Below are 72,089 nucleotides of genomic sequence, written 5' to 3'. Positions count from 1 at the left end.
CTTCTTCTAGCAGTTCTATGGCTACAGTGCTAGAAATCAGTAGTATTGAGGAATTAAACAAGAGTTTGATGTCAATAAAATCCCCTATCAAGAAAAGAAAGATACAACAAAACGATACCCCCGTGAAAAGTTTCAAAAGTAAAAGGCTCCCTAGCATGTTAAGTTTTTCATGTAGAAGATGCATCATCATCCATTTAAAAGTCAGCCATATTTTATTTTTGACGGAATGCAAAGAAAGGTACAACCTGAAAATTACATAGTTATTGCAGACTTTTCTGAAGATTATTCATTTGTAATACAAGATTCAATACAAGGTGTGCATTGGAACATATGCCAAGCCAGAATACAGTACAATTTTAATTTTACTTCCTACTTTATTTTATTTTATATTCTCTTATAGGCGTATTAATATTATATCTGAACTGTGACCGAACACGAGCGCTGCTCATTCGGTCTCAAATTTTGTTAATATTACTGCATCTCCTTTTTTTATATTGATTGTATTATTTTATTTCTATTTCTCTTGTTTGTAAATATATTTTTTATTCTGTATATTTAAATAAATAAATCCTTTCGTAGTATATTTCAAAGGAGATACAGAAATTCGTTACAAAAGTAATGTAATCTCAGAAACCATGAAACATGACACCGATCCCTTTCACTTTTTTCAATCCGAAGTAATCAATTTCTTAAAGCAAGCATTCAACGATATGAAAAAAATCATCTACTTTTCCAATGGATTAAGTTCACAATACAAAAAAAAAAAAGAAAGAATTTTAAAAATAATTGCTTACATGAAGACGATTATGGAATTAGTGCTGAATGGCACTTCTTTGCAGTGTCGCATGGTAAGGGTCCATGTGTTGGCATTGGAGATAGTGTTAAAAGACTTGCCACGAGAGTTAGCCTATACAAGATCCTATAACAACACCAAAAAAACTGTTTGATTAGTCACAAAAAACATTTCTAACGTGTCATTCATATTTTGTCCATTCAATAAGCACAAAAACCACACTGAAAATTTGCAGGCCAGATACTATAATCTAAAACCAATAACTGGTACATTAAAATTATATTCTTTCATTCCGTTGTCAAAAACTGAAGATTTAGTAAAACAATTTTCTTTCAAGAAAGAAGGTAGGCGAATGAAAATTTAAAATGTGAATGAAAAGAAACATTTGAAAAGCATAATGTACAATTATTTGAAGATATCATAATAAGTAAATTAGCAGTGTTTCCTCGAGTAACTTGATCCGTACTGGGTGTAATGTTGCAACGTTCAGTCAATTATCCAGCGCCGATAAACCTCCCAGCGCGCTTTAACGCTTCCCGTCCACTGCTGCTGCGCCGACCGCTACACATTGTGTCATAAGTAATTAAATTTCCATTAAACTATTGGAGATCCCATTCTGATTTTTTCTGGAATTATTAAGAATACTTCAGTGCACCTAGTAGGCATTTTTTTTTTTTGCATTTTTAATAGGGCTATTTCACATTGATGTATATGTTTTAAAGATTGAATTATAAAAAAATATTTGTAATAATTATATTAAAATTACTTAGTAAATATTTAATAAAAGACAGTACTTTAAGCTTTTAAATGCATTTTTCAAAAAAATTTTAACATCAATATCGTCAGAAATATGACGCTTTAAATGTTGCATTGTGCGACATTTTTAACGGATTTTAACATGTAATATTTTAAAAACATGTGGAATTAGGAGGAAATAAAAATACACTTGTTGGTTTATGAGACCCATAGAGTTGGTAAAAAAAATATATAAACGCAATCAGAAATATGAAGGTCAAAATTTGTATAATTTTGTGCGATTTGACGTGGAATGACTCATTGTAAAATTAGGTATTTTATTTATGTTTTATTATTAATTGTAATTATTGTGTTAAATTGTATTGTGTATTCTTATTGTATTGTGTATATAATTGTATTGTGTATTGTATAATTGTATTGTGTATTGTAATTGTATTGTGTATTGTTTATATTGTGTATACCACTGCCACCGAGTGCTTGCCCACTTGCAGTGTAAATAAATACATACATACATAATTAAAATCTTGTAATGTTATAATCATAGGTTTATAAAGGTCGTCCTCTGGAGATTTCAAACATTTTCTCCATGTACTAGAAAATACATTACAAGACATACGAGTCATTCTACGTGAAAAGGAAGACTTAAAAAGCACTACATTTTTATAAAAAGTTCAAACTTGTTTTATAAATTTCCTACATCAAAGGAAGTAACCTCACGGTGTTAATTTTGATGTAACATAACTTCTTACAAAATTTTTCGCAGTCAAATTATTGCCATTTCCAGGTTACGGTGTTACACAATCACATGTATTTCCGAATCTGTAAATCGTACACATTTAATTCATAGCTTATTTTAAAGCTTAAAATGTGGGCTTTCAAACTATATAATTTCAAATGTAATTGAAGTTAAAGATAACTAAATTTAACATGATTTTAACATTAATTTAGGAAATAATAAGTTAACCCAATATGTTAAAAATGTATGAAAATACTAGCATATTTCATTATCTTTGTTCTAATGGCCACCCAAGTTTAAAAGTGGGTTTATTTTACAAGTATGGGAAATAAATGTTTATATGGGATACATCGCTCCAAATGTAAGGCGCAGCCACTTGGTTTCTTATCGCACAGCAACTGTTTACGTTACGTGACCCGGCATAGAAGGGAGTGGGATGCCTACTGATTTATTTATAGCACTGCATATTTACGTTTCTCTTGGAAGAAGGAAGGGAGTGAAGAAACTAATAAGTCTTTAGGTATTGTCCACGGAGAAGAATCTGTTCAGTTTAAATACATTAGCCGGGTTTTTACGGAATACTTAGTGAATTCAATACCATGCACATCATGAGTGACGCAAAGAGACACGAGTATGGTGCGTATTTTAATTTATTCAACGAAAAAAAAAAATCAAAAATATAAAAAAGAAAGTCTTTGCGCCGTGTGACAATTGCTATGTAAGTGAAATTGAAGTTGGAGAACGTAATTTTATTGTCACAACTGAAAGTGTGTCATACATGTCGAGCAAGAATTTCAAAACTTCCTAACCCTGAGCATGTACAGGCCAGTTACTTTATGGTGACAGCTCTGGCCTGGCGACGCAGTGGTTTGGGCGAGTTCACTGTTTGTTCGAAGGGGTGTTCCTTTTAGTCTTCCCCTGGCTGCGCTAGCGATCACATCTCGGGACCGTTAGTGTGGGCGTACAGTCGCGCTAAGATCTTACTACACCACCACTGTCTTGTATATTGCAATTTAGTATGTTTGTTACGTACATTTCATTTAGTTACTTAAATAGTTGTAGTGCTTCTGTTTTGTATTGTTTAGTATGTAGTATTTATTGTCTAGATTCACTGCTATTTTCTGTTTGTGAAAATGCTGCCTGTTAGAAGCAAACTGAAAGGCCGGGTTTTGCATTCGCAGTCGCGAGAAGTCGTGAGCAACGTGTAGCGCTTTATGAAGATAGCGTCGGAAGAAAAAACGTAACAAATGTTGGAAAACCTGTAGCAGAGTTTACCGCTGTCTGAGAGCTGTGTTAGCCAAATAATAAGGGAGACTGAAGACATTGATAATCGGCGCCAAAATCAACTGTGGACAACTTTAATGAAGCTGTCATAAGACGAACCAAAGCACGAGTTCTATATTTCACAGAAATAGCGGCCCACACTTAAAAAAATATATATTATTGAAATTGAAAGACTGTCGACTTTCAGGGAGGTATCTCGACTTTGAGGAAAGTTATTTTTAAATTACGATTTCATTGAAAAAAAAAACACAAAATAATCGCCAAATTCTGGTCGAGCATCACAGCATTAGGGCCAAAAGTTTGCAGTATTTGAGGAATATAAAGAAGTACAGAGAAGAAGGCCGCTCCATCTTTTACATGGATGATGATGATGATGATGATGATGATGATGATGATGATGATGATGATGATGATGATGATGGTGGTGGGAAAGGTAACAGTGAAGCACTGATGAACATTACCGATATTTCCGCATGAGTATATTTCATTGTTAATTAGTGATTAACTGTTAAATATAGTGATACGATTGCTGCTCAATGTATTTCCACATTAGTGTTTATTAGTGATTATTGTTCCGAACTGCTGCTCATTGTATTTCCATGTTAGTTTACTTCTTTAGTGTTTATTAGTGACTATTGTTCCGGAGTATGAAGTGAACACAGTGACAGGAGCTCAAAATTATGCAGACGCTGCAACGTGAGACTTCATTTCTAATATGACTGTATTTCCCTCCCTCCATTCGCTCCGTCTCGGATCGGTCTCCCTCCCACAGTCGAACCTTCTCCTCTCTCGCGTCGACGAGCTGTCACCATAAAGTAACTGGGCTGTAACTAGTGACCTGTGTGTACCGAGGAATAGTTCTCAAAATCATCCTGAACCCAAATCGCATGCAAGTTCAGAAATCAGTGATATAGAGTCGTCTTCTGCTACGGTTTCTGTAAAAGAAGCTGAGGAAAGGGTCCACTTATCTATTGTCAATGAAAGATTGATATGATTAAGGGAATCTCCCATTAATCTCGAAAAAGTTACTCGCGTCAGAAATTACAAAATATAAAAAAATACACTTAAAAATAAAGTAGTTCATATTGAAAGCGATTCTACTTCAGAGGAAGAAGAAGAACACAAAAGTCATAGCAGTTCAAGTATAGTACAAAAGTTGATTGACTCATTTCATGCTACTGATGATAGAAATTTAAAGTTCAAATTTTGACAATTTTCGAAAGTTGCTCTTATTCTAAAAGTAAAAAACATTTTCAAACGTATACACAAATGATAGGAGTCGCTAAACAATTAGGCGCGGAAAAGGGAATTTTGGCCACACATCTTATGAAATCTGAGAAGAGTTTAGAAATGTCTGTTATAGAAAAAGTGTTAGAGTTTTACAATTCTGATTATGTCAGTAGAGTAATGCCGGGCAGAAGGAATTATATTACAGTGAAGGAAAACGGTAAAAAAAAAATCCATAAACGGAAACGATTAATGTTGAGCAATCTGAAAGAAACTTACCGCTGTTTTAAAGGACAACGTCCTAATTTGAAAGTTAGTTTTTCAAAATTTGCTCTCAGTTGAGACCAATGCAATGCGTGCTTCCTGGAGCCTACGGGACAAATTCTGTTTGCGTTTGTGCTTACCATGAGTATGTAGAGCTAATGATTCATGGTTCCAACATTTCTAGACTAAAAAATTCATCTATGGTAATCAGTAATAATTATGATTGTTTAGCGCAAATAGTCTGTAATCCTCCATCATCAGATTGCTATTTAAAGAAATGTGCTACCCATCCAGGAACTAACATCCAATTAAATACCTACAAGAAATATTTGACGCAGAATATATATAAACACTCGGTAACAGTCGATCGTACAAACTTGGAAATATTTCAGTCGTCGTTGAGGATTTCTTAGATAAATCATCTGTTAAATTGTTAGTCTTGTTGCCTCATAGATTTATAACTGAAGAGCAATCTTTGTTTAGAACGGAAAGACCAATTGGTATCAGGAGAATGTATTGTGATTGGTGACTTTGCTGAAAATTATGCGATTGTGATAAAAGCTTCTGTTCAGGGAGTTCATTGAAATGATAGGCAGGACACGATCCATCCTTCTGTTGTATATTGCTAGGGAAATGATGTTATGGAACACAAGAACTTTGTAGCCTAAAGCATGACACAAACACTGTCCACCTTTTTTCAAATTGAATTAATGAAAAAAGGAAATAGCAAAAGTTAAGAAAATAATTTATTTATCCGATGGAACCAGCGCGCAATATAAAAATGTAAAAAAAATTGCAAACCTATGTTTCCATGAAGAAGACTTCGGTATTAGCGCGGAATGAAATTTTTTTTCGCGACATCTCCTCCAAAAGGCCCCTGCGATGCCAATGGGTGCGGCGGAGGTCAGTCTCCAATTAAGTCAGGATCTCATCACGACGCCTGAAAAATTATTTATCTGGGCTCAAAGAAATATTAATAACATTTATTTCTATTTTTTTACTCGGGAATAACACATAAAACATAGTAAAGTTCTGAACTCTAGGTACGAGAAAACAAAACCAATACCTGACACGTTAAAGTTGCATTCCTTTATCCCACTTTCAATAACAGAGCCTCCTTTAGGCCTATAGTTTTCAGTAAACTTAAGAATATTTCACCAGACTTTATTTCTGAATGCGCAGTGAAACATCGTCACACTATTATTATTATTATTATTATTATTATTATTATTATTATTATTATTATTATTATTATTATTTAAGGCGAATTTAATAATACTTTTAAGATAGATATTCTCACTGATTAACGTTATAACCTCTTTCCTATGTTAATATTATAATAATTATCTGTCTGACTAATTTCGACGTGGTGTCCGCTATTGCCCGAAGTCTAGTCGGATAATATAATAAATCTATACTAATAATGAATTTGTAACCGACGTTTCGCTTTTTCAAACTTTTCCTCGAACATGAAAACTTCAACATACCGCTCTTGTAACGCATATTACTATTAAATAAAAAACTATTGATCATGACTTTCAATTATCCGGGAAAATTAACATCAATAAGTTATTAAGCAATGATGCAGAAATGAAAACGAAATCGTATCTTAATAATCCTATTATGATCAATATTAAGTACGTATAACATTAAACTATACAATTTCACAATTATTATTCATACCTTGAACATATTTCCGAAGCCATTCCACTTCTCTCTTGGGGTGTTGGCTTTAAGAAACATTTTATTTGTTTCTTGAACAGATTCCACTTTTTTCAATCTTAGCTTTATTTTGGTTCTCAAACGAAAAATTCTAGCATTGCCTGATGTTTTGGCGCGGACGTATTTATTTTACGCTTTAAGTGCTTCTTGTTTTTAATACAATGTTTAAATACTATATCTATTTTGTCCTATTTGATACGCACATCACAAAAGTTGCACATTAAAGTATTACTGTCTGAAACGTAAAACCTTCATTAGCAAATTCTTTAGCTGTACTCTGTGCAGTGACTGTCGTTGTCTAACACATCTTCACAACTTCTACGGAGAAACTCCTATCCCAACACACGGATTAGAAATCACATGGACCAAACTCAGCTATAACGATCTAAAGATTATAGAAAACGTGAAAGCAAGGTTGTTGAAAGTAGCTTTAGGGTGTACGGAAAATAAACATGTAGCCTTTTTTAGCTCCTACAATGTCATTCGTGATCTTGTGAATTGTATCGTTTGAAACATCCGCGTGCTCGTCCGCTGTTTTGCTCACCTCATTTTCTGCTGCCTGCAGAGGAAGAATGGACAGCTCACGTCACAGCCTCTACGCATTCGGTGCAAGTTGTCACTGCCTATGCGACCCACCACACTGTTTAACCAGGTACGCATCGTTGCATTGATCCAGCAAGGCCCGACTTAGACAGCTGTGGCAAACCGTCTTGGAGCCAACCAAAGTGACTTGTCATGAGTATGGACACTGCCATCGTGATCTAGACCAGGCTGTAATGCAGGATGTGTGACGTCACTCGATGGGTCGGGCTTTTCTATTTGCGTATACGGAGCTGAGTGAAATATAATACTTTAATGTGTGTTGGTGCTCAATTTTATTTAGTGTAATGTGTGTATAAGATACGTTCACTTCTTATTGCATAATATGTTGCAGAAATAATTACAAAACTGTGTTATTTTAATGTGAACGGAGTTTTACATCTTAACATAACCTGTTTGCATCAACATTTTAAGTTTTTGGAATGGAAGCTATTTTGAGATTTAATAAAGGAGAATTATTTATATTGTGATTTTAATTTAGCACATCTATCTTCCTTACTGGTAGGTAGAAAATTTACCACAGTCCCTCCTATGTACGTACGGTTGTGTGTTACTTCATCTGGCAGGTTAGATAAATAGAATTCAATACGACCCAGTATAGTGGGGAACAAATAAATAATACAATTAAACTGTTATTCAATGTAATATGTGCATAAGTGCCATTTATTTGTTGCATAATGTGGCAGGATTATAAAACTGTGTTATTTTTATGTGAAGAGAATTCAGCATGTTAACATAACCTATTTGCATCAACATTTTAAGTTGAGAACGAAAGCTATTTTGAGATTTAATAAAGAAGAATATATTTAGGATAAACTTCAGAACACGGTTATCTTCCTTACTTAAAGGTAGAAAATTCACCACACTCCCTCCTATTAAATGTACATACGGTTATATTACTTACTAGCGCTGAGGTATAGTTCCGGTAATTTCTGAACTGAAAACAGTTGAATTTATTTTTTTGTGGAGATGCATTTAACCCTCTAAGCAAGGCATAATAAAAGCCTGAACTAACCGAACTAATTAGTGTATGCAACTCGCATTCCATACCGACTACACCATTATAAATCCCAAGGGAGAAGACGAATTGGACGCCCTAAAAAACGCTGGAAAGACCAATTTTAATATTGCTGTGGAGACGAAACGGACCAATGGGCCCAAATCATGTTGTTGATAATGATGAAGGTGTATGAATACGAAGGGAACTACCTTAGCGCTAGTTTAGGCCTGGTAACATATTAAACTAATCAGACTGGAGTACCGTATGAAACGAATAAATACAATTGAAGTGTAGGCAAATTGCATTTACAAGTTATACGTAGCGTTATGCTTAATTATGATGCATAATTGCGAATATAGAAATAAGGCAAGTACGGATAGAGTAAACATAACCTATATTTTCAACACATCAAAATATGCGTGCGATGCAACTGAAAATTGTTGAAACGTGCTTAAATGAATGTGCAAGAATTTCGTAATGAAGTGAGCGTGCTTTATTTCAATTAATTACAATACTAGATACTGTAACAGTAATGAAAACTATAAGGTATAATTTTTCACAATATACTATATGTATCTCGCCTTTAGTTCAAATTGTGTATATTATCAAACGTCGTATTATTTATAATGTAGGTTATTTACACATAAGAAGGGCGCAATAATTTAAATTTAATAAAACAAATACGGTAAACTAACAATAATGGATTAGACAAGAGTAACATCAGTAACGTTGCACTTAGGCCTAATCATAATTTACTTTACATGCCAGTCAATGTTTCACTTTCACGTGTATATTATTACAAACATTTACTGTTTATAACACCAAAAATTCACTTAACCACATAAAAGCGCAATGTTTAATCGAAATAAAGGCAGGTATTACACATACGAACTTTGCCTGCAGCAACGTAATTTTTACACCAAAAATAATATTATACCTTACAGTACGTTGCAAGTGAATTGTGTCTCAAGAGTCTCACAATCACTGTTTAAAATTTTACTGACGCAATTACACTGCATTTCAGAGAAATATATGTTATTTTTCATGTACTGCAACTAATTCATATGGTTGAAAGACCGCCCTTCGCGATCAGCTGTTAAGCGAGTCACGTGGTCTGCCTTACGGCCTGTATAGATCACGATGGCAGTGGTATGGAGGAGGAATCAGCAACACATTCCGTGTCTGATCGTCCGCGGACAGGTCGTCCTCGCTGCACAACAGCAGCTCGAGACCGCTTTGTCATGAGAGCCTCAGGGATCCGGGCTTCAGGGGTGCGAGTTCCACCCTGACCATCAGGAAGCGTTTGTATGCGAGAGTCCCAATCAAAACGCAGTTTTTCCATTACATTTGTGCATATAGAAAGTAGGATTTTTTTTTATTTTGGATACAGATTGAATGATTTTCTCTCTAATTTTTGGTAAAACAATTTCAGGTTAGCTCAGATATTTTAGATCCAGCAATTTTACGTTTTTATTTTTTCTTTTCGAAAAGAAAAAATGTATCAGAACTGTGTTTTGAAAATCCACTACCCATATTAATACTCAAAATAACACATCTTTCACTGCTTTTGTGGTAACTTCTCAAAATAAACTATGTCTAGTCTGCCACTATACTCTCCAACGTGGCTCCCCACTATACACTGAACAATCCCAGGACTACCCAACTACCCCAACTCGACTCGTGAAAAGCCGAATAATCCGAGACCGCACAGCGTCAGAAGACTTGCTGGGTTTCATCGCGACACCCATTAGTCAGCGGTAACACGTCGGAGCGATATATGCGCCCCGGCTAGCAGGGCCGGTTACCAGGGCGCCTAAATCGCCCCCATAAGGGGCTCCACGTGACGTGCATGACCACTGGTCCGGGCTTGCATATGAAGGGTCCACTATCGCTTCGTTGCTGGGCGCCCTGTCGAGCCACACAAGTCGGAAATTGCGCTGGAAACCATGGAGATAGGAAAGATCCCCGCTGGTGGGACGGGAGTTGTAAGGCAAAGAATCTTAACCTACAAATGGATATAAATAACTAGAAGGTGAAGAAGAATGAAGGCTAACCAGGCATTCTTAACAAATTCCATCATGTAGGCGGACCTATCAAAAACTAACAGCGGAGATGGAGAGGTGAGAATGGCTGTGATAATGTGGTGGGCGTTCTGCATGCAATGGTGGCCGGCGGAGAGAAAGATAGCGATGGAAATGGAGAGGAAATGGAAATGACTGGGTGGTGATACGTCGATAAATGTAAGAAAAGAAAGCACGAGAGCCAACATTGCATTCCCAAGTCACCAACTTTGGGGAACCCACCTCGACCAGAATAATTTTCTAAACTGCCATTATTTTCTTATGATATACAAGAATATAGTACATTTTTAATTCTTGCGTACAATATTATGCAATAGACTAGAGCGTTTTTATTGCCGTCATGGAAATAGAGCGTGATACGTTGGGAATATTATTAAAAAATTCTTCAAAGTCAATGCTTGAACGTATCATAAGACACTTTGGAAACTGTGAAGAGGTAAGCCAAATAGGTTCAGGAACGTGTTGGCACTACTGGGATCGAAAACAGGCGTCTGACATACTATGCAGTGGTTTCAAGCAGATTATCTGTCTCTTAGACATTGTAATAAATTTCACATTCTAGGAGCGAAAGAAGAGATTCCGCTAATATTCTGAATGTCAGACGAGTACTCCCTATCTGAAATTCGGAATCCCAGAAGACAGACATTCAATGAAACTAAGGTTTAAATACTTACACAGAACAACTTTTTCTCTTTCAGGCGCTTTAGAGAATGCCATTCGTCAGCTACTCCATTAAGAAATATCTTGCAGATTTTCCGCAATGTAATTTCGCCAAAAGTTTAAAATTAACATCTAGGATATCAGTTCGTAATCTGTAGGAGAACGATGTCGAATGAAAGTGAAATATAGCTAAAATACTTATTATACTGGGTGTTCATTTTAAAGTGTGTCATGACGTCACTGTTGTTGGGTCACCGATTTGAAGCGAGTTTCATCTTATATGTTAGAGAAGTTGCCTATTATTTAAGGCGTTCTTCAATCTGAACTTGAGAACGTGTACGGTATAACTTGAACGTCGTAGCAACAGATGGCGGTCTGTACGGACTGTGTGCTACCATAACCTCTTTCGAACTGTGTTTTGCGCCGGCAAGTCGTACGCAGGGTTTTTGTTATCATCGGTTGCGTACGGTAACATTCCACAACATAAATCAAATGCTCCGTGTCCATGTTGACCGTCGAAGTTAATGTCAACAAATGCGTAAGTAATCGTCTTAACCCTCTCCCCATATCCCGACAGTACGTATTTCCAAACAGTTCACATTTCTGCCACTACCGGCGTTACCGTACGTATCGGCACGTACTCTTCAGAATGAACGCCGTACTTGCTAGGCAACTTCTCTGCCTCTTAGGTTATACACCTCTGCGGAAGTGTAAGAAGATTGAATTCTCTAGGCTCATCGGCTAGCCACATGACGGCATACAGCGAGCCATGACACATTTGAACTGAACACCCAGTAGTATTACCTTGTCAGTGAAGCATAATAATTGAGAAAATTTCCATATTCATCCATTTTCAGTAACATTTAATAGAGAAATGCTCTTCTAATCACACGATCGTTTGCTTTAATGTGATGATGGAGTTTATACGAACGTCTTGCGTAAGCGTTTGTGAAGCAAATTTTGAACTGTGGAATAAGGATGCTGTAGAGGCCCATCGAATTGATTTACTTGGGCTTCGTAGAAGTGAATTTATAATGAGCTCAATATTTTCTTCCGGTGATTTTAGTCTTCTTCGTCATTTTTTGTCTACAACACTCTTAATTTCTTTTAGACATCTCTTCCACTTCTCAATAATTGACTGAAAACTACATGCAAACCACCTTGCATTAGTCTAGCTCGTAATGAACAGGATTAAGTGGTTTCAATTCTGTAAGCTATTAAACAGAACAAACTTTCAGTTGCATCATTGTCATTATTTTCAATCTCGTTTAAAACAGAGTGTGTTGATTTCGAACAGTGCTACTTTAATTTAAGAACATAAAGCCTCTTTTTACTTATCTGTAAATTCAATTTCTTACTCCTAGATATTTTGTTTTGGGCCTATATTTATTTTTCTAACAGGTCTGGTGTCCTCAAACGTTCTGTTTATTTGCTAATAAGTCACATCTGCTTTGTTTCGATTTTAGTACAGAGCATGGAATAATAATTTAATACATCTTATTTTTTTACAGTATGGATTTATTAGCACATACAAGCATAATTTACGGGAAATAAAGTGAAACCACAATTGTAAGACGATAATCAATACAGTTAACTCTGAACAAATATTTACTACAAAGACAGAGATAGAGAAATGCATTTAATTTTTTTTCGTTACAAATCATAAACTTTTCACCGAAAGGAGAAACCGAACATGCATTATGATGTCAGTAAAGATAGATGGTTGTAGTATATATCTATATTTAAGTTATTGTCGTCAAAATTACGTGCAATTTGTATATCATTATTTAATGATGGTCTTGTTACATTTATGTTTTCCAAGAACCCACCCTTTACATTTTACTATTAATAATTATGATATTTTATACCACGTACAATGATTCTTGTTATTTCTTAAATAAAACTGTTTCCCTTTATTACTATTCCGTATTAATAGACATATGTTTATAGATTGTTGTAGTTAAGAATCTATACGGCCCTGCTGAGGAGTCACTGCGTCTTGCTCAGGGGGCAGAATAACTGGAAGTCCTCGAAGTTCAGACCCGTCTTGGAGAGGGCCTCCTTGGCCGCATTCAGATCGTCCTTGCAAGGCTTCCAGGACAGGAAAAGCATGATTACCACAGCTGCAACAAGCAACATCATGCCTCCATAAAGATCTGAATGTGACATACACACACACACATACACATAATATTTATGTGCACTCACACTGCCCGCCGATAGCTTTGGGGCACCCACCGGCGATCACAAACCGTCCATATTCCAGGGCTAGTATCTCGTAAGTGCTGGACCAGTTATCTGCACGTATAAAGCAAAATTATTTCCTTGACGTCATTGTAAATGTTTTGAACTGGTTAAATCAATTACACTCAAAGAATATTCATTAAGTTGTGAAATAGTTCACTTTAATTAATCAATTAAATTACTTCTCAATTTTACAAAATCCAATACAAAAAACAGGCTTAAATATAGATACAAAACGCATCAATGGTGTAGTTTCATCTAGGATATTCTAGATATTCTCAAATGGAGTGAAGTATCATAATATTTTTCTACCTTCCATGATGTTTATGTTTTTGCCTTCGATTAATATTTTGTTTGCTATTCTACTTGTATTCTTATTTAATGACACAACGTACTGTTCATGGCAAGCTAATGTACCTTTTGCACAACAAAACATACGTAGGCTATTTGAAATGTAATGTGGAGAATTTTGAACAGACAAATCTTTAGACTTTGGTTAGAAATGAAGAATATTTTACGTTTTCAACATGTTTTAATCACGGAACAGACGCTCCCATTGATATAAACTCATTTTTATCAATTTTTTTATTTTCTTGCAATTGCAAACTCTTATGCATCCCATCATTGTTACTGTGGGTGGCGAAGTGAGAAGTTGTTCTGTGAAGTGAGGAAGAGAAGAATAGAAGCGTGATGGTTGCGCCACTCTTGAGCATAAAGTGCGAAGGAACAGACAAATATTTTAAGGCTTTACATATGGATGCCTTTTTTTACATGTTTTCTTTGGCAATAGTTTGATTTATTACTTATTTAACTTAAACCAATCGAACTGTTTTTAGCTTTAAAGTGTGAATTATTTTTTTATTTAACGCGTGGTTATAGAGTCTTTGATTATCCTTCTGTTACCTACAAACATAGCTTCATACAGAGCTGTAACTCCTTTCTCAAAGAAAACTTAGCCTGCATACTCAACGAGGATTAATAAATTGAAAAATAGAATGGAGGTTATTCGGATGAGGATGCAGAAGCTGTTATCCACAGGACAGACTCTTGAATATTCACCATCTGATAGTATATGAATAATGTCTGCGTTCTAGAAACTTCTGGCATTACAGAGATAACGAGGAAAGAGTCGCCTTCTGACATCTCTAGTGAAGCCCGTGCGAAGTACAGGGCCGAGCGCGACTAGCGCCATTCCTCTGCCCTCAACCAGAAGCCTGACTGAAGTTGATGGGCGGGAGGGTGGACGGCAGGCAGACATTTTGTGTTTATTACAGACAATTGCAGAAGGAACGACGCATGTGGCAACGCGGTCTTCACTTCCTGTGTGGTGCGAGGTAGGCGAGTGACGAATCCAATTTTCAATGACAGAAAAATACGAAAAGCGGGTGGGAGTTCAAGAACAGACGTTACGGAGCTGCCAGGAGTCGTTTCTTTGGCTCCGGGAGGTGTAGTGGCATATTTTGCGAAGAAATATAAGGCAGTGTCAAATCTATTGTCAAGTGTGTATGATGAGCCTTTGATGTTATAGACAGCAACAATGCGAGACATATCTTCTACGAAAATGAAAGAAACCAAAACCAAGAGAAATACCTGCATGAAAATATCTCACATTCTTTTTCATGGAACCACAACTTGTGGAAAGAACTTAATTTCCGTCACTTCCCACTAAATTTACATTTGCCCAGAAATACAGAGAGATTAGAATTAAGTGAGTAGAATCGGTAGCAAAACGAAAAGTCGGTATGTGAGGTGTGAACGGGCTAGAAAGCTTCAAGCACAATACATATACAGTACATATACACATTGTAATTTTGTCTGCAAGATACAGTTCAGTGCAAAGAATCTACACACTAGTATTTGCAAAAGTTCCGTAAAATTTCGGATAGATTCCAAAAACGTCGACATGGAACTCATGGCAACTCAATAGCATTATTTGTATATTCATATAGAATTTAAATGAAAATCGTTATAAAATTTAAGATTATAACAGTTCTATTAAGTAATTTATCGTTTACTAATTATGCTCAAAGTGATAGCTCTGGAGTCGCTGCTTTCAACTATGTAAACACAATAGAAAGTAGAAGAGCATGAAGAACACCGCTTTGCCGTTTATGTGTAGAAAGAGAGTGCATCCGCTCCAGAAATCCACAAGTACTAGTCAGAAACATTCAATAATGGTAACATGTATTCAGTGAATTGTATTTTGCAAGATAATGAATAAGACTGGAACAGTGTAATGCTACACTGTAGGAGACTACTAAACAATGATACCGTACATTAAAACAAAATTATCACGAAGATGAAGTGTAGGGTCTAATATTTCTTTACAGCGAGTAAACAGGGCCAAACTAAACTTGGCACGCTCTTAGAATCAGGGGCGGATGCAAGGGGAGGGATTAAGGGGATATATCCCCTCCCGAAATTTTGAGAAAAATACGAAACAAGAAACAAAAATAATATTAATTTTAATTCGTGAATGTACATAGGAATTAGAGAGTTTTCCACGTAAATTCTCTTTGCTAAAATGTTAAATTCCAAGAACTGCAGGAAGACAAACACAGCGTTCTTACTTCAAGACAGAGAGTCATGAAGAGTATTTTAGACTTTTAATTTTCCTTCTCTTCTTAGACTATTTCATTAATCAGCTCAAGGACAGGTTTTTAAATCATAAGGGAATCCTAAAGTCCATACAAACTTTGCTGCCTAAAAACATAGTGCGAGCATCAGATGAAGATTTAGAAACTGCTGTTGAGGCTGTAGTAAATCAGTGGCCCAATGATGTTGATGCATCACCAGAGTCTTTCTTCAATGAATTGAAGATGTGGAGAAAAAATTTCCTTGATCAGAAAAATCTTCACCTAATACCTACTGTTTTTATATCATCTTTGAACAGGTGCAATGAAATTATTTTTCCCTGCACTCACAAGGCGCTAAAACTTTTCTGCACGTTGCCTGTAACTACAGCAACACCAGAACGGTCATTCTCAACATTGCGGTATTTGAAGACTTACTTGAGGAGCACGATGGGAGCAGACAGATTAAATGTACTGGCCTTGATGTATATACATAAAAATGTAGAAGTAAAAGTTCATGAAGTACTGGATGAAATGTCTAAGAAGACTCGTCGCCTTCTTCTGTAAATGTCATTCTTTTTGTATTGGAGTCATTGTATTTTTAAAATTACAAAATTATGGTTTATTTAACAACGCTCGCAATTGCCGAGGTTATATCAGCGTCGCCGGTGTGCCGGAATTTTTTCCCTCAGGACTTCTTTCACATGCCAGTAAATCGACTGATATGAGGCCTGTCGCATTCAAACACACTTAAATGCCATCGAGCTGGGTTGGGGTAGAACCCGCAACTTCGAGCACAGAAGGCTACACCGACTACGCTACTCAGGCCAACTTGTAAATGTTTGTGACTCGGAAACAAATTGTGAGTATATAAACTTATTTCTCATTAATCCATTTTTACTATCTCCTCAAATCCCTCCCCGAAAAAAAAATCCTGCGTCCGCCCCTGCTTAGCATGGTACCTCACATCAACAAATGCACGTGGTCGTTTCTGATATTCTATTTGTGGTTCATTGGCGCGTAACATTTCTGGGCGTGGTAACACACAGCATAGTATAAGCAGGTCATTGTTGAAAATGGACGTGCATTAAAATAGTGTAGGTCTAATAAATATAATTATTGTAGAAGTAAAAAAAATGTAAATTATAAACACAGATATATGTAGATACAAATATGAAGTTATAAATTATTCATCAATCACTATTATGGTTGAGCTGTCCTATGGTGCACTCTTGGCAGCGACTGTGTTGGTAAATGGTAGCGCCCTAAATGTATGCAAGTCTGCCGCGTCAAAATTCGAACACAGACGTTTAGTGGCGCCAGGCTTCCAAGCAACACACAATCTCGTATTACATTACTGTTTACATTCATGTTATGCTCGCATTATGAATTTATTATGGTATGTTATGAAGACAGCTCATTTGGATGGTAACATATGCCTCAATGTTGGATAGAGTGAGGTCACCATGTCTGACTCCCCTGGAAATTTCTTTTGACACATCAAATCCACACTCTACTTAACCCTAGTGGTAACTGACGAGAAATCAGTTGCAAGAATGTTAGCTGCTCATCTCGTCGTACAACAGAGACCGAGGATTTTTTCAGAGCGCTTCAGAACTTCTTCTGCATTGAACTGCGTGCATCCAGGTCGGTGAGCGCTGCTTCGAAATGTTAAGTATTACAAAATATTTTGAAAATAAAACAGCTTGAAAAACGTTACGCACATTTATTACAGTATCCACCTGAGAGTTTAAAAGCTCGGGGAGCGTTAAGACGACATCTCCGACAATTCGTCCCTATCTCAAAATAATCTTGTTGAACCTCTCTATCGTCCACATAATTTTGATCCTGTTAATCTCAGACATCTAGTATAAAACTGTAATTATGGGAAAGAGAATTAGGTATGTGAAATATCTTAATGCCACAGGCCTCTGAAAATTATTACGCATTTTAAAGCAATTCAATACAATGTTTACGTCGAAGTATGTATTTCGTCTACTTCCGTGGTCTGTTGGTCCGCATGCTGGCTTCCAGATCACGAGGCTCGGCTCTCGGTGAATTTTTCTTGAAGAAGAGGGTGTCTAAAGTCTGGAAATTTGTATGAATGTGAGTGTGATTGTGAATGTGCCGGGTTAATATTAACTAACCAATCATCAAAAATATATAATACATCAGGACTGTCGCTGGGAGTAACCTGAACACACGTTTCAGCGTCACATGGTTGACAAGTAACTCCATCTGTTAGCACAACCATAAAGCATCTAATAGATGCTATAGAGTTACCAACAGCGAAAAAAAAAACAATTTAAAATAAAAAATTACACATAAGTATAGATTTAAAACAAATTGCTGCGCAATACTGCACATCAACAATGAGCATATTTTTATTAGGAATTTTATAGCGTACCCTATTTACAGAACACTTACTATCCAATAGTTCACATAAGGATAATAATAATAATAATAATAATAATAATAATAATAATAATAATAATAATAATAATAATAATAATAATAATGTATATTATTCTCCCTTCTCTTACACTCAACCAGATCTACAAATGTCCTGGATCGGATACTTAATAGTGTACATATTGACGGGCGACGAAAACCTTGCGTGCGTTAGAATGTAGTACTTCATATTCCAATATTGATTTTGTCTGTTACGCTGACCATTCTCACAAAATAAATCCTCCATGATCATTACACATTTTCTGGGATAGAAAGGCACTCACCGTTACCAGGTAAAGTGAAGTTCACGAAATGGCCGTCAAAAATATAAAAGCTGCCAGAGAAGGAGGAATTATGACCGTCACTGAAATAAAAAATATATGAAATTATCAAAAGAAAAAAAAGTAAAAGATTTCGCTTTTCGTGACTATGTTGCACAGGGACTCACCTATTGCCATAATGGCTGCATTGCGTAAATGCAACCCCATCGATGGACTGGCCTATTTTATCTTCACGGCACGAGTATTGTGCCAGCAGTTGCTTATTGTTGATGAACACCCACTTCCATGAATTAAATATTATCTGTAGACATAGATTGAATAAATAGACACACACAACGAGACTTAGGCTATGGTTCCGCTATGGCGATCAACAACGCCGCTCGATTAGCTCTACATAAAAATAAACGGATCTGATTCTGCGCGGGCTGCAGCGATCTGCGCTGGCGTTCGTCGTTTTGGATTGACTTGGCTTCAAATTGACAGCGATGATCGTCGTTCATTTAGAAAACAAATTAATGGCCATAATACAATATGGCTGCAAACCATCATGTATTTAGCAGTAGCTCACAAATGATGAAACTTTAATTAATAATGTTTCCAATCATCCTGCCCTGTACGATATGAGTTCCAAAAATACAGAGATATCCATAAAAAGGAATGTTGGTGAAATTGTAGGCAAGAGTGGTAAAGTATCTGTATTTTAACATACAGTAGGTCTATTCTGTGTAATTCCAACACAATAGAGAAAGAATTAAAACATTATCTATTTTTAAAGACAATGTTTATAAAAATACTGAATTTAATGTTGTTATAGCAGGGACGTATATATAGGCAATATAGGGTGTCAAGGGAATATCTTCCTCGAGATTGCAACCTTTAATAACTAAGAATGATTTAACCAATTACTTGAAATTATTTTAAAATCCTAATGAAATGTGTTTTAGAACTAGTTTTAAGTTAAATAGTTTGAATATTGTAATCACCATAATTTATAACGAACGATGTAATTGATTATGATACAGATCGTTCGCTCGAAAAATAACACTGGTCAACAATGATTTTGTTAAATGTACAATTTCTGCCGTTTCTTTTGTAATTTTAGAAAAATTGATTTATTTTTGTCGCTAAATACAGTCCTTAACATGTTAATGAAAAGAATTTCAAATATTTAATTTTACTGCTTTAACAATTGACTTATAAGTTTAGATCATTGTTGCCTGTCAAGTCAGAATTCATAAATGTTTTCTTTCTCATTAGACTGTGAAGTTAGTATTAATTCCCAGTTGAGTTGGAACTTACATTCGTGAAACAATAATTTTCATAACCTGTGGTTCCTTTGTCCTAATTCTGAGCGTGCTGAAAGTATCTTATAAAGTGAAACTTACCTCGAAATATAAATCGCATAAACAATTTTTGTTATGTTTGTGATTACTTAACTTAGAATTTTAATACACTAGTTAAAAGAGCTTACGAGCGTTCTTTAAATTTCAAAATAGATGAGAATATGAAATCTGTTGTGCTCCATGTGACCCTATTAACTGGTTGGCTAAAAGGATCCCGTCATATAGCTTTTCCAGTTCCAATGATATACCGGGAACCTAAGGATCATTCAAGAGAACGTTACTGTCTAGGAATCACAGATCAGAAGATTGCAGAGAACTTGTCAGCGAGCTGATTCAGAACTATGACGTCATGGGGAGTAATATCTCTCAAAATAACTTCTCGGATTCTCGTCTATTTTTTCTTTCCTCAAAACCTTCGGGTAGTGAGCGACGAACATGGGGAGCATTTTCACCAGGATTTTCTGAAATGAAAAGACCCTACCAGGAAAAATGGAGCCCAAATATTCTATCAGACTACTGCTGGACACTCAAAAAAGATATTTTTCAAGCGAAGTATAGCCTAAAATATATTTAACATACATTTTAGATAGATAAATAAATATGATTTCAGGTAAAATGCTACAAGATATCAATACTAGACAAGTCTGAAGTACATTTCATTACTCACAATCTCTGGATGATAGAAACATTTTGAAAACAGATCTGAAATCAGCACGAAAAACGCTGTAGTAATGGCTCATTAGTTATCTTTAAAAAAAAATACGTTTAATTTTGTTGACCAGTGTACTGAATTTACCCAGTAAATATATTGTACGTCTTTGTCTAAAGTGACATAGGCTAAGTGCAATAATATTTCTCACCGTTACCATTTACCTCTTCCTTCTTGGAACGACTTCAGAATACCGCGTAAGTACATGATGTCGTTATAGCATTATTGAATTATTTATTTTTGGAACTTATCTCTTTGTTATATACTCATTTATTTATCTCCGCTTGCACCATTAATGAAAAACGCTATTTAATTATTTTTATTTCCATAGTTTTTGTACATAAGTACCTACGCGTCCTTCTTTACTAGACAAATAAGCTCTAAACTTGTTTCCAACTATAAATGATTCAGCAGAATTATTGCTTCCAAACTTAGTTAGTGCTATCTAATTTTCTGATGGCATAATACTTTCGATAGAAAAGACGACGATGTTCGCTGTCAAGGAAACAGCTCAGCTGGCATTGTTCGCACGGCGATGATCACATAGTGGAACCATAGCTTAAGGCTATGAGATTGGATTGTCGATAGCAAATGTCAATGCAGCCAACTCTTTATGACTTTGTAATGTATAAAATAAGAGTTAAACCTGTCTTCTGCAATTTCATACAAACTTAAACTTATCTCCTTTAATTAGTAACAGTATTTCTGAAATTAAATTATTTCTTCAAAAAATAAAATGTTAGAATTGGTTATTATATAATAGCAAAATAAATAATAAACATCCCTAAACTCCTCTATTATTTAACAACTCATAAAAAATCTGTTTAATTATGTTATATCATGCAAATGTTAAATTAGATTCTTGACTAGTGGCTTGTGCAGCAAATGCTGCAAACTAAGTTCATTAGACGTTCAAATAAACATTTTTCAGATTTATTTTCAGTGAAGAATACCAGACATTCTGAAAGTTATTTGCTTCCATAATAATGCAACATACTCTCTCTCGAGCCAATACTGAACAGAACCACGCATATAAATATCTACACCACACCGCCATTAAATATATGAAAAAGATCCAACTCCACTTGATTAAGCTATAGCTATAAAATTATTTGATTTTTAATAATATTATTATCTTACGTAAGTTTTATAGCTTTCAGTAACATATACTATATAGCCGCCACTCAGTAAAATATAGAAATCAAAATCTAATTTAAGTTATTCTCTACATCTACTTATATAACCCCAAAACGTTTCACTTTCATATCATCAATATAGCATTAATATGTATAATTAATGAAAAATAGTCACATCATGGCATTAACTACAATAATATTTAATTTCTAATGGTAATGATGTCATCAAACCAACTCAAGTTTTGTAGTTTTGTAGCTGTACCCAGAAAATTACACACCACAGAATCGAACCTGTAAATTATTTTTAGTAAGTTAAGTTCTTAATAACCAATTTAATTTGAGCTCTAAATATGTCAGCATTCTTGCAGATCATGGCCTTCGTGTAATATTGCTTACTGTAGTGTGTGTTTTGTTTTATTCTGAAATGCATCAAGTCGGCCGTGAATGCAATTAGCTAGTTCTCAAAACTGACGACAGATGGATTTTTGAAAATAGGAAAATTATGTTGAAAAATTGACATTTCACTGAAAACTACTATTTTTCCGAAAAACTTTGGGTTCCAAGCTTCAAAATGAAGGGCCATTTATTAAAATCCGTTGAGCCGTTTTCCCGTAATTTCCATTACAAGTTCAAATTATATATATATATATATATATATATATATATATCATCATCATCATCCTTCACGAATTAGGCCTCTGTAGACCTGTTTCGGCCCCATCTAGCAGTCTTCTTAAAGGTCTTCCTGGTCGACGATGTCCTCTAGGTTTATACTGCATCATAATTTTTGGGATTCTTGAATTTTCCATTCTTCTTACATGATCTAGCCAATTGAATTTGTATCTGCTGATTTTTTCTTCTACTGACTCTACTTCTAATTGTTCTAAAATTTCTTCATTCCTTTTTCGGTCTAAAAGAGTATATCCTGCTGTCCTCCTCAAAAAAAAAAATATATATATATATATATATATATATATATATATATATATATATATATGATATTGTTGCTGGAATTTCTATGCAAATAAACTCGTGTTAAGAAATTTGTAGAGAGTTTTTCTTCTCCCAGTGGCAGGGCTCTCACTTTACTGTTGTTTGTCTTGACTCTACGGCATTCTCGCTAATGCCGAGACAAGTAAGTACTTAGTTCCTCAGAGACTATCCAGAGTGCTCAACAAGGGGTGGACCTACAGTACACTTGCACAGTATAACTATTATGATGACTTTGATGGAGAAATTTGATGTGTCTCAGGGGAACCAGAGTACCCGAAGAGAACCCCTGAGTTGCTTGGAGCACGGACTTGCCCATCACAAGTTATAAATTCAGGGATAAATTAGGATTTGAACCCGGGATATGGTTTATAAATCCATCGCACTAGTACTGAGCAACCGTGATCTTTATTGTGTAGAGGGAAAAACACACAAAGCAAATACATTTGACAATGAAGAAAAATGAATATTTCAACAAGGAAGTCACCATGAAGAATGGGGAATGCATGTAGTAATGTTATTTATGAATTATTTTCGTGGCAACATTTTATGGAATGAATCTCCTAGTAATTCGCATGAAATTTGTAGCTGGAATAATTTGTGTAAGGAATAATGTTAATTCACGAAGACAAAAAATTTGCCGCGTGTTGACGTCCTTTTCATTCCATGACCTCCATATGCTTTCGGAAGGCTTTCAATTACTTCCTATTGTATTCCATTTCTTTACTTTTCTCCAATTTTAAAGCTTTGTATTATCCCTTTCATTAGTTGGTTTTATTATTCTTTTCATCATTCTATCACTTATATTTCCTTCCGTTCCTGCTTACTCCTCGGTGACTTCCCTTTGCATTTTCTCATTTTTTCCCCCTAGCTCTTCCTTGTCAATCCTCCATAGGAATAATGCCACATATTAATCGTTCCTCTTTCTGCTGCTTGTACATTACTTGCATTCTATATCTCTTCCTTTCTCATGATTTTCTTCTCCTTACTCTCTCTTCTAACCTGATTAATTTCCCCATTTTTTTATGTTTTCGTTCTTTTGCCTTCTTTCACTTCTGATAATACAATTCTTTCCTCTATGTTCTATTCACTTATTTTACATTCTAAGTTCCATCTTCCTGTTTCGTGGTGTTTTTGTAGTAGTATTATATTATCCCTTCTTTTCTTTTCCTATAAATTAAATTCCATTCTTTTTCATTTTTAATTATTTTTTTTTCTTTCCTTTCGTTCATTTTCTGTCCTTGTTTTCCTTCTATCATTTACCTAAATTCTCTTTATTTTTTCTGCTTTTTCTGGTAATAATTCAGGTAAAGAGGGACAAGTCATTTTTTGTGCAGTTGGAATTTTATTTCCCAGATGAACACACAAGTTAAATTATACAAGTGAGTGTACAAAATCAAAAGAATACTAGCAGTTGATATGTTTTATTTGCATAGAAAATTATTTGCAATAAAAGTCCGAAATTTAATTTTCATTTATCTCGAAACTCATGTTTATGACTTATATCCCTCTACCCAAGCAACACAAAATTGTTCTCAATTTCTTTTCCATTCTTTATATTAATATTCTTACCAAGTTAAATTCTTTCAAATTCCAATGTCTTATTATTTGCCTATCTTTCTTCGAATCTGTCTCTTCTCCCCAAATTCTTCATCTCTTTTTCATAGTGTAATTGTTCTTTCTCTTTTCCTTATCTCTCTTCTCTTTCTTTATCCATGTGAATCCATGAGCGTACTACGCTGTTAAATATTGAGACCAGTTTACAGTGTCACACAATTATCGTGTGTGGAGTTTATATCTCTAAGCAAAAGGTAGCTGCTTTGAAATGGAAGGATGATGCTGAAGAGGGTGTAGCCTTCCGCAAATTGGCTTTAGTTATAACGGCTTTATACGTTACATTACCTGTTTTGAAACAGTTGTCTTTATTAAATCTACTCTTTTGCATGTTTTGACTACTGTTCCAATTGATCCCTTTCATATAAACTGATAACTAATATTTTTCGTAATAGTTGGAACATTTACGATAGTATCATCTTTCTCTGAGAATGTCGATTATGTATTATCCGAAAAAGATTAATTGTTACTTACCTGATTCATATCGACGTCTTGCACAATTGCCTTCCCAATCTTGCAGTTATTATTGGCCAGGACAGAATGGGCAGTGAAATAAATGATGAACGATAGCAGGAGCATTGCCATGGTTTAAGGTGCGGGAAAATATCTATCGCACCTGCTGAGCCTGGAATTCATCAACACCGAACAGTGTACATGAAACTATAAGCATGTGAAACATTAGTGTTTTGTTTGTTGCACTGTCACTGCTAATACTGTTTGGGATGGGGAAAATTATCGAAAAAAAATGTGTTCACAACCTTGAATTTGAGCCAGAGACTGAATTCGATATTTAAATTGTCTGAGAATTAAAGTTTAAAAATCCCAACTAAGTTATATCTAAGTGCTAAAATGCGAATAACAATGCATTGATCCATAGCTGTATTGCAAATCGGTATTATGTTTACATAATTCATTGCCACGTAAGGTTAGCGCACTCCAGAAGGAATGCTGACAATAACGGAACAAGAAGCACAGGTGTTAGAAAAAAGGCGGGTGGGGATAAAAAGAGAAACCAAGAGTCAGGAAGTGATAGGGAAGAAAGTAGTGAAAAGATTAAGGGTGCGAGTGTGAGTGGAAATCTAGGATGTGGAAGTGAAAGCGTGGGGGGGAATAAAAGAGGAATAGAAGAAGAAGAAGAAGAAGAAGAAGAAGAAGAAGAAGAAGGAAATAGAAAGAAAGACAGAGATAGAAATAAAGCAGAGACAAGCAGTAAAGAAAGGTCAGAACCTGCGACAGCTGAGGATATAGCAATGTTATTAGATACGATTAAAAAATGTGGGGATATGATCAAAAAGTGCTAGTAAAGGGTAATTGTAATTGTAAATGATAGAGAAGTATAGGGGAGCGAGAAAGTGTATAAGCTGATGTGTAGAGAGAAATATAAGATTTATAGGAAGTGAGAGTATTGTGAAAGGTTTAGGTGTAAGTGGAATAGAGAGAAAGTTGAAAGTGAGCGCAAATATGAATGAGTGAAAAGTGAAAAAGGGTTAAAAGAAATGAACAAGTGACAGCATAAAATTAGTACTGACATTTGAACGTTGGAACAGTAAATGAATATAAGAGACAGATAGGAGAAAAGGTCAAAGAACAAGTAAGGCAAATAATTCAATATGATAATTTGTAGAGAATAAGTGAAATTGAAATCTTAGTGAATAGTAGTTAGAGGAAAAAGGGGGTTTGAAAGGCATATATAAATTTAGATATATTACGATTAATGATCAAATAGAGAATAGCAAACGAAATGTAGGAGAAATACTGAAAGGGAGATTGAACAAGTAATAATAAAAAAAAAGTACATAGTTTAATTGGTAGAAGTTGTGTAGACATGTACTGCAAATATGTGTTAATGTAAGTGTTAATGGTGGCACCGGATACAGAAATGTGAGGTACACCATTACATGTAAAGAAGTGCTGTGACCAAATATATCAAATATCAAATATCAATTCATTGCCACCAACACAATCCTACAAATCAAGCAAATGTATCAGAATAACACGTTACTTCGGACTCAATAATAAATTCCCTTATTAGATAGCTACCTAATACTGTATCATATTGACAAAATAGAGCAGTAGCATTCCGAGTTACGTGGCTAATTTTAAAAGCGTTTCTCAACTAATCCAAAGTAGAAGGAATAGAGCATTCAGGAATACATCGCGTTGGATCGCAGTGTAAAATAATAAACGTGTGTGGTACCGTATTTGTTATTTCAGTCATCCATTGCAATTTTTTAAAGGAAGTACGTCAGGAGAATCGTGGCTAAAAGCTAGCACTCACTGACAGTTCGAACATTAATAAACTCAGATAAACTTGGCTGCAAAATTTTGTCTAAATTGAAACATTATAACCCGGTTTCCTACTCTCAATGCATTTCATTTATAGAAATAGAGAAATATTTGCGTAAAATCGTTCGTACAACGAATATCTACATTTTTAGAGTTGTCCAACAAAAATGTTGTCTTTTTTCCGGAAGAATAATGATTTGTGTGATAGGTTGTGCCGTTTTAGATTCGGCACACCATGTTCATTTCTTTCCTTTCATTTTCTTTCTTTCTTTTCTATTCTTGTTATTTTCTTTTTATTATTAGTTACCCTCGCCTTTCATAGGTGGCTTCACTTCTTCTCCATTTTTAGTCTTTTCTTCTCCTTTATTGTTTTATTTCCGCCATTATTGCTCTCGTTTTCCTCACGTATAAGGAGCGAATTTAAATGATCACGTGTCTCGGGGTTTGAATGGCATTAGCCATTTTACATTAATTATTCATTAGCGTCGGTTTTTCTGGGGGAGCATTTCCATACAGGGCAGTTTCGGGGAGACCTTCGTGGAGTAAGGTTGGGCGACAGTGGTGGAGAGCTGTGGGGGAGCTGTGTGTGTTGGGGACCCAACGACTATCTGTGATGTGATGACAGAGTAGTCGGGAGTCGAATGGGGATTATGATTTATTACGGATATAGGCGTAGCCAGTCTACGGCGTGGTGTGCTATGTGAGGATGGAAGTATGAGAGTGGCAGAGAGAGGCCATTGTTGTGTTGGACGCGAGATCGGTCCGCCAAGGATCGTAACAGGTTTTTATAAAGCGATAAAGTTGGTTTTGTTGTAATTAATAGTAAGAGTTTGATTCCCTACGGAGTATGAGATTATAAGCTGGCATTCCTCAAGCAGTGCTACATTAGTTGTATTGGGATTTTGTAATAGGGATTTCTACTATGTCAGGCAAGTGAGGACTTGTCAAATTACCTATTTATGAGTTCAATTAAGAAGCACAGATGGCAATACTAGTTTATGTACTAGTGATTGTACTCTTATGGAAGACCTTGGTTCATTTCCATTTTTCGACAGTGTTATTAATAAATGTGAACAGAGTGAGTTGATGATTTACATGAAGTATTTTCTTTGTACCACCTTACCAAAGAGACAGTCGACCCTATCATAGCTTTCTACGGCGGGGTAATACTTTATTGTTGTAGTATTGTTTACTCAATATTTTTTATCATCTATACAAAGTAAAGAAAAGCTCACCGTTGCAAGGTCTACATGTGCCACAGTGACCACAAATTCTCATAATGAATAACTTTGACGCAGAATACGTCCTTCCAGCACTAAGTATGGACACCTGTCACGGGATCCGTGGTCAAACAAAAAAATTGGCGCAATTTCAAATGTTTACTGTAACAACAATGTGAACTACAGACCAATGCTAACGTTATTAGTAGCAGGTCATGTACCTATCATGAGTGACCTCGCCAAATGACGTCACTTCCCCTCGCTACAGGCAGGAATATTCGCCTGTAATTAGCTACGAAGCGCGGACTCTTTCAGTTACATATCGGTATGAAGAGCAGCTAGAAACTTGTGCGAGCAACCACTCGTTTGATTGCCAAGTCAGAATCCATTTGTCAAAGAAAATACGTTACTTCTTGTCGTAATTCAAAGAGACGGGTCAGTATTCTTCCCTGTAACAACCATCGTGCATCAGTATGCAATAGCAGTTGTGTGTGTTCTGATCCCATTTCTTCACATAAGATTTTAAAGAGAGGGAATTTAATGCCCGCGACTTATGAATTTCACCACTTTCACAGCAGAGTTCAAGGTTTCATGTAACTCAGGAGTCATTTTCTTAGGAACTGAACTTCGTTTATGGAGCATACAATGTTGCCAGCTGATATCAGGATGAACTTTACGAATACACCAAATGAGACCACTTTTTCCACTGTCATTGCTGCTGCCACAACCGTAGATATATACTGACACACCATTTCCACTCGAGACCTAATTCAGCTTTTATGAAATTGTTAAGTGTGTGAAACATTTCTTCTGCTGTTGTGTGCCCAGACATTTTTTTGCACTCAAGTATATCGTCAATAATGTCTTTTCGGTATCACAATAACGGACATAATATATAATAATACGTCCATCATGTGCAATATCCATAGACTCGTCAATTTGGATGGAAAATAGTCTGTCAAATTTAATTTTATCTACAAGTTGTTCAACAATGTCTTTTGCCATTTCATGAATTCTGCGATTTACAATCGTATCGAACTTGGGATAATTTTTGTGGCATTTATAGACTTAACGTCTTACTAATAAACCGTGTATAGTTTTTATACGAGACTTATGCAGCGTTGAGACAGAAAACGTTACTAATAAACCATGCATAAGCGATGGATGTATAAACAATCTGTAACTATACAATGGGAATTGCTTTGCAGTAGTTATATATACGAAACCCCTTGTTTAAGCGTTGTATATAAAGAAAAAATGGCCGCCCCTCTAACAGCTGTTCGTCTCGACTGTCATTTTATGATGATGGCTGCCTTGTAACCACAGAAGAACACACCAAAGAGCAGAGAATAAGTAGAATATTATTACTGTAGCTTGTACTCTTTGACCAAAATATGGTGTGGTAATCGATCAGAGCCAGATGTACTATCGATTCTTAACACGGCACACTAGAGCGCTCTACCGGATGCAATAGAGAATCTCATATATTCTATTACCTTTCGTAACGAAGTAATGACGAAACTATGACGTAGCTGTGTAACAGTTATACTGTTATACACGATGTATGTAGTGATTATTAGTAAGGAATTTACACACGACGTATAAACGAGCTACTCATTGTATAAGTATAAGAGAGTTAAACGTCTGTATATAGAGTTTTTATTAGTAAGACCGTTGGAATCTAACATTTTATCAGCTATAATTAGCGCTCCAGACATAATGAGGGATTTCACAGATGTGTTCTTGGCTGTTAGCAATGCTAGTGCACATGATGTCTCCACAGCTATCCTTGGTGATTGAGCATAATTGTGAATTGCAGTTAGATTTTTTACTACACTGTCTGGCTTCCTTGTTTAAAAATCAACTGATTTATTTTTAAACTCACCATGTTTGATCAATAAATGGCGCTGTGGTAAAGCTGGTTTCATGCTGTTGTTTGAAAGCGTTTGCTACACATTACACACAATGGAAGAGGTGGATCACTCACATTTGAAGTAAATCCATATCTATTGGAGGATTCCTCACAGTATCGATACTTCACCTTAGTGTGCATTGTTATTTTAGGTTGTGCGAAATCAGTACCTGTATCAAATTTGCTGGTACTGGTATCACCTGTTGGTTTAGGCATTGCCCACTGCTAGTTTGTTGTAGATTATCAGCATTACTATCTTCAACTCCGCTCTTCCCTTTTTTGTAACAAACCTATTCATAGTAACAATAAACAAGCAAGAGAATGAAACACACGACACTCAAGTACAGCAGTCATTCAGAAACTGATGTGAGCTGTCCATGAACAGTTACCATTTTAAGTACATAGTCGATGACAGAAAATGACGGCTTTCCCTCATAGCACTCTATTACACCATCAACTTTGGCAAGTGCAGAGGAAAAAGTCAATGTTGTCAAACTGCAATATTTTTCTATACGCTACAATTGTTTGGCCTCTAAAAAGTAGGCCTAAAGGTTAGCAGTATCCAAATACCTGTGTTAAGAACCAGCTCTAATCCTCACCGAAATCTTCAGATGGTGAGTCCACTTGAATGGAAATTGTCACCACAATGAATAATCAATATTCTGTCACTCTTCTCGTCTGAAGCCGAGTTGAAGTCCAACATCTATGAAGCCAGGTTAACAATAAAATTTAAAAGCGACTGAAACATGGGTTGCACCCTCACATTCGGCAATTTAGAGTCGCCTTTTGTCGACCCGTAAGAGGATGATTTTACGCGTGAAAAAGGGTGATGCTCACGTGCATCAAAGTCGGTTAGTGTAGCCATCGGTTAAAATTGTCACCTAACCCCTGATTAAGCATTTTTACGGTGGAGCAACCTCGGTTACGATTTAAATAGGAGGTTAACCACAGTAATCTCTAACCAGCCAAATTCGAGCGGTTAAAGGAGATAACCAGCGATTAGTAGAGGAAGTAAAGGAAAATGGCGGCCAGAGCTACAGGTGATTATTTCGAAGATGATTATTATTGTACAGTACTTGAATTACTTGTATAGAGCGTGAGCGTGAAGGTTCTTTAGTGGAAAGAGAGAATTCTTACGAGGAAAAAATCCTAATGTAAACAATAGCACGTGACTGAAGTGAGGCTTCATTGGCCGCTGTTTGGCGCCATAGATTCTCAGTACGTGTTCCCGCGTACTGATGTACATTCTGTTTCATGTTAAACAATTCCCGTTACTCGTCAAGTAGGCCTAACCTCACTACTATGCATTCGTTTGCTTAGGAAACATTTACTTTATAATTACTGCAATTAAATTTTTTTTAAGTCTTATGTCTTCACAATGGACAGTTGAGGATACAGAAGCCATACTTCAGTACCACGTGCTTACGTGAACAACTACGAACTCAAGTGACGCCAGCTTGTTACAAGAACAGACTACCTCGGTATTACCGGTTGTATTCATCCGCGTTCATATTACGTAACAAAATATAAAAGTAGCGTTTCTTTTACATAGCGTTTTACACGTGAATGAAGTTAAATGTTTCATCGTGTTTAACAAGTAGAATTAATTTTTTTTTTTATTTTCAAATAATACAAGATTGTGGTTTCCAAATACGAACTATAGTTTCCTGCGTCATGTGAGTGTTTCGACTGGAAGCCAATCACGGGTATGACAGCAACGTGCTTATGTTTACATTAGGATTTTTCTTACAGCGAAAACAATAGAGGTAGCATAAGCATAGCAGTGCAGCGCACGCAGTGAGTAAAGAGCGTGAACTGTTCAGCTGGTGAGCAGTTTAGCCCTCGAACTGTGATCACTGTTTAAAGAGCTGTTTAATCACAGGTGTGATCGTGATTTTTCGATCACCGTGATAAAATTACAGGTCAGTGAATTTCTGCTCATCACTACCCGGAACTGAGACTTACTTGCACGTGGTGCTTGGCCCCGGCGGTTCTTGTGACTGCCCTCCAAAAATACTTTTAAGTTATCTTATCGCATCCACTCAAATATGTTGCGTACCCCTTGAGACAACTCCGCGTACCCCCGGGGGTACGCGTACCGTAGATTGAATACCACTGTTCTAGTAAATATAGCCTAATGAAATATATCCCTTAAATTATTTTCCTTCCTTCTGGAACATGAATTACAATTTTGTTGGTTACATCCTTATTCCGGAGAGGTCTTCAATTATAAAACTAGACTATCAGATCACACTATGATCAAAAAACAATCAAAGGTGCCGCCTCTAGTAAAGTATTCACAGGGAGTTCTCGAAAGGGCAGCAGATTTTGTGTGTTCTCTTTTAATATTGGCCTCTATGAACTGGAATTCTTCTGTCAGCGGATGGAAAAACAAAGCAAGTCGGCAATACGCACAAAGACGCTGTCCATTACAATAATAATAATAATAATAATAATAATAATAATAATAATAATAATAATAATGTATAAGAAGTTCGGCAAAACTTAAAGACAAAAGATGCCGTTGCGAGCCGCGGAAAACAATGACAAAATGCACATGATGGAAATCGTCTGCTGCTTTAATGACTAGTGAACTCTGTCAGCCTGGCGAGTAGCTAAGCAACACGCGGAAACATTGTGTGAGTCGGCGTATCGTTTCAAGGGACAGAAGATATGAAGAGAAACTGATCAAAACGTAAATTTTCCATCTTCAGTCTAAATTGGTTTTGGAGTGGTTTCCGATAAATGACTGTTCTATACGTATCTGTGCAATCAGAATTCTCTAAATGGCAACATGTGCAATCCCTTGTTACAGAGTTATGTGAGAAGCAGCTAACCAAGACTTAAGTTGGAAAATAAGAGTGTATGTTTTAAAAGCAATAAAAATGTCCGAAAATAAGAACTCTGAGTCATAGAAGTTTTGAAATTCAGGCATCAAAAGTTAAAAGTCACTGGTAGCACTGTTCATAGAGTATTCAGACAGAAAACACAAAACCTAATCACCAACACAACATAAAAGGAGCAGAAATTTGCTTTTCCTTCCTAAAATAAAATTGTTACAATCACACGAATTCGCTAAATGCCCATCAAACCACATCAAAATATAAAAGTGTCCAAGTTAAATAGTGTTATAATTTCTATAATTTTGATTTTTTTATTGAGATGTGGTTGATTCACCTACAATCATAGATTAAAACAAGATTTTCTTCATCTTTCTATTACTAGTTTGGAAAATACGCATTTTTGTCTCTCCAGAAAATTTCGTCTTATGTGACAATTTACGTTTTGATTAGTTGCTCCTCTTTAACACTTAATATGATGAACACGTACCCTAAGTAACGCACCTTGGTAGCCTGAGAACTCGTGTTAAGAAAAATATAACACTTTGGGTGAATTTCCAAAACACGAACGAAATTGTGGTTCCAAACCTCGCTTTTAAACCACGATCGAGGTCTGAATCCTTATGCGATTTCTAGAACGAAGTCGAGACGCGGCTTGAGAAGAAACCGAGTTTCGTGAGTTTTATATATGGCAACGCAGCTAAGAATCGATTTTTATTCCTGATAAACAGTCGATATTAGACAGAAATGAACATCGGGATTAATATTATTTATTGAATTGCATTAGGCTACATTCTTTTTTTCTCATCTAAGTTATTATTATATTTACTAACTAGCCGTACCCGTGCGCTCCGCTGCACCCGTTAGAAATAAATATAAAGTAATTACATAATTAAAATAGGACATTTGATCCAGGGAACATTCGTGTTTGATAGAAGGATTAATCGTTTAATATGTTACTTAATTTAAATTGTATTTAAAATATTAAAATGCGATCATTTTGATCCAGAGACACTCATTTGGTGCAATGACAATTCCTTTAACATGTTTCTTAATTGTTATTACCAATTATTTTTGGAAAAGCGAAAATTAACAGAAACATTTTGGCTACAGATTTATTATTATATTTATATTATATTATATTATATTATATTATATTATATTATATTATATTATATTATATTATATTATATTATATTATATTATATTATGAAAAAGTGTGTTGATAACGGATGTACTCGAATTAGAAAGTTTTTAATTTGGTGTGGGAGCTCTTTAATCTCAGGAGGAACAACTTTTACAACAGCGCAACATACTCTGCTTGGCTCATTACCCAATTTTTTGCATTGCATTTATTGCATATGTATTTTATGTATTTTAACACGATTCAATTGAGCATAGTTAAAATTTGAAATATAAAATAATGGATTGCTAAGCTAACGTACTATTACTGCATACTAAATCAATACACTCTCGTTGTTCGTTAATTCTCTGAGATAAAAATGAATATGTTCATAAACATTGTTATAAGAAATACAGGAAATGAATATACAGAATAACCTATCAAGTTTTCTGTGCATAAGAAGCTATTTTAATCTTACCTGTCCTCGATTTACTCAGACGTTACTGTAATAACATTATAGCATTATGTCCATCCAGAGAAACTACACTTTCCAATGGTGAAATAATAATTACTTATACAAATCGGTTAATTTTGCTTCTGATATTACTTCATACAAGCAGAGAAACATTGTCTGTAGGCTATCTTTCATAGCTTTCGATTGTTGTGTCCAAGGCCCCTTATAGACGAAGTCATTTGTTTTTTATTTCAATACACCGCCTTAGATGGCAGTTATTTTAATTTTAAAACTCATTTATCTCATTAAATATCAGTCCTATCAAAATTTTTCAGAGAATAAAACTTATCATAAATCATTTTTAAAGAAACATTTTTTATGTAACATATTTCACAAAAATCAATAATAAGCGAGATATTTCGATTTATTTAATTCAGGTCCCCTTATAACCCCCTTTTAAATAATGTATTTTGAATACCATATAGCCTATAATCTAAGTTACAAAGAACTTAATTTATATTCCAATTTTCATCGAAATCGGTTCAGCCATTATCGCGTGAAAAGGTAACAAACATACAGACAGACAGACAGACAAACAAAAATTTCAAAAAAGCGATTTTCGGTTTCAGTGTGGTTAATTATATATGTTAGGACCAATTATTTTTGGAAAATCGAAAATTACCAGAAAAATTTCGGCTACAGATTTATTATTAGCATAGATTTACAGAATATATGCGCGTTTAAAATACTAGCATTACTTAATGTTTAATAGGGAACGGATTTTCAGGTGCCAGAATGAAAATAAATAATAGTATTGACCAAATAATTAGTACTTTGTAGTTTATCTTTCGTTCATAACATAATATCATTAACTACCTAAAAACCCAGTTCTAAGCAATTAATAATCTACAGTATATATTAACTGGATTAAAATTTTAATTGAAACCAAATGTAGTATAGTTCTATTTTCACATATAATACTACGTGGAAAACTCCAGTAGCATAAAACCTAAAATAAGAAGTCAAAATCACGTTTGCTTCATATTCTTGTAGGGCCATATCAATTTTTTAGTATTAAATAAAATGTCCAAAACTATTGTAAAGACTAAGAATTAAGTTATATCGTCTTATATAATATAAAATATATCTCACTTCTTTCAAAGCAACAAGAAGGAGTTACCGGTAATAAAATTGTCAACCTGCCGTCTCTTGCATTTCGTTGAAGATTATTATTTTGCATTTTTGCTTAATTTTGCGTTGAATGCTTCGAAAATCGAAATATTCGTCTGAAATTGTCGTCGTTATATACTTATGATTATTCCTGTCTCTTATCACTCTAATCCGGTGATTTAATGCTCGTGGACACAAACTTTCCTTTGATAACGATCCAGCTGATCTACTGCCTCCATCTTGTAAACATGAAGCTGTGGTTCTGAACCTACCCCAGCCGTGGTCTCTGCTTCAGATCTTGGTTTCGAACCATGGCTAAGAAACAATTAAAAAGGTCTCGTTTAATAAATCTAAACACGGTTTAAAGCCATGGCGGTGGTCTAGACCTCGTTTTAGAAATCGAGCCTTTGTTTACTTATTGTTTTACAGCAAGTTTTGAATTTATTACATGTTTTACATTTATGACAAATCAGGCATTTTGCGCATATTTTACGCTTCGTGTAGAAATTAATTTTTACGTTCAACTTTAAAACTCTTCCTAATGCGCACTATATAGCTTACTGTATTATACGACATTGATCCTTATAGCGTAATCAACCTGCTGGATTAAGATATAAGAGAAATTAAATGCTGATTATATGTAGGCTGCAACTTTCCAAGGAAATTTATAAATATAAAATTTGTGTAGAATCTATGCTAATAATAAATCTGTAGCCGAAATTTTTCTGATAATTTTCGATTTTCCAAAAATAATTGGTCCTAACATATATAATTAACCACCCTGAAACCGGAAATCGCTTTTTTTTAATTTTTGTTTGTATGTCTGTCTGCCTATCTGTATGTTTGTTACCTTTTCACGCGATAATGGCTGAACGGATTTCGATGAAAATTGGAATGTAAATTAAGTTCGCTGTAACTTAGATTTTAGGCTATATAGCATTCAAAATACATTATTTAAAAGGGGGGTTATAAGGTGGTCTGAATTAAATAAATCGAAATATCTCGCTTATTATTGATTTTTGTGAAAAATGTTACATATCCAAAGTTTCTTTAAAAATAATTTGCGATAAGTTTTATTCCTTAAAAAATTTTGATAGAACTGATATTTAATGAGATAAATGAGTTTTAAAATTAAAATAACTGCCATCTTAAGGCCGTGTAATGAATTAAAAAACAAATGACTTCGTCTGTAAAGGGCCTTGGACAGCAACAATCGAAAGCTATGAAAGATAGCCTACAGATAATGTTTCTGCGTTTCTATGAAGTAATATCGGAAGCTAAATTAACCGATTTGTACAATTAATTATTAATTCACCATTGGAAAGTGTAGTTTCTCTAGATGGACATAATGCTATAATGTTATCACAGTAACTTCTGAGTGAATCGAGGACAGGTAAGATTAAAATAGATTCTTATGCACAGAAAACTTGATAGGCTATTCTGTATATTCGTTTCCTGTATTTCCTAAACTAACTTTTTATGACCAAATGAATGGTCTCTGGATCAAAATGATCGCATTTTAATTTTTTAATTCAATTTAAATTAAGTAACATAATAAACGATTTATCCTTCTATCAAACACGAATGTTCCCTGGATTAAATGTCCTATTTTAATTATATAATTAAATAGAGACGTAGATGGGAGGATAATATTAAAATGGATTTGAGGGAGGTGGGGTATGATGATAGAGACTAGATTAATCTTGCACAGGATAGGGACCGATGGCGGGCTTATGTGAGGGCGGCAATGAACCTTCGGGTTCCTTAAAAGCCATTTGTAAGTAAGTAATTACTTTATATTTATTTCTAACGGGTGCAGCGGAGCGCACGGGTATGGCTAGTACTAAATATGATACTTTCAAGTTCTCCTTATGTCCAGAAAGTACAAATCTATTAATAGCCTAACCTCAAGAAACGGCAGAATATTAAAAAGAATAAAATGTAGACGATATCGGCTAATGGAATATTATTGGCTACCTGTGCAATTTCTTGGAAACTCGCCTGCGATTTTGAACAGTTCAGTAAGCAGTAAAGAAGTTCATGATAAAGCTGTCAAATTAATTAGTCTAAATTGAATAAAAGTTTTGGAGAGTTTTGCGTTATCCAGGCTCTATCCTAATAGTTCGCCACTGATCGCCTTAGCGATTATGCTAAGAGCTGAGGTGACACACGTCACATTTTATATTTCGCATCCTGATCGTTCCTTCCAGTAAACAAAGTATTGCATAGCGTGTGCCTACGTAATGGAAAATAATTGTTATTTTTGTATTTATTTATATGCAATGTAGCCTTTATTATTTTCTGTATGTGTTTGTATAAAATATTTAGGCAGGAACGGTATAATCTAATTCAACCTTAGAAAGTTTGCCGTCAGTTCTATCTGCCAAAGTATAGCTCAACACACACGAATGTCTCGGATATTTTGCTTCGTCTTGAATATGTACAATTTAGAATATGCAAATTCCTTGTCCTGCATTATACTTTCTTCTATTACATCACAAATTACTTTATTGTAATTTATGATACTTCATTAATGTAATAAGGATTTCTAAAAACCTATTTTACATTGAAAAATAGCCTATTTTTAGATATGTACTTGAAGTAAGATTTTGGAAACTAAAAATCAGATGTCTAGTTTGCGATATGGGAATATAAAAATTGGAAATTTATCCTTTGAAAAGGTGGAGAAGTTCAAATATCCTGGACCAATAGTAACAAATATAAATGTCACTCGGGAGGAAATTAAACGCAGAATAAATATGGGAAATGCCTGTTATTATTCGGTTGAGAAGCTCTTATCATCCAGTCTGCTGTCCAAAAATCTGAAAGTTAGAATTTATAAAACAGTTATATTACCGGTTCTTCTGTATGGTTGTGAAACTTGGACTCTCACTTTGAGAGAGGAACAGAGATTAGGAGTGTTCGAGAATAAGGTGCTTAGGAAAATATTTGGAGCTAAGAGGGATGAAGTTACAGGAGAATGGAGAAAGTTGCACAACTCAGAACTGCACGCATTGTATTCTTCGCGTGACATAATTAGGAACATTAAATCCAGACGTTTGAGATGGGCAGAGCATGTAGCACGTATGGGCGAATCCAGAAATGCATATAGAGTGTTAGTTTCCGTAGGGGGAAAGAAACCTTTTTGCAGACTGAGACGTAGATGGGAGGATAATATTAAAATGGATTTGAGGGACGTTGGTTATGATGATAGAGACTGGATTAATCTTGCTCAGGATAGGGACCGATGGCGGGCTTATGAGAGGGCGGCAATGAACCACCGGGTTCCTTAAAAGCCACTTGTAAGTCAATTTGTAAGGTACATAATAGTTTGTATTTTACGTTCCATTAGGTTATTATAAGAAAATTCTATCATTTCTTTATGTGAAGTAGAAAACAGCAGCAACTCTCTCTATGGAAATTTAAGAGCAGTAAATTATCATTTTGTAATAATGCGTGAAAACTCTGAGAGAAAATATTTCAAAATGTTTGTTTTTATACAGATCCCGCATTTTGTTTTATCGTGCTCTTCGATGGTCACAGTTGGACACAATACCCAACAAACGAATCGTACGTCTATTTTATCCACCGACATATTAATATTTTCTTTTTCTGTTGCTGTACTTATAGTACAACATTAAAATTAAAACTAAATAACCAGATGTAAAGGGTCACACAAGAAAGAGAATAATAACATTGTTAAGCTTATTTTTACCGAGAAGAATGTAGTATGTAAAGGGTAACCAATAATTGCATTCATTCTGTAGTCATATTTTTGATTGACAGACGTGATATTGGAAACGAATAAATGTTGTGTTTTCCTCAAGGAAGAAAGTCTGTATCACCCAGAGAACTAATTCCATAATGCAGACTTTTTTGTTTATTGTATGTAACTCGAATGACGAAACATTACATTCTGCGATGGTATGTGCTTATTAATTCCTTGCAATAAATTCTTGATTAGTTGATTAGTTACTTACGCACCATGAGATTGGCTGAATTATCCTCTCTCCAACAAATGTAAATGTACAGTAGTGGCAAAAAAAAAAACCCGACAGACCCTTGTAGCTGATTTCAGAGCCTTGTTCACTCCAGAGCACGATAGTAACTAAGACTTTCATGGTTCGAATCCTGCCTGGAAAGGATACTTTTTTTGTTCCTTAATCAAATTTATTCCCAATACTTTTTGATTGCAGCGGTATTTTACTATTTAATTAACTTATTATTACCAGAACATGAATTTTACCAGCGTATTTTCTAATGGCTTTCGAAATGGGCTACGTCAGCAGTCGAAACTACAACAATTTCAATAGATTACTCGCTATCTTTTGAATGCGGGCGTGGCATGCGCAGTGGCTCATTTCGGGGACTTTGATTATTCCGTCGGTCCGGTTTTTTTGCCACTACTGTATATACAGTAAATACAAGATTACGTGTCTATTGTTACAGCATAATCACCTTTAAATCGAGAAAAATTCTTTCCGGCACCGGGAATCGAACGCGGGACCTCTCAGCTCTGCGCGCTGAGGGCTCTTTCCAACTGATCTATGCCGGGACACGATCCACTGTGCCGGCCGATCTCCTCTCGTTGTAATGTTTTACGGCCTACTACCTGCATTTAAACATTTGTAAGTCATGTATGCAGGAGCGCATATTTAAATGACTTTATGGCCATATTCAACAACAATATGCGCTCCTGCGTACATGACTTACAAATGTTTAAATGTAGGTAGTAGGCCGTAAACTTTACAATGAAGGAGATCGGCCGGCACCGTGGATCGTGTCCCGGCAATGCTCAGTTGGAAAGAGCCCTCAGCGAGCAGAGCTGAGAGGTCCCGGGTTTGATTCCCGGTGACAGAACGAATTTTTCTCGATTTAAAGCTACTTCATAGTAGTCGTGATAATATTGAATGAGGGTGGCGAGACCTCATATAATGAATATTACAGCATACTGTTTGGATGTCCTTAAACGTGATGCTCATAGTTTCAAAAATGTAATGGACTAGATACCAGCATTCATGGAAAAATACAGGGACATCATTTTATTTTTACTTCAATTTTTATTGTACCTGAGTTTTTGAATGTACTTCACTCCCACCCCTTCTACTAAGGAAGTTCCAACTTCACACAGAACCAAGACCGCAGATAGTAAGCACTACTCAGTTACTGAGTATAGTACGTTCCAGAAATATGTTCGCGTTTTCCAGTGACGAAAGAGCTTTCAATATTGAATCATATTTTCGCACAGGTACTGTCCGTTTGCCTACGTCGCATCCCGATTTCCCCCACCTGCTTCTGCTCGCCCCTCTGTAAAAGCCGGGCTGTCTTAGCTCTTTTCTTAAAACATTCATTTCTCTTAGGAATTGGACGTTTACGTAATATTATACAGCTGTTTAATTTAACTTAAATAAAAGGGCCTCGTTAAGTAATTAACTGTCACGTGATTTCCTCCCTTTCTACAATCCTGCGGCATAACCACTTGGACGGACAGTAGATAGCATGTCTGAGTAATTTTATATTTTCGGGTCGGGCAGAAGTGAAGATTGAATTCACAGTACGTAGAGTAGGTACAGAATTATTTCAACATGAGTTACTAGTGCGAAGGACGAAACTGGCAATTGGAATTAGATGCAATAGTCTATAGTGCGATAATATGCACAAAAGAAGTGAAGCCTGTATCGAAATGAACGGCCACCATTTTCAAAATTGTGTTTAAATATTCATATTATGATTATTTTTCAATTTAACTTCTTTCTCTATATTGTACGCTAATGTGCTGTAGACAGTATAATATACACTGCATAATGAATACGTTCGCATGGATAACTCACTTCGTGAGTAAAAACACTTATTCTTAATACAGTACTGTACTTTGATTAAAGAAAAACCTAATGAAAATTATCAAACTCAAAAATCGCGATATTTCCTAGTTTACGTAAATGGATGAACTACTTTTCTTCCATCCTATACCTAGTAGAGTGATTTGTGTTTTACGCCAGTATCATCGAACTCCAGTCTTGGAGGGGGAGCAAGCGGTGTTTCCGGTTCTCTAAAGGTATAGACAGGTTAATATTAAAAATGTTAGTAAAAATAAAATGATGTCCCTGTATAATATTTTCAAGTAAGTAAAAGGTAAAAAGGTAAAGGTATCCCCGTAACATGCCATGAAGGCACTTGGGGGGCATGGAGGTAAAGCCCCGTGCTTTCCATGACCTCGGCACTAGAATGAGGTGGTGTGGTCGGCACCACGCTCTGACCGCATTTTACCCCCGGAAAAGACCCGGTACTCAATTTTATAGGAGGCTGAGTGAACCTCGGGGCCGTTCTGAAAGTTTGGCAACTAGAAAAAATCCCACCTGGGATCGAACACCGGACCTTCCAGTCCGTAGCCAGCTGCTCTACCAACTGAGCTACCCGGCCGCCATTTTCAAGTAAGTTCTTAGTTCTTATTTTAAATTTGTTCTCTCAGTTACAGAGTTATATTTCATGCTAAAGGATTAAATGAAGGTATCTTGAGGTATATCAGGCTTTCGGACTGGTGGGTAGAAACTATGGCTATTAACGAAGAGTTTTTGGGTTCGAATTTCGAATCTGCAAATGGATTCTTCTCTAATTAGGAATAGTTACTTAATTATGTATGTTTGGGTTCTTCGATTTACGTTCGATATAATTAGATATATTTAAGCACAATACTGTAGTATAGTTATGTGTACTATTACTACTACTAACACTAACGATAATAGTAATAATAATAATAATAATAATAATAATAATAATAATAATAATAATAATAATAATAACTTATTAGGAGGGCACCAACGCACCCTACCAAATATACGCTGACAATTTACTCCTCAAGGGATCACTTAGACTTTTGACTTTGAGTTACTTTACAATTCTGCACACAGTTTTTCCCATCTGAAGTCAGAGGATCAACACGTAGTAATTATTAAATATTTTTTACACGGTGTTCAATGGTAAGTTTACAGCGTAAGAAAGTTAGGTCTGAATAGCGATTGGACTGTAGAATAAGATAAGTTTCAGCTACATGTTCAAGAATTTAAATTATTAGGTTTTGGAAACTATTTACTTTGTTTTTATCCGATGTGGACAAAGTAACATTTAGTTTCAAAGTATTATTTTCAGTTTTCGAATGGTAAAAGTAATCCAGTATTAACGAATGCAGAAAGGTACTCTCAATTAAAACCTTTTTAATATCAGAAAATGTATAAACACAGATTTGAGAATAAGTACTTTTGCAAATATTTAATACGTATATCGCACATAATTTGAAAGAGTTCCTCGTGTCGAGAACATACTCAAAATTTAAGATTGGTTTTCACATATCCCTATTTAACTTTACAGTTGATACTGGAATACTGATCTGTGGGATCAAATACAGTGTGTCCGGCTTAAACGTATAATATTTCATTATTTTATTACTTGAAAAATATTTTTGATATTTACACTCGGTTTGCTTCTACTGGTAGGTAACTCAAAATGTTTTTACATACTCAACACACTTCGATATGCGCACCATTAGTGGCGCGGCAGACGTCCAATCTGTATTTCATGTGTTTGCAGCATTGCAGACGTAAATTTACGACAGCTGCAACAATGCGATGGCGCAGATCTGGTTGTGTTTGTTAACCTTCGCCGAAGTGTGGACTGTAGCCTCGTCCGAGAAACAAACCATACCGAGGAATTCCCATTTTCATCAATTTTTGCCAGAATTGTCTCCGCGAATGCCATCCGTCGCGGCTTCCCTTCAGGTTTGGTTTGATGACAAATCTGAAGTTTGTACGCTACTAGGCGCAACTTTTTATGGACGACATCGTGTACTGTCGAACGAGGTAAATTTAGCTCCCTACTTGCTCGTCGGATTGACTTACGGGGGCTCCGCTGGAAAGAAGTACGGAGTAATTCGACATCAGCCACTGGAACAGCGCGCTTGGTGTGGTGGCCCGACTTTGAAACCAAAGTCCCAGTTTCAGGAAGGCATCTGTCCCATTTCATGATTGTTACGTATGTTGGAACATCGTCACTGAGTCGTAGTTGATATTCACGCCTTAATCGACGTTGTACCTGCGTAACAGATTTCAACTCCGCGAGAGAAATTACACAGAATGCCTTTTGCTGTGGAGTCCACATGGTTACTGACGCTGATTGGCTATTTCCGCGAACGACGTAGTTTGCGCATACTCGCGTTCGATGTACACAACTGCCATGCAGACCTAGGAAGTATTTTGAGTTACCCTTCCCGTACAAGCAAACCGAGTGTAAATATCAATACTTTTCAAGTAATAAAATAATGAAATGTTATATTTTAAGCAGGACACAGTGCATATGATGAAGTAGTCAGAGAATTACGTGATTTTTTTTTTAATTTTAGTAGGTTATTTTATGACGCTTTATCAACATCTTAAGTTATTTATCGTCTGAATGAGATGAAGGTGATAATGCCGGTGAAATGAGTCCGGGGTCCAGCACCGAAAGTTACTCAGCATTTGCTCATATTGGGTTGAGGGAAAACCCCGGAAAAAACCTCAACCAGGTAACTTGTCCCGACCGGGAATCGAACCCGGGCCACCTGGTTTCGCGGCCAGACGCGCTAACCGTTACTCCACAGGTGTGGACGAATTATGTGAAAATCAACAATAATTGAATATGTATATATGTTACCTTACACTATAATTTAAATACTGCATAAATGTGAATGAATTCCACACATAGGCCTACTGCATTTAATATGCCTTTACCTCATATGGAGTGTCAAATCAAATGGGGTCTAAAAATCTTTCCTTGCTTTAGCATGCTATGCTTCTTTATGGTGTACGTCACATTATAATAATAATAATACTAATTATTATTATTATTATTATTATTATTATTACATCTGTTATGATTAATACTTCTCATTTTATTAACTACAGTGTTATGATTATTATAGTTATAATTAATAACTGAACAATTTTCAACTTCAAGCTATAGCTTTAGTCATATTTGTTTAAAAATTGTATTAAATAGGATTTAAATATGAATAAAATTTTTACTAAATATAATAGTAATATGCGTTATAAGAGAGGTATGTTGGAGTTTTCGTGTTCGAGGAAAAGTTTGAAAAAGCGAAACGTAGTTGAGCTTTTTTAATTTCCGAGAATTGAAAGAAAACATACCGTTCATGTATCGTACATTATTTTGTGCGAAGATCGTTTATCACATACCTGAAAGAGGAATTTGTAATTAGTTGCAATGAAATCTCCATCTTGGTTTCTCTTCAATGACGGCAAATTTGCAAAACAAAAATATCTATCTTCAACATTGTTGCTTTAAAATGTTTTCTGTGTTTACTATACTCCAGTAGGCCGTGATATACGTCTGTCTTTCCCCCCCCCCCGTCTATGATGAGTCTGGAATCTTGTTGATTTTTTCACGGCTTCCTTAATGTTACTTGCATCATGAATGCAGTAACTTTAGTGGAGTTCTAGAGTTTACTTAATTTTTGCAAATATTCAAAAACAGTAATTAACAGTGTACTTTAGGTGAAATTGCAGTGGTAAGTTTCCAGTTCATAATTATTACTATATTGAACGTCTCTAAAAATAATATGTTAAAAGCCTAAAGCAGTAAAATCAATATGTCACTTAAGCGGTAAGAAGAGGGAAATTGTTATGTGTGTTAGGTTGGGAATACTGAATGTGGAATTTTAGACTTTCCGCGGATTGGTTTTGTGCGGAAACCAAGCAAATACGCACGATCTCGCACAAATTTTATATTTATACTTGCGATAGGACGAATTATGTAACATTATTAAGATATAAATGTTCCTTTTTGGCAAACAAAGTGATATACCTGTTGTTGAAAGCTGGAGTGTCGTTACGTTCTTGAAACCTTTGTTGTTACTTCTGTAAGGATTACGCCTTGCATTGTATTTATACCCGACTTAGGAGAAGTCGTTGGCAATGGTACTTATAATATATCACATCATACCGTCATGAAAATTATAAATCCACAGTATATAGGTTATCTCAGTTTAAACGGACTTTGGACATGAAGAATAGCAACGATTCTAAACTAGTTAAGCAGATAATGCTCTAAAAAGATGTCACGGTAACGAAAGTTGTATAATTGATCAGTTAAATGAAAATAATATACAACCTACTCAGATATACAAAGAAAAGCTGTCAGTTTTACACTATATTACACAGCGGTTCACATTTTGAGGTTATTGTACATGTAGATGGTATCGAACTATAGAATCTACGTAGGTGAAATATGATATTTACGACTACTATAATAATTCACTGGTCAACAGTCATTTTGCGCCATTTTGCGGTAACAAATTCTTACAAATTTCGACCTCCTGAATTCAAAACTAACAAGCAAAATATTCCATCAGTTCGGGTTTTCGAGATCCACAATATAATTCATTTTCTATGCATATTATTTAAAAAATCACGCATTTCGTGTACAACTTTTTTTGTTTTACAAATATGCCGACTAACTACGACGTGAAAACAATATTAGAATAAGTAAGTAGGCCACCGTATTAGATGCACGGAATTCTTTTCCCCCCTTTTACCTTTGATGGGAGTGAAACAGGTTCGCGTGATGAATTCGCTTGAGTTTATCTGATTTTACTTGAGATCTGTATTTCTTTCACTGTGAGCTTTAATGACATTATTTAGTTTAAATTTTGCAATAGACCACTCTGTCAAAACTACTTCGATAAGCGAAAATTGTTTTATAGCCCTTTTTCGTTCCATTTGGAGGGTTCTCTGTTTGAAATCGCTTCAGTTTACCGGGAGATTTCTGTGGTGTTAGTATTCTGTGTAAGACATGTATTCTTAAAGTGTGCTTTAATTATAATATTCAAAGTACAGATGGTTTATATGTGCGGATTTGAAGGTTGTAGCATTGCTTCTTGGAATACAATTGGGCTACAGAAAATTTTGCTGCTTTCTGTGCGAATGGGACAGTCGTGCTCGAAATACTTACTTACTTACTTACTTACTTACTTACTTACTTACTTACTTACTTACTTACTTACTTACTTACTTACTTACTTTTAAGGAACCCGGAGGTTCATTGCCGCTCTCACATAAGCCCGCCATTGGTCCCTATCCTGAGCAAGATTAATCTATTCTCTATCATCATATCCCACCTCCGTCAAATCCATTTTAATGTTATCTTCCCATCTACGTCTCAGCCTCCCTAAAAGTCTTTTTCCCTCTGGCGTCCCAACTAACACAATATATGCATTGAGATAAGCATTATAAAATAAAAGTATGGCCAACACGACAATCACTAGAGCCAGGGAAGAAAAACATACATCAAACCTTTCTACCTCAAAGTAAAGTAATTTTACATTAAGTTAGGGTTAATGAAGAATTTTGTTAAAGGGAGGAATCATGAAACTGAAGGATTTAAACATATCCAGGAAAAATTTCCTGCTATTAGTGACTCTCTCTTTTATTTAAAAGAGGGAGTTCTCAATAGACCACAAAATAGAGAAGTAGTGAAGGACAATCACTCCGAATCTTTGTTGAAAGGAAAAGATAGAGCCGCCTGGATTACACCCAAGAAGGTTGTATTAAATTTTCTGGGTAACCGTAGAAGTGAGAGCTATGAAGAACTAGTGCAAAATTTACTGTTGGCGTATGAAACTATGGGTAGTAACATGCCCCTGAAGATTCACTTCCTTCACTCCCAACTTGACTTTTTCCCCGAGAATTGTGGCGATTTCAGTGATGAGCATGGTGAGCTCTTTCTTCAAAAAATTTCAACTATGAAAAAAATGATACCAAGGACAGTGGAGTACCAATATGCTAGCAGACTAGTGTTGGACTTTATCTCGTGATGTAGCTGATGCCCAGTATGAAAGAAAATTCAGAAAATGGTAGGTATAATCTTGAGTATTTAACCTTATTGTCATTATATAAAGCAGTGTTTTGAATAGATATAAATTCGAAAATTTCTCAAAAACCGTAACCAACGACTGTTTTTTATTGTCACATTCGTATTCAGGAGGTTCATGTTATATAGAAAACATGTATCACATGCCCAGCGCGAAAAAAAAATAGCGCAAGAAAGACAAATAATACGTTTTCCGAAGTGATATAGTGTTAAAACGTTGTGTAATCAAAATGTATAGCAAAAAAAAAAAGTTAAAATTTGTTAGACAGTAATTAATGTATAAATTTTCCCTTTAAGAAGTTATTGTCAGTTCTAATGTAGTAATAATTTACAAGTGCTTTAAAATATTGTAGGTATTTCCCAGATCATAAATTGATAATTTCGGACTCATAATAATATATTATATTCTAGCTATTTGAACATCAAGAACTTTAGCTAACCGAAGTACCCCCAAGAATATCAGCTGGCTCATTACTGCGTATTGCACAGTCAAAACATCTGCCAACGACCTAATTCTTCCTTTCTCATTATGCAGTATGTCATTATAAAATTAATTGTATAATAGCTTTCCTCTCAGCCCACAATATAGCGAAAGCTGTCAAGGATTGAAATTTTGACCAGGCGGAAGGTTGCTATCGTCGATTCCTATCACACGTAGAAAAATGACGCTCGACATGCGCTAATACCATGCAAAAGGATTTCGCCATATATGAATGTCTTGAGCGTTGCGAATATAACATACGGTACTGACCAGCCAATCATATTGTACTACATTTGCCACATGCCGAAAATTACACAGAGTAGAAGGTGTTCAACGCCACTCAGTATGGAAGAAACAGAATTATACTCTGTCATTTTGAGTTGTTTATTTCTTTTCGTAGGAAATCGACTTCGTTCATAGAAATAATTGCAACATCGCAGTAAATTCAGCAGCACTTGGCAACGCAAGGGAATATCCTTTCTACGCAGCAATGAGGAGAAAACCTGTAAGGAACCATACCTTCTGCATGCCCCACTCTGCAAAACTATCTACTCCGTGCGGTACTCAGACCTTAGGGTGAAGCACTCGTCTAACAGCATTGCCAAACATCCATTACTTAAAATGATTTATAATAATTAATTATTTAAATGCACTTAACCCTAAACGTCACAGAAATATTATGCAAACTTATTTGCAAGAACTGTTGAAACTGAAAATGCTAATGTAAAGTTCTTCATAGAAAGTTTAATTTGAATGTGTTTAAAAAATAATATAATGAAATATTGCCGTGTGTAATAGTTCTTTCTGGGAAATTTAAGCGCCAAGACCAAAATGTCAGTCCAGCGTAATGCCAACATTTTCTCGGACACAACTTAGTCCAGCTGTGCGCCGCAAGCCCCCACATTTCCTGAGATATAATCACCTTTCATATTGCTTGGTAATGCTGGTTGTCATGCCGTAGGAGCAGTGGCTGAATTGCTACAGAGATGGGATTGGGAAGTATTGGAACATCCTCCGTATTCCACTGACATGAGTCCTTGTGACTGCGACTTGTTTCCACAGTTGAAAGAACCACTTAGAGGCAAGAGCTTTCCAGATATTGCATCAGTGCTTCATGCAGTAAAGCAGTCCATCAGGGAGATCCAACCTCGCTAACGGCATTCATTTGTTACCACAGATTTGGTAAAAGATACAGGAACACGCTGGTGATTATATTGAAGGGATGTAAATGTATTTCCATGTAAGTCCAATAATGTGTTCGCACTCTCTATATTGCTACTTTATTAGAACCCTCGTACAGACGTGGACAAATTATTAGCAAAATTGAAGATTTTTACAATATATTTTTACAAAATATGATTCTTCAATTTAGACTACAGTTGACATTTTTGCGTATTTCCAAATTATTATCAAAATTGAAGATTTGTATTGTATATTTTTAGAAAATTTAACTCTTCAATTTGGACTACATTGGATATTTTTGCATATTTACAAATTATTAGCAAAACTGAAGGTTTTTATTATATATTTTTACAAAATTCGATTCTTCAATTTGGAATACAGTTGACATTTTGGATATTTTCAAATTACTAGCAAAACTGAAGATTTTTATTTTATAGTTTTATAAAATTTGACTCTTCAATTTAGACTGTAGTTGACATTTTTGCTAATTTATAAATTATTAGCAAAATTGAAGATTTTTATTATATATTTTTACAAAATTTAACTCTTCAATTTAAAACTAAAGTTGACATTTTTGCATATTTCTGTCTATTGTAATGATAAAAATATGCAAAATTATCAACCGTAATCTAAATTAAAAAGTCAAATTTTGTGAACAGAATTTTCATAAAAATCGTCAATTTTGTTAATAATTTGTCCACGTCTGTATTTATTCAGAGACGACGAAATGGTAATAATAAATTCAATATGTCTTTATTTCGGAATATGTATGATAAGGACTTTCTTGTGTTAAATCTTAACGTACCTTGTTAACATATTTCGACCTATTTTCGGTCATCTTCAGAACTGGTCGTTGTTGGTCTTGGCGCCTCTTGTTTCCTGTGTGGGTGCGTTCGTAGTGTAGAGTCAAAGAGTGTATGTGTTTTGAAATTGAGTTGTGTGTTGAGAATATCGTTGGGGTGTGTTTTCGTGTGTCTGTATATTTCGTATTGTTCTAGTGTGTTGAGTTCTGGCATTTTGGTTGGATGTGCAGTATTTCCATGTCTGTGTTGATGTCTCTGTAGGTGTGGTTGGCATTTGTGATGTGTTCTGCATATGTGGAGGTGTTTTGTAATTTTGTTATGGCTGTGATGTGTTCTTTGTAACGTGTTTGAAATGATCTGCCTGACTGTCCTATGTAGAAGTTGTTGCAGGTGTTACATTTGAGTTTGTATACTCCTGTGTGGTTGTATTTGTTTGTGTGTTGAGATGTTTTTGTAGAGTGTTATTTGTTCTGTATGCGATGTTGTAGTTTAATTTCTTGAATGAGATTGCAATTTTATGTGTGTTTTTGTTTTCGTATGTTAGTGTGATGTATTTTTTGTGTTCTTGTGTTTGTGTTGTATTCTTCTGTTTTTTTTTGTGGTTTTGTTTTGTCTTACGTATTATGTTGTCTATTATGTTGGGGTTGTATCCGTTTTCTTTTGCTATGTATTTGATTGTGTTTAGCTCTTCGTTGTAAACCTGTTGGTTCATTGGTATGTTGAGTAGTCTGTGTACCATTGTTCGGAATGCAGCTTGTTTGTGTTGTGTGGGGTGGTTGGACGTGTTGTGTATGTGTGTTGTTGTTGTTGTTGTGGGTTTTCTGTATACTTTGAATGTGTGTTTGTTGTCTACTTTTGTTATTGTGATGTCTAGAAAATTTATGGATTTGTTATTTTCAATTTATAATGTGTAGTGTAGCTTTGGGTGTATTTTGTTTATGTGTTGATGCAGGTTTTGGATCTGTCTTTTGTTTCCTTTTTATAGTATTAGTATGTCATCAACGTATCTGTGCCAATGTATGATGTTGTCTGGGTGTTTGTTGTTGTCTTTGTTTAGTATGTATGTCTGTTCTATGTGGTGTAAGAATATTTCTGCTAGTATGCTGGAAATGGGTGAACCCATGGGTAGGCCTTCGGTTTGTGTGTAATATTTGTTATTGTATGTGAAGTAGTTTTGTTTTGTGATGATGTCTGTGGTGTGGATGATTTCTTTGATGTATTCTTGTGGTGTGTTGTTTTTGAGCATTTGTTCTAGTATCCGTAGTGTATCTTTTATGGGTATGTTTGTGTATAGGTTAGTTATGTCGAAAGTTGCTAATGTTGTACTGTGTGGGATGTTTGTATTGTATTTTATTCACTATGTCTATGTTGTTTTTTATTGTTGTTTGTTTTTCTAATTTTATGTTGTTCCTTATGGTTTTGTCCATATATGTCTTTATTTTTCGTGTTAATGTCGTGCGACCGTCACTTAGGTCGCATGACTTGCCAAACGGATGACTGCTGCTTTCGACTCCTGTTCACACTTATCAGGATTTCTCACACCACCATCACACTCAATAATGGAAAAGAACCGTTTTTACTGGAAGGGCTCTCAGGATATTATAGGAAAACTACATGTTTGCTGAACTTAGGTTCTAGACTGAACTAGTGCGAATGAAAACTCTACTTGATTTATTAAATATTTATACAATATATACACAAGTTACTTACAATGGTATATGTCTTGTTTCCGCTGACGCCATTACCACTTGGTCCTCGATCCCTGCCCGACCGCTTCACCATCCGATTGTATCACTGTCTGCCGCCAATCTTCTTACCAACACTTTTTATGTTCTCTTATCGGTCTCCCGCTCGGGGTACCAATCACGCCATCCACCAGGTAAGATGGGCTTAAAATCCCTTTTGATTTTACGTGCTTAAAGATGTCGTCTTAATTAAACATCTGTTACAATTGATTCGATCCAGTGCAATATAGTGATAAGTCGCTTTAATGAGACTACGCGTAAGAAAAGAGTTCGAACAATGCGTGATTTAATTTAACCAATTAAAATGCATGCTTTGTTCCACTGGACCAATGCGATTAGTCCAGCAATGATTCGTGGCGTAAGAATACTTTTATCGTAGGCAGTGATTTACCACACGCGCGACAAACTCTATAACGCTGGCTAGGCATCTATTTACTTCACAAGCTGGGATTGCATTGCGCGTCTTAAGACCGTGTATTCCGCTGACAATGTTCCTGGACTGTTCAAATTTGGCACTACACAGGAAATCATACTACAGGGCGTTCTTAAGTCCTGCGCATTTAATTCCGTATTATTATGCGAATTTCGTATTTCAATGTTTTCATTTTACGTTCTTTTTAGTGACCAAAGTTACTTGAGATAAAATGTATCATAATTGAAAGGATAATTACAATATATTATTAGAACGGTTATTTATACATAAATACGTCTATGCTGAAAAGCCATTCGAGAGAAAGTGTAAGTCACGCAACTGTGTACGCTTCAGCCCTGTGTCAACTTCAGCTGTCAACGTCACTGGAGGGAAATGGAAGAAGAAATATTTAAAAGGTATGTCAAAAAGCAACCTTTTAGCAAGAGAAATTGGGACTGACAAAAAGTGTCTATGTGAGCTCCAAGCCTGTTGGTCACTTGTCTCATTTTTATTTTCGCCTTTACATTGAGGGAACATTGGACGTAACCTAATAGCTGCCACATGAGGGACCCAAGGCTGAGAATTCAAAAGGCTTTAATTTGAAAATAAAAGTTGAAAATTGTGTGAGAGAATTATGTAGGTTTGTGGCTCGTTTCTTTCGGGGATCATTAGTCTTAGCGCCTTAGGCAAACCAGGAGAAATGCAGTCAGGATCAGTAGTCTCAATTTAGGAGACTAGCCGATTGGCTTTGAGATAACTTACTTACTTACTTACTTACAAATGGCTTTTAAGGAACCCGAAGGTTCATTGCCGCCCTCACATAAGCCCGCCAGCGGTCCCTATCCTGTGCAAGATTAATCCAGTCTCTATCATCATACCCCACCTGCCTCAAATCCATTTTAATATTATCCTCCCATCTACGTCTCGGCCTCCCTAAAGGTCTTTTTCCCTCCGGTCTCCCAAGTAACACTCTATATGCATTTCTGGATTCGCCCATACGTGCTACATGCTCTGCCCATCTCAGACGTCTCGATTTTATGTTCCTAATTATGTCAGGTGAAGAATACAATACGTGCAGTTCTGTGTTGTGTAACTTTCTCCATTCTCCTGTAACTTCATCCCGCTTAGCCCCAAATATTTTCCTAAGCACCTTATTCTCAAACACCCTGAACCTATGTTCCTCTCTCAGAGTGAGAGTCCTCCAATAAAATATCGGCTCTGAGAATATGGTGTTGGAAAGGGTGAGTGTTATCGATCTTTGTATTAGTCTGAATTTGCATTTCACCACTAGATGGGTATTTCTGATATAAGATGAGCTGGGTTGGTTCCTAATCCTGAGACAGTCAGGCAACTGGAGGTGGAATCTGATCAGGAGTGTCGAACAAGCAATGAGTGCTTGTCGCTTCTCAAGCCATTTCCAGGCCACCAGTAGCCTCGTCAGCCCAGATGAAAAGTGTTTGTGAGTAGAGTAATTCTGCTTTTGCTCAGTAACGAATACATCCCACAAGTAGCGGATATCCCAGAAAACAATTTGCTAAATTGCTGAAAAATCAAGATTATTTAAAAACGGCAAAGAAATGGTAATAAAACGTAAGTACACTATATGCAATAAGATCGAAAAATAGAGACTCACAAAACTCGTTATCTACAAAATTTTCTTTTTTTCAAGACAACTCTTTTCTAAAATACACAACTGTAGATACCGAGTTTTGAAAAATCTCTTTTATTTCAAGATCAATTTACTGATATACTTACCAACTTTAGCTTAATTCTGATAGCACCATTGGATTCTCCTGACCCAAAAACATGAGGATACGCTAAAACCTCAAAATTGAAAAAAAAAAATGTAGGTAACGAGTTTTGTGAAAACGCCCCTCTATACACTCCATATACTATAACGGTCTTACTAATAAAAACTCTGTATACAGACGTTTAACTGTCTTATACTTATACAATGAGTAGCTCGTTTATACGTCGTGTGTAAATTCCTTACTAATAATGACTACATACGTTGCGTATAACAGTACAACTGTTACACAGCTACGTCATAGTTTCGTCATTACTTCGTTACGAAAGATAACAGAATATCTGAGATTCTCTATTGCATCCGATAGAGCGCTCTAGTGTGGCGTGTTAAGTATCGATAGTACAACTGGCTCTAATCGATTACCATACTATATTTTGGTCAAAGAGTACAAGCTACAGTAATATTATTCTAATTATTCTGTGCTCTTTGGTTACCAGGCAACCATCATCATAAAATGACAGTCGATACGAACAGCTGTTAGAGGGGCGGCCATTTTTTCTCTATATACAACGCTTAAACAAGGGGTTTCGTGTATATAACTACTGCAAAGCAATTCCCATTGTATAGTTACAGACTGTTTATACGTCCATCGCTCCTGCATGGCTTATTAGTAAAGTTTTTTGTCTCAACGCTGCATAAGTCTCGTATAAATACTATACACTGTTTATTAGTAAGACTGTAAGCTTATAAAACAATATTAAAAAATTAAGGTGCATTGCATTCTAATTCGTTGCCCACTTCCATCATCTCGCATGATAACCTCAAGTCCACCAAGGACGAATCGGAATATGAATATAAATGACAAACACAGGCACTCCAGTTCATAAATCTTTCAAAAACACTGAGATAACTTATAAAATGAAAGAAAAGTTTGAATACGCCATGTGAACTCTGTGGTAGCCATAATCCCAACCCCCTCTTCAATAAATTGATGCCTGTCTCATATACGAACAATTTTTTAAAGAAAAGAGTTTCCAACGACATCTTCCTTGCTGTGACATTCTGTTCTCAGCTCTACCAACGTATTCAGGGAATACTCCGCAACGAGAATATGCATCTCAGAACAGTAGTAGATGTTAAGACTTCCAGTCATTCACTTGGATATTAATTTTGCACTTATTGCAGTAAATGGCATATCTATCCCCTCATGAAATCCTTTCTTGTCACTGTTCTCGGCCTCCTATTGAACAGTACTAGGTTACCTTGTCCCATATTCTGGCGCAAACCCTTGCATAATGATAAAAAAAACCTTGCTAGAATAATGAGGTTAACAAAATAACTTTACCATAATAACAATTTATTTTTTTAAATATGGTAATGTAATAACAATTGAATAATATGAGTAAAATACAATAACAATAGGTTGCCTGTAAATATGAATATAAATATAAAAGAAAAGAAAACAGCAATTGGGACTAAAATGTTAATACCAATAAAAAGAGTGGAGCTCTTAAGAGAAAAAAGCTCTGTGCGTCTCGAGGATCACTCCATCATGAGTAGTATACGCAATGGTAAAGGACACCTTCTTCTTAGAGGATCTGAGGTATGATCTGCAGCTACCAGCAACAACAGCACGGGACTTAGCACTCCAAAGAAGGAGAGAAAAAATGGCGGAAATATAGCAGGACTTTTATGCATCAGACGACTTTCTGAACGGGGACTGGACTGGAACAAACTATGAACTACGACATGTGGTGACCAGGCTCAGCATCCACGGCTTTCATCACAAGATATGCACCCTTCATAATCCAACCAGTGAATGTGTGTGAACTATGCGGCAGAGAATGTGGGAAGTGTCACATACTGTGGTATAAAGAAAGGACCAAATCCGTAGAAAGTATCGAACATATTGTTCTTAATGTTTATAACAGATAAGATCAATTCAATTTAATTTAATGTGTGGTTCAAATTATGCAAGTAGTTAGTAATAGCAGTATCATTATCTAAGTATACTGTGTTTTATAATGTCTGATAGACAAAGTAAACATTTCCGGCAGAGGAAGGGAAGAAAGTAATTATTGCTACTCAATCAATGGCAGAGGTAACATTTCAAATTTATCTTGAAGTTAGGCGGAGGTGGAACACTTCAAACACCCCAACTTCAACATACGTGTGCAATGTGACCTCTGGCATTGGTTGAGTAGCAATTATCTTTCTCCTTTCCTTCGCCGGCAATGTTTACTTTGTCTGTCATACATTAAGGATTTTTTATTTTATTGGATTATTTTACGACGCTGTATCAGCGTCTGAATGAAATGAAGGTGATAATGCCGGTAAAATGAGTCCGGGGTCCAGCACCGAAAGATACCCAGCACTTGTTCGTATTGGGTTGAAGGAAAACCTCGGAAAAAACCTCAATCAGGCAACTTGCCCCGACCGGGGTTCGAACCCGGGCCACCTGGTTTCGCGGCCAGATGCGCTGACCGTTACTCCACAGGTGTGGACTTTATTATGAAAGGCAGTATAGTTGCGTAATAGAAGTATCATTACCTAACTAGTTCTGTAATGAATATGTTTACAACATTTTTATCAGTGTTGTGTACTCCACATAAAAAGTGGATAAAGGTAATGTATAATGATATAAAGTCGTTAGTGAATCGTAATGGCGTAACCATACTGGTCACTTAATATATAAATTGGTTGTTTTATTTGATAATTTGTTGATTATTTTAATATGTAGTTTATTAGTTGATTGATTGTTCGATTCACTTAGTTGTCTGTTTTTTATTCTTTTGGTTGATTGGTTTGTTACATGATCCATTAGTTAGTTTGTTGATCATTGTTTGTTTGACTTGTTAGTTATCTGTTCGATGATTTCGTGTGCGTGGTAATTATCGAATACCTAATTAGCCAGTAACTATCGATATCATATTAATAGATAACAATTTTCGTTTTATGTACCTCTGTGTATTTTGTTCCGCAGGTGATTACTTGTAGGCCTAATATCGAGATTATATATATCTACAATTTCCCATCAAGGAGATCACAAATAAAAGGGACTTGCACCATGAATCACTTCATGTTAGAAGAATTATAATTCTCCTCATTCATCAGAATATAATATTGTTGATCAGACAGAACTGTATACCTCGCAAGATTGAATTATGTGATGGCGCGACCAGATTAACTAGCGATTAGTCAGATGATATTAATAACATGTGGGCCTATTCTAAAACAAGATTAACTTATATATAGAATACATCTACGGAGTAAAGCGGAAGGTTTCACTTTCTGTTACAATTTGGGCTTGAGTCCAGCATCAACGATACGACAGTAGAAGCTGATATGTCAAATATCAAGAATTAATTTAAGAAACAGTAAAATAAAAAATTTAGAATAATATTGAATCGGTTATTTTGAAAATACCATATGTCCAATTTGTCCAAAATTTGTTGAATTGCATAAATGTATACTTTGAACAGAGCTGCTCCTTTGTTGGAAAGAGTCATTTCTCAAAGCTTTTTACGAGTATATGCAGCGGAATGGAGTACAAATTGCTTCGTTTAGTTCAGAAGAGTCGTATCTCCGGATATATATCCTTTCCAAGTACATTCGTAGCATTTCTCAGAATGCAATATTTTATTCCAAAGTGTGTTGGCTGTTTGTTGTATTGCTGTGCTCTCAAAGATTCAACGTAAGTGTTTCAGAAGAGAGTCAGATTAATTTTTCAAGTAATAAAAGAAATGAAGCTGTCTGGTCTGTATAAAATTTCAGTTAAGAAAGAGCTAAAGTTCAAGGTGAAAGTTACATAAATTATGCTAGAAATGCTTTCAATTCAAGGAAAACTGGACAACACTGCAATGCCCTAACTATAAAGGAAATACACTTATTTCCTGATGGTTGAAGTGGCCAAAAGAATAACCACACAGACTGGTAATAAGATCCAGCACTATTTCCCATTAATTTTTGTCCTGCAATTGGGACATTGGTGTTGCAAAGAGGCTTATTAGGAGACGAGACCGGATGCATATTTCTGGAGAATACTATGACTTTATCCGTTCTTGTACATCAAAATTTAAAATCATACACTTTACCGCTAGATACATGTGCCTATAATAGTGAAATCCTCAATACTACAAAGAAGAACTACACACCATAAAATACATAGCACAAGAAAATGGATACAACCTCAACATAATAGACAATATAAAAAAATAAAACATAATTACAAGAAACATAGAAACACAACACAAACACAATAACACAAAAATATATCACATTAACATACGAAAACAAGAACATACACAAGATCGTGTAGTGAATCAGGAAATGTCTGTGTGATGTATCTTGTCTCAGTGTGAAAAGAGAGAGAAAGGAGATATGTCTTACTTCGTCTGTGTTGTTATGGCGATGGGGGAGTGGAGCGATGCCGTCCATCCAGCCAGTCGCGGAAGGGACCAGTTGATACATTCTGTAGTGCAAAATAAAATTACAAAATATTTCTCTTTGTAATGTGTAGTTCCGTCACTGAGCTTGTCTTTCAAGAAATTGAGAGTCCACACCTGTGGAGTAACGGTCAGCGCGTCTGGCTGCGAAACCAGGTGGCCCGGGTTCGAATCCCGGTCGAGGCAAGTTACCTGGTTGAGGTTTTTTTCCGGGGTTTTCCCTCAACCCAATACGAGCAAATGCTGGGTAACTTTCGATGCTGGACCCCGGATTCATTTCACCGGCATTATCACCTTCATTTCATTCAGACACTAAATAACCTAGATGTTGATACAGCGTCGTAAAATAACCGAATAGAATAAAAAAATCAAGAAATTGAGTTCGGGTAGCCTGTACAATAACAAGGTTTTGAAAGGAATGCTGAAAAATTGGAACCCTCCTATAATATCCACCCTCATTTGAAGGGACTTGGTTTTATTGCTACTGAGACAAGATAAACCTTACCAGGTATAGACTACGACATAACATACAGAACACAAAACGCTCTACAAAAGCATCTGAACACACAAACAACACAAACAAACAAATACAATCTAACAGGTGCATACAAACTCACATGCAACTTCTACATAGGACAGACAAGCAACTCATTTCAAACACGTTACAAAGAACACATCACAGCCATAACCAACACACAGAACACATCGACATACGCAGAACACATCACAAATGCCAATCACAGCTCACAGCAACATACACACAGACAAGGAAATTCTACATATCCAACCGAAAACTTAGGAACTAAACACACTACAACAATACCAAATATGCAGACACACAAAAACACACCCACAACAAATCCTCACCACACAACTGAATTTCAGAACACACACACTATTTGACTCCACACTACACAACAAAAATGCACCTCCAGTAAAACAACTGAAGGAACTGGGAGATGCAAGGACCTTACTAGTTCTGAACATGGCTCCTACTAAGTTGAAACTATTCAATTAGGTATTTATAAACTTTCTTCAATATTAACACGTGAAAGTGATCACCATAAGTTATATTCTTAAGTAATATAATGTTACAAGTTTTGTAATCAAGATGTATAAAAAAAAATGGATAACATAAAAATGCTACAATATAACCTGCAGAGAAAAAATAATTCTACAATAGGCTGTGAGTAGCTCAGTTGGTACAGCAACTGCTTACGAACTGAAAGCTGCGGCGTTCGATCCCGAGCGGTGACGACATTTTCTCCTTGTCACACTTCTAGAACGGCCCCGAGGTTCACTCAGCCTCCTATAATATAGAGTACTGGTCTTCCCCGGAGTTAAAAGCCGGTCCGACCACACCATTTCATCTTATTGTCGAGGTCAAGAAAGCATGCGGTTCTATCTCCACGCCCCCAGAGAGTGAAGGGCTGTGTCGACCTAGTAGAAGAGGGTTTCTAAGACTATGATTGTCATTTTCTGAAAGATATAGGCATTTTCCCTCCACTGTTGCTTATTTAATGTTAGTTTTAATTTAAACATGTTTTTGAACATCAAATATGAACTTTTACAATATGATATTGTTAATTGTCTTCATTTAATTGGGAAAGGCCGTATCTCCACTTATTAAAACTATGTTTTGTCCTCTAAAATTGACACTGTTTTATGGAAATTTTATAATAAAGATTGGCCTTACATAGATAATAATAAAAAAAAGATAACTTGTATCTCTTAGAGGTTTTATGTTATTCCGTTTTTATTCTTTCCTGTAAAACTTGAAAATGTGGATATATGATCTTTTCCAAATAACTGATTCAATTATATATAAATTTTAAATTTAAACATCAGACCAATAACATTGGCAGACCTCAAGGATTCTGAATTCTAGAAAACAGATATTTCTGAATTTTTAAAGAACAGTAAGTGGTGCATAAATTTTGAAAAAAAAAAAAAAAAAAAAAGGATAACAAACTTCTAATTAAAACTGAACATTTTGAATCATGCTTATAAAAAATTAATCGGATACACTATATGTTAATATAACAATGAGACATAAATATATATAACAATTAAAATGTGTGTCAAATTAAAGTATTATGATTTAAAATAAAGGTCATAATTCAAAATGTTCAAGGAATCTTCGATGATGCCTGTAACATTTTTCCCACAGTTTGGTGTTGAATACCAAATGTTTTTAATATGCCCCATGTAAATTTGAATATACTACCCCTACTTACAAAAAGTAGTCCCTTGACTGACCAGTTTTTAAGAGGTCCACCGCAATGCTCCGATCAGGAATACATGGTTCATAAATACTTTTCCTTTCTGAGTCAACTTCCTTCGTCTGGTTGATTGTTGTTTCGAAACGAACTGTAGGATCGAGAACTACAGCTTTGCTTTTCTTCGGATGAATGGCTATTTTACCAGCTCTGTTGAAGAGGTGCATTGTACTTCTTCGTAGATGTGCCATTTTTGACCTCGCAAAGCAGAAGCTAGCATTGATCTTACTTTATGATGACGAGTGTTTCTTAGTAGTTCTACTTTACGGCAGAAGCCCAGCACATGGCCAAGGGTTTCATTCTCGCTACAGTCAGTATAACGGCAGCGGATTGTGCTGGGACATCTACCAGGGATTGCTCGAACCGCCACGATGTTAGAGGACATTTTCTGAGCGTTAGTCCATTTCGAAATTGATAAACCTTTCCTGTTGTTGATCCAAAAGTTTGCCTTAGGGTGGTCTGCAAAAACCTCAACGTATTTACCTCTTAATGTATGCGCTTTCCATGTAGTAAAAGCTTATTCCCGTAACATTTTTCTTATTTTCCTACCCGTACATTGAATACCATCATTATCATTGGGTAGGTCCAATTGCTTCATCATAATTTTCTTTCTGCAGAAAGATCTCTTACGTCATAAAGATTTGCATCATGAACTTGAAGCAATCTGCTACATATGTTAAAATGTTGGACGAGTGCCTCCCATTGGGCTTGCACACTGGACAATCATGGGGTGAACCAATAATTTCCTGAACTGCCCCCTGTAATAACTTATCCACATCCTCGAGAAATACATTTTTAATTTTATTTAATGGCGCACATTGTAAAGGGCAAATAAGTGTAAGCCATATATATTGGTTGATTATGAATAATTGTTGGCTTTAATAATGGGGACTGACACAATTCAGATATATTGGAACTCAAATTTGAAATTACTGTCGCCTTATCAAAGACTATTTCATCATTAAAGTTGCCCCCAGATATCGAATAGGTTCCTCACTGTTTGTCAATGATTCGATTACAGAACCCTTATTTGTAATTATTGATGAAGAAGCTAGGCGAACCGTTTTAAGACATATGTAATTACTAGACATCGGATTTTCAGGCACTAAAAATTGCAGTTTTAGGCGCCTAAAATAAGCTCAAAATTTGTAAAATTAGGCTCTATTTTAATGAAAATAGGCATTTTAGGCACATCAAGGTATCATACTTATTTCTTTCACTGAAATTTTTAGTTATACACTAAAATCCGCACAAAAAAGTATGTTTAAACATTAAAAAAGAATACTATATTATATTTATAAACAGAGCTGTACAAATGTAATATATTGAAACTAATGAAATAATGATTATTGATATCAAGATTACTCATTTTAAGTTATTGAAATTCAGTTCCATGCTCAGACTTTATTATAATTATCTGCACAGTACACCACCAGAATTTTTTCTAAATTCTCCACAGTTAACCTTTGCCTTTTGTCACTGAGAATCATTTTGAAAGCAGAAAAACTTCTTTCAACCGAAACTGATGTGAGAGGCGCAAATTTTAAATTAGGTACAATAGAAACATCAATACTTACTGGAACATTTACACTTTCCCCCGATATCACTCTTGATACTTTTTCCAAGAATGAAAATCCTACATTCTTATTTAATACGTTGTCCCACTTATTTTTAACTTTTTTCCCAGTTTCGCCCAAAGCAGAATGTATGTTCACTTGAGCTTCCTTTACTATTGCTATTTGGCTACAAAGAGATTGTTTTTCACGTTCTAATTGTTCAATGCTTGCAGGTATGAAAGAAAAGTTTGATGTTATGTAGGCAATATCGTTTTTCACTCGTGAGTCATTCAGACAATCTTTCACTGCTTTCACACACGCTGCACTATCAGTTTCAGGGAATTTATCAATAACTGTGACCACTTCTTTAAAATACTTAGAATAATACACCACTGACTGAATCCAGGTTCCCCATCGTGTAACAACGGCTGAGGTGGGAGTGGGATATCTGGAAAGTTCTCTCTGAATATTGAAATCCTGGATGGGGCTTTACAAAAATATTTTTTTGTGTTAGAAATAAACGAATTGACAAGAGGAAATTCATTCCGGATTGTTTCAGAAACCCTGTGAAGGCCATGTGCTAGACAGGTTACATGCGTGAGGTTAGGATAAAATGTTTTAAGAAGTGGAGCTGCAGCAACCATGTATGAGGCAGCATCAGTACAAAACAACAGAACTTTAGAATCGTCTATATTACCTGAGTATAAAGACTGTAGGCCTTTATTTACAAAATAAGCAATGGCTTGGCTATTCACTTTAGAAAGTTCCTTAACACATACGAGGTGTGGAATCGAAGGTCCATCAGGACTAAGTTTTCCTACTACCATATTTGCTATATACCTATTCATAGGATCTGAGGTTTCATCCACAGAGATCCATATGTAAGAATCACCTATATCCTCCCGAATGGAAGCTAAAGTTTCATTGCATATTCTGTCTAAGTAATTTTTTCTTAGGGTCGACTCAGATGGGATATTTTGTTTGCAGTATTTTTGTAAAAACTGTCTTAAAACCGGATTTTCAATTGCATTCCAGGGAATGTTAGCAGCAACAAACGCTCTGGTTAAATCAGCATAGAAATTGCTGCTGAGATTGGATGAAGTAGGCTGTATTAGTAAAGTTTGTTGCAGTTGATTTTTCTGCTGAGCTTTAGCCTCATGAGCCGCTCCTTGCACATGCTGCTTTAGGTGGCACTTCTTTTCTTGCGAAATCTAAAAATGTAAAGTAAACTGAATTAAAATAAAATCCTAATTGTTGTATTGCCGTATTTCTATCACAAAGTTAGTGGGTTCGAACAATCAAAATTTTAATGACCTGCAAATGCTTTAACTATCGGAATTTAAGAGGTTAAAGTGTAGTGGTCTTAAAAAGAATTATACCTCAGGATAGCTCAGTCAATGTACAAATATTATAGGCCTACTCATTAAAATTAATAGAATTTATATATTTCAACTATTGTTACATACCTGTTTGCTACAAATCTTGCAGAATATTATTTTTCCATCATAAGTGAATTCTGAATATTCTGTTAGCCATTGCCGGATCGATGTAGATTTTTCGCTTATATTTTTCGGCATTATCGCGTTAAACTTCACAGGAAAACGTCCTACCGCTCAAAACTTCTCAACACAAATAAGGTGAGGGAAAGAGCAACTGTTAACGAGCATTCAAATGAACCGTTGTTATTGAGATTCAATTGGACAAAAATACAAAGTTCCACTTATTGTTGCATTTCCTGGTAGTGTTAACACTAGGAGGGCAATTCTTTTAAATATTTTGTAACGGTTTACCCTACTAATTCGCAGTTTTACGACTTTTCATAAATATTTCAAAAACACTCTTTCTCCAAAAATTGTGATTTTATGACACTCTGAAGGGCAGTACAGCTAATCGGTTTCAGACCGAAAACAGTCATTTTTATAGTATAGTATATCTCTGAATCGGAGCAGCACATGTTGTGATTGTTGCCTGCTTCAAAACTAAGGTTGGTTCTTTGTCGGCATTTATGCCTCCAAACATGTTAAATTCGGTGAAATCTATTGCGAGTGTCGTGAGATTCAAAACATTTTGTTTCCTTTATCAATGGTTTCATGGCCGGTGTGAAGCACACTTTCCACTTTTTAAATGCCTTAAATTTCGCAGTGAATGCATGTATAAATTATAAAAAAATAAGAGTAAAATGCGAAACTTTACAGAGAGTTAGGCATTTTTAGGCGAATATTAACAAATTAGGCTCTAATAACCGTTTTAGGGCATTTTAGGGCAGTATAAAACTCTATGAATACCTTTCAATTTCCATGAAACACAAATATTAATAATTATTTTTACTTTTCTCCTAAAGAAACAAAATAGGCATTTGCCCTAGAATCCGATGTCTGGTAATTACTTTTATTGGGATTTATTTTTAACCCAATCATACATAAATAATTTTCTGCTACAGAAATGAGAGAAGTTAACTTAATTTGTCTTTTCCCACAAGAGCAATATCATCTGCAAAAGTCATACAAAATAATTCATTCAAGCCATCACCAAGTGGAAAACCATGCTCCTCCGCCACCTCGTGATCAGAGAACTCTTTAATGTATGATCAGTTGCCAACAAGGATGGCGATGGAGGACCGCCCTGAGGAACCCCCTTATTTAATGGAATATTCTGAGTTAGGTTTCACGTTATAACAATATTATCCCTGTACAGTACACTCACTGATCCAATAGGAAAGTCATTCGCTTCCAGATTTTGTGTCCAATTTTCTTAATTTAAAAAGTGAAAGACAAACTTTTAATTGAGCTGTAAAAATGTCCGTTTTTCAATACTGCCCAATCTTCGAACTATTTCTGATGAGGTGTGAATATTCGCTATGTATTATAGTGATTATTGCCATCAATATTCTCTTAAATTCCTTGTCTAAATTAATTTTCGTACAACAAATTCGAATTCTTTGGAAAAATTCTTAGATTGGTGGTGTAATTATATCTATACTAATAATAAATCTGTAGCCGGAATTTTTCTAGTAATTTTCGATTTTCTAAAAATAATTGGTCCTAACATATATAATTAACCACCCTGAAACCGAAAATCGCATTTTTCAAATTTTTGTTTGTATGTCTGTCTGTATGTTTGTAAACTTTTCACGCGATAATGGCTGAACCGATTTATATGAAAATTGGAATATAAATTAAGTTCGTTGTAACTTAGATTTTAGGCTATATTGCATTCAAAATACTTTATTTAAAAGGGGGTTATAAGGGGGCCTGATTTAAAGAAATCGAAATATCTCGCTTATTATGATTTTTGTGAAAAATGTTACATTACAAAAGTTTCTTTAAAAATGATGTTCGATAAGTTTTATTCTTTACAAAATTTTGATAGGACTGATATTTAATGAGATAAATGAGTTTTAAAATTAAAATAACGCCATCTAAGACGGTGCAATGAATTAAGAACAAATGACTTCGTCTATAAGGGGCCTTGGACAACAACAATCGAAACAGGGGCCTTGGATATCAACAAAGGAAAGCTATTAAACATAGCTCACAGAGAATGTTTCTGTGTTTGTATGAAGTAATATCAGAAGCTAAATTAACCGATTTGTATAATTAATTATTATTTCATCATTGGAAAGTGTAGTTTCTCTAGATGGACATAAAGCTATAATGTTATTACAGTAACGTCTGAGTGAATTGAGGACAGGTAAGATTAAAATAGATTCTTATGCACAGAAAATTTGATACGCTATTTTCTACATTCGTTTTCTGTACTTCTTAAAATAATATTTATGTACACTCATTTTAATCTCAGAGAACTAACGAACAACGAGAGTGTATTGATTTAGTATGCAGTAATAGTACGTTAGCTTAGCAATCCATTATTTTATAATTCAAATTTTAACTATGCTCCATTGAATCGTGTTAAAATACATAAAATATATGTGCAATAAATGCAATGCAAAAAAATTGGGTAATGAGCGAAGCAGATTATCTTGCGCTGTTGTAAAAGTTGTTCCCTGGATCAAACGTCCTATTTTAATTATGTAATTACTTTATATTTATTTCTAACAGGTGCAGCGGAGCGCACGGATACGGCTAGTAAAAAATAAATTAATAACTCTCTAAATAAAGATTTTAGAGGGCATAATTATTATTCATCATTTCGTTTGTCACTTACCGATAATTTCTGCTATGGAAATATCGGTAATTTAAAAACTTTTTAAATGCCGTTTTAGAATAAATAACTATATTCAGTTAAATTTGGAAGTAGAGGTTCTTTTTACAACATACAGTAAATATATTTAATTTCATACATGCTTAATGTTACTGAATGTATACCATTTTTATTTAGAAAAATATCACTGTACCGTGACGTCGTACAATAAATGTTTTTTAGTTTCTGCGAAAGTCTAATGAATTTGGTGCTGTAATGTGTAATAAGAGTACAGTAATTCAGTATTTATTTGATAATGGTATTAAATTTTTAGCTTATGCATAATTTACAGTGTATGTATACCGATGTTTTCTTAAAAACGTCAGTAAGAAATCTTTATTATTTTCGTAGAATTTATTTCAAAAATTAAAAATTACCCGTAATATGTATACGTTTAAATTGTCATAGACAATTTAAGCTCAATAATTTATATACTTTTGTGTTATTTTGTTTACTTTAATGTTATTGTTAGTCTACCTATAAATAATGAACTTTTCAATTTCATTTTCAAACAGTTAACTAGAGTTATTTATAATCACGTAAGAAATATACGGTAGGCATACTCGTATCATCAGAAGATTGATGAGAATAACAAATGACCTAACAATACATATGTTAATATATCACCCGTTGAATATATATCGTCGGTTATGAATAAATGGTCATAAAAATATAAATCATAAATTGATGTAAACAAACACGGAATAATTACGACGTTCAGTTTTTAACAAATATACAAAAATTTTATTAGCACATATTATTTTATATAGACTTCTTGAGTAACGTCAGAATCGATATTGCCGATGAACCCTGAATTTATATCTTGTGTTGGGCAAGTCTGTGGTCCACGCTACACAGATTTATGAATGACAATAATAAACCTCAAAGGAGAAAATATGCAGTTTTCATACCAAATGCAATATTAATCTATTCCTTTATTCTTGGATACACTCTTTTAACACTTGTGCAATCACTGAACAAGTAATAACTGTTCACTGCGACTATTTCGTTTATATGACGTCATTCCATTTTCGACCAATGAATTGTAATGAAATTTTGAATTCCAACCAATCATAGTCAGACTTTGCGACAATTTCTGCAGCTAGATTTATCACTATCAATTTATCGCATGGTCGTTCTTTCGTTTAGTCGTTGTCGCCAACTGTTTCCCCGTGAATTGATGATCATGAATACATTAAGATGCAACTACACTGTTAAAATTTTCTTTCAACTTTAAAGCAATGAATGCAAGATTGACATTTAATATTAATTAATATATTTACGCAGTGAAGACCACTTTCAAAACAGCGCACCATGTAGACACAAAATCTTCATGCATCTTAATTGAACGTACCTTTTAAACTTGATTCTTTCAATATTCATCCCAGATTGCACGCATACGCGATTGGAATATTCAACTGTGTAGATCCAGCTTTAGTTCCGTTACACACTACAGCGAGAATGCGTTTGTCGAGCTATAAAAAATGCTGACATTGGTCCTGCTTCCACAGGTAGGCCTAACGTAACCTATAAAATTGTAGCCTATAACATTTGTTTTGAAATTAAACAATTAATAGACGTTCAAATATATGTAACATCATCGCATATCAAACTCAAAGACCTTGCATAGTAATAATGTCTTTGATCAAACTACCTTTCGTATGGCGTAAAAAAATTCGTGTTTTAATTAGGGCTATCTATCACTGTGTAGCAACATGTCTCACTGTGAATACATAAGCATTGGTATATAGCTGTCCCCACTGTTACTGTTAAATTAAATTATGATTTCAGCAGATAATGAAAATGTATTTGTTGTAATATAATAGTAAGAGAAAAGTGCAGTAAATAATTTTCTCTTAATGGGTTGAGAAGAAACCCCGGAAAAAACCTCAACCAGGTAACTTGTCCCAACCAAGTTTTGAACCCGGGCCCGCTCTCCTCACGGTCACGTGTGCTAAGCGGTACCATAATGTTAGCACAGTAAAGCAATTATTTCTATTCAGTGGCAATATTAATATCAGGTGTTTTTAATATTAATGTTCTGAAAAGCTGAAAAAAGTAAATTCAACGTAAGAGCTATTGAGAATTTTAATTTCATGCTACCTTATGAAATGTCTATCTTTCCACTGAAAAGTTATAACATATAAGAATATTTAAACTTTGTTTATGTGCTCACGGGGTGCTGTTTCTTCTCAACCGGAAGAATGCTACGTGGAATATCACCATCTCCAAATCTACTGAAGGTAATGTCAAAACTTAATTTTATCCGCTTTGATAATGCAAAGTGAAACATAATAACACTGAAACGAGTATTGTAATGACAAACTTTACCGCACTGAGTACCGTAAAGTAAAAATTTTATTTGTTGTACACATTAATGGTAACATTTTCACAATTCACTTTTCCGCATTAAAAAAAAGCCAACAATTGTATGTGTCGTGCCCCATCCCACGACAAGGGCGGATGGCTTATCTTTGAGAAAATCGCGAGTTACCTATATCCCACTTACAAAAACAAAATATTTTGTTGTGCCCTTTTTGGCATAGCAACAAATTTATCAGGACAACACAAACGAATTAGGCACTGCATTGTACTTCCTAACTCTCTGACATGATTTATATACTACACTTCAGATAAGACTGAATTATTCTTTGTTAAAAAAAATACGATTTTTTGTATGAATTATTTAATTGTAATTGATATAACATAACAAAGTTGTTTTTTGAATTTTTTATGTTGATAGTATCCGAGATTTTCAGTGTCCTATATATAGGACGTCAGTCATATCCCATGCAAAAATATTATATGACATAAGTCGTTTTAGCACTAACATATATAAATTCTTTAGCGTAACAGTACATCAAATTAACACAAAATTATAATATAACTCACATACAATAAGATTATTGTATTTTTAGAGGATGTTTATGGTATATGATACGTGATAAAACATTTTACATGTACACCAACATCACACTTCATACATATTATTGTTGTCTTTGTGTGACACTATCTGCATCGAGTTCGTTTTCCATGAGATACCACAAAATGATTACTTCCATCAAACCTTGAATCTTTTTGCTCAGTCTTAGATGAGATGGTCTACCGCATTGGTCGTCAGCATTCGCTGAAATGGGTAAAGGGTAAGTGCAGCAGGATTAGGTAGATAGCATACCCGCCAGCAGCCACAAATGCACCTGCGGGTAAGAGACGATAGCCCGAGAGTGCAGTGAGTTGACGATCGCTGGTCTACCGCTTGATTGTACATGTCGAGCAGTGGATTCGAAAACAGATAAGACAAGACGTTTGCGAAATGCAAGATGATCGAGTTTTTCGTTGAAGTTTATCTTGTATAGCTGCCATGCATTTTGTTCTGCTACGTCAATGCAAACTAAACTACCATTTCTTGCCCCTAATAGATGTTTTGTATAGATTGATGTTTTGGTCCACCCATATTTTTGTTGTACTGATGATATTGGGCTATTTCACTGATATTTTCTTCTTCAAATTTCTAGAGTATCTTGAAACTGTGTACACTGGGTTCACGGAAATTGAATTGGAAGCAATAGTTACAATGCTGTTATCATTCTATTTTGCGACAACAATGTTCTCAGTCTTTTCTACTTTATACTCACATGTTACAGTGCTGTTTTCTTCATTTTCTTTGATTCCTGCAAAGAACACTTTGATGTACGCATTTCTCTAATTGTTTCAGTACCCTACATGCCCCTTCTACGTAACTCTGAAAGTGGTGGTGCTGAAGTGAAAAGGTTATCAAGAATAAGTGATAGAATAATGCACCCAGGTTTGTCACTATTTCCGAATATTGAAGAATTACACTAGCATCCAAACCCAGATTCTTGTTCTCTCCTGAGACACTAGTTGCAGCTCCTTTGTATGGATCTATCCACAATATGTGTCAATATTTAGTAGCCCCTGTCCATATTTTATATCCATACTATTTTATAGCCTTCCCCCAGATGAATTTTTGCTTCCATGTTTCCGGAAATAAGGTACCATTGCTTCATCTACAGAATGATTTTCTTCATGGGGAGCATATTCCTGGAAGTGTTTGTTTAGATGATCAAATAAGAGCCATACCTTAGTAAATTTATCAGCTTCGTCAATTTCATCATTATTGCATGCGTGGAAATTATCTATTATAAAATTTGAATGGCTTATGGGTATCCAAGCTGTTTTCCCAATACATTTGGCGCCTAGGTAGATCTACTTATCCACTAAGTAGCAGTATTGAGATAAATATTTTCATTTCACTGTTGGTAACATCACCAATGAAATTCTTCTGTGCTGCATATTGCTTAGTAAATTTAACCAGCATATCAATATCACCATCAAATAATTGTGATGGAGAAAAGTTTGTTGAGGCCCGAGTTTAGTGGGAAAAATATGTCAACTTCTTCCCAATGGAAATTTATTATTCTTTCTCTTCATCTGTATATCTGTTCTCACCAAAGCCTTTACTATGTTCATCATCACCATTATGACTTTCGTCATCATAATCATCCATTCCCTCTCCTTGTGTGTTGAGGGTTACTTCCGTCTCAGCTCGCAACTGACTACCGGGCATATTGTCAATTTTTTTTTTTTGGTTTTATTGCGTTATTTTACGACGCTCTATCAGGATCTGGGTTATTTAGCGTCTGAATGATATGAAGGTGATAATGCCGGTGAAATGAAAACGGGGTCCAGCACCGAAAGTTACCCAGCATTTGCTCGTATTGGGTTGAGGGAAAACCCCGGAAAAAAACCTCAACCAGGTAACTTGCCCCGACCGGGATCCGAGCCCGGGCCACCTGGTTTGGCAGCCAGACGCGCTGACCGTTACTCCATAGGTGTGGACCATATTGTCAATTGTAGGATTATTTTCATCACCAGAATCCTCATCAGTTACGTTACCACGCACTTTTTGGTGATAAAATGGTGATGGAAATGTTATTGCACTTAGGTAGAGCAACTTGGTCGTCCTGAATCATTTGTAAGGCTTCATTTAGTGAAAACCCACTATAATAACATGAGTACCATCAGTCTCACGAAATGTACCCTATTATGACTGACGTACTGCATGTAGTACGCCTAACTTTACCATGATATGGCTTAACACGAAATCAAAAACTGAATCTAATTATGAATTATTACATAAGAAGTACATCATACGAGTATGCCCTATCAATATCAAAAGCATTATATCTATAGCATGTGATATATACGACTTCGAGAACAACATGTTCTGCTCCACAGCCATGACTCACACAAATATGTTAACAACAATGGCTATGACATACTGAACATAAGAAAAAAAATTAGGCAATTTATAACACATAAGGATTATGGTATCATGATTGCCGACTATGAAAATCTTACACAACAATGTTAAAAAATAAAATGTCCGGTGTCCTATATATAGGACGTCAGTCTTATCTGGGTTAAGGATAGGAGGGATTCCTTATTTAGAATGTGATCTCAGGGTTTCGAAATAATTACAAGTTTAAATATTCACTGTTACTAAGTTTAAAAATATCAAATTAGAACAGATAAATATAGAGTATTGAAAATTGAACGATTATTTATGGAGTATTAAAATTGCTGTTAATTTTAAAGTATGAGAATTGAGTAGTTAAATGTAAAGTACAAGAATTGAACTGTTGATTTTACTTATTTAGGGCTAACCCTGGTGTTATTCAGAGATGATGCCATTTTCTGCCTTCTTTCTGGACGTCGGGAAGTTACGACCGCTGTTGCATGACCGCTGTCTTGACCAATGACTAATGAACCAATGGCTAATGACCGCGATTTGGATGTTTTAGATCCATTTCATAATTTCTCGAACCGCGCC

At 35.4% G+C, this 72,089-nt stretch overlaps 1 protein-coding gene across 2 annotated transcripts; it reads right to left on the bottom strand.

Annotated features, from left to right (window-relative positions):
* Positions 1-12,620: 12,620 nt before the first annotated feature.
* Positions 12,621-45,403, bottom strand: LOC138715688 (uncharacterized). 2 transcript variants are annotated; one of them, XM_069848752.1, is made up of 7 exons: positions 45,322-45,372; positions 30,453-30,585; positions 24,939-25,089; positions 18,840-18,973; positions 18,676-18,755; positions 13,332-13,421; positions 12,621-13,246 (listed from the first exon to the last, which is right to left on the bottom strand). In XM_069848752.1, the coding sequence occupies exons 3-7, from the start codon at positions 25,047-25,049 to the stop codon at positions 13,113-13,115; spliced, it is 549 nt and encodes a 182-aa protein (XP_069704853.1). In that variant the 5' UTR covers positions 25,050-25,089; positions 30,453-30,585; positions 45,322-45,372; the 3' UTR covers positions 12,621-13,112. The 2 variants fall into 2 exon arrangements, with proteins under 2 accessions (XP_069704853.1, XP_069704852.1); XM_069848751.1 differs by lacking the exon at positions 30,453-30,585 and having other exon boundaries at positions 45,322-45,403.
* Positions 45,404-72,089: the final 26,686 nt, after the last annotated feature.

The sequence above is a fragment of the Periplaneta americana genome, chromosome 15 (assembly GCF_040183065.1).
Source record: "Periplaneta americana isolate PAMFEO1 chromosome 15, P.americana_PAMFEO1_priV1, whole genome shotgun sequence".
NCBI lineage: Eukaryota > Metazoa > Arthropoda > Insecta > Blattodea > Blattidae > Periplaneta > Periplaneta americana.
This window is presented reverse-complemented; position numbering and strand designations above follow the sequence as displayed.

What these genes read in the sequence shown, in the direction of transcription:
- LOC138715688 (XM_069848751.1), bottom strand. Translation starts at nt 25,049, where the DNA reads ATGGCAATGCTCCTGCTATCGTTCATCATTTATTTCACTGCCCATTCT. An exon ending in TGCAGCCATTATGGCAATAG is followed by an intron (nt 18,756 to 18,839) that starts GTGAGTCCCTGT and finishes TTTTTATTTCAG; the next exon opens with TGACGGTCATAATTCCTCCT. An exon ending in CTTCACTTTACCTGGTAACG is followed by an intron (nt 13,422 to 18,675) that starts GTGAGTGCCTTT and finishes TTATACGTGCAG; the next exon opens with ATAACTGGTCCAGCACTTAC.